Below are 72,089 nucleotides of genomic sequence, written 5' to 3' on the forward strand. Positions count from 1 at the left end.
CTGTGTTTCATCACCTCCGACGGGCGATGTTCGTGTGTTTTTTATTTTTTTTCAGAGAGAACTCTCATATTTGCGGAAGGTTCTCTTTGTTTTTGTGCTGGTCTTACTTATTCTTTCTCCCTATGAAGGCCACGCAGCAAGAGGAACCTGTGTTGTTACACGAACTTCTAACATTATAGTCGACACATTTCTCTCAGCTGATGGACAAGATGTCATTGCTAGCCACGGAAACTCGCCAGACAGTAGTATGTTTTGAGACGGTACTTATTCAAACGGTAATCAGTTTCCGGTTGTATCGATGCTTGGACTACCACTGAGTTTTTTCAAGTTGTCGAAGTAAATACTCCAAAATCTAACTCTCGGAATACAAATACTAATGGACCCAGTATGCAAGTACCGATACAACTGACTGACTGTACATGGAGTGGGTAGGGGCCTGAAGTTGGCATTATCTCTGATAATGTGGTAACGATTAACTCCAACATTCTCACAACAGCATCATGAAATTCTATGACTACAAATTCTGCCAGCTTTAGGAGGATTCTCTGGATCCATGAAAAAGATGTTCTGCCCAAAAAACCTTGAAAGATACCACCCAGCCGAGATTTTTCAAAGCATGAAAGGTCCCCACCCAATTCAAGAGGATGTTGCGGCAGATTTGAGACGTATGCACGATCTGGGCCTTTACCTCATCCATGTCCGCCAGTCTGTGGGCGTCATCCCTGGTCATAGTCAGGAAAGCCAACAGGCACCTCTGCCTTTGCATAGATTTCAAGTCCACCGTTAGCCCACAGTCGGTCATTGATTTGTTACCTCTCCTTTGCCCTGTACAGTTAATGGACAAATTACAAGCAGCCATGTTCTTCTAGAAGATCGATCCCAAGGACGCCTGTTTGCAACTCCCATTAGATGACACAACGAACTCATTCCTCGTCACCACCGCTCACATTGGGCTATTCGAACATCAGTGTCCCCCCTTCGTTAGCGTTTCTGCTTCGACCAACTTCCAATTACTTTTGTAGGAACTAACGTCTAAGGTGCCTTCCTGCTACAAATATCCGGACAACATCGTCATTTCTGGCAGTAATCTAGATGATCACCTCCGGAACCTGGACAAGGCTCATATGCAGTTGGGAGAAATGCGAATTTCTCTTCACCAAAATCGAATACTTCAGTCACGTCATAGACTTCCACGGTGTTCGCCCCTCTGCCTAACACTTGGAGGCTATTCGGAAGCACCCTTCCCCAGAAAATCTCAGTGACCTTAAGACTGTTCTCAGCTAGATATCATATATCTTCGCTTCATACGAAATGTAGCTCAGGCCATGACACCCTTACATGCTCTGTAGCAGCAAAATGCCTCTTCCGTCTGATCACGTGAGCAAGAAACGACTTTCCAGGCATTAAAAATGTCTTGTTTAGCAACAGGTGTCTAGTGCACTTTGATCCTAAGAAACCTATGGCTTTGAGGCAGTTCTGTCCCTCAATACTGACGCTGCGAACTGCCCAATTGCTTTCACATCAAAACTACTTTAAAAAGATCAGGTAAATTACAGTCTGCTAGAGACGAAGGCCTTGGCAAACGTCCACGGTGTTTGCAAGTATCTTTACGACCACAAATGTTTTCTGCTTATAGTCCACAAGACCCACCACTTTATTTCATCCTGCTAAATCTGTTCCCATCCAGACAGCACAAAACCTCCAACGTTGGGTGCTTGTCGTTGCCAGTTCTCCTTATGAGATTCTCCATAGTCTCACAGAAAATCACGCCGAAGCAGATATATTTCCCTCATCTTCCTGTCAGATTAAATACGGAGTTCGATTCTTCTGAGGAAGCTTGCTTTCGCATTGACCAGATCAAGAAAGCCACGGTGATTACGTTTCTGATTGAACTCCATAAAATCCCATGGCCACAAAACAAGATTTTATTCTCCATTTAGTCAGGCTGCACGTCTGATAGAAAGTCACTGCACAATGAGTCTCTTCAGCGTTGGTTTTTCCAGTGGGATGTCTCTTAGATCTGAAATGGAGTTAGGCTTTTATACACGCCAAATCCTAGGTGCTGATCCCCGCGTCCTTGCAGCAGCAGGCGTTGGCTTTAATTCATAAATCTCCGTACATCCATAGTTGAAATGGAGGACAGTGGCACGTCAGCTGGTATAAATTTATATTAAACATGAAGAAATTCCTACAGCTGTATTTAAGGTGTTGATTTTATTTTGGTACCCAGTTTCAATGTTGAAACCACGTCATCTGCAGGCCCATAGACTTGTTGACGTCACTGCGTGCGGCTCATACTACAAGTAAGTGGTGAGATATTGACGTGCTTCCCCCTGCCCATATCTTACCACTGACTTCTAGTATCAGCCGCACGCAGTTGACGTCAACAAGTGAATGGGAAACATAGCGTGTGTCTTTTGATGCACAAGGACATTGAATACATGATTTTGCACTGCAAGAAATTCATTGAGAATCTCCATGCTCCTACTCAACAGTTTTTCAACTGGCCCCTCTGTCAATATATTGACATAGATTTCACAGGGCCGTTTTCGGGCTCATTTTGGATTATTCTAGTGGACGCTTTCCGAACGTTTCCTTTTGTGGTTCCTCTGAATCCCAAGACGTCATCCAGCACTATTCGAGCTTTAGCGACTATGCCAGCTACCATTGCATTGATAATGTGCCGCAGTTTACTTCCAGAGAGTTTGTGTCTTTCTGTAAAGATAAGAGCGTTACACATGTCCGCTCAGCACCAGTCTCCCCATACTCGAATGGGGAGGCGGAACGAATCATGCATACCGTCAAGGTGCAAATGTCGAAATTAAGACAGTCCCACTCCAAGGAAAATCCTCTGCTCATCTTCTTTTCGGTGTACTGTATTACACCTAAGGGTGATAAGTAACCAGCTGAACGTCTGTGTGACAGGTCTCACAGGACTACACTGCTCCATCCTCCACATTCGATGCTACTCCATCCTCCTCAGAATTCCAGGCCACTCTTAAGGTGTTCTTCAACGTTTTCAACAATGGTCATTTATGGGAACCTGGGACTATAGTTCGATCTGTGGGCAGAGCAGCCTATGTTATTCAGAACAGTTTGGTACGCCATCATCACAGATACCACAATCAGATGTTCCCTCTCACTATTCGTGATACAGCTGAGGACCTTTCTGTTTGAGAGCATGCTCCTGATCGTGTCTTCCGTAGCAGTCACTGTCAGATTTCATACAAGCTGGCTGGATTTTCCAGCATTACTCCTGTGTCGCAAGTATCGTCGCTGCAGCAGCAGTCTTTGGAGCCTGAGTCGCCTCAGCCAAGGACGCTGCTCCCTTCACTGCAGCAACCATAGCTGACACAGGCTCTTGTATAACGGCCTCTGTCATCACAAACCTTGCCACCGTTCCTGCCCCTTCTCCCTCTTCTGCCATGCTAGCTGCAGCTGCTTTCCTCATCAGCGTCTTCTGCCTGTACACTCTTATGCATCGCAGGAGTGCTTGCACCCAGACATGTATGAGGCGAATTCTGCTTCCAGTTTTTCTTCAGGTTTTTCCCGGAGTTTGTGTAGTGGCTGCTGGAATATCAGTTAGCCATATAGACTTGTTTCCGGTCCGACCTCATTGGCCTGTCTCTAGCCCAGACTTCTGTATCACCACCATGGTCCCTCACAGTACATCACCAAGGAGAGACATTTTGGTGGTGGGTGAGAAGGAAGGGGGGGGGTGGTATTATCAATGCCTACATCATGGTTTTAGCCACCACAAGAACACAGGTCACATGTCAGACGGACCACAGTCAGCCGTTGTGGGCGCCGGAGCCGTGTTGGCGAGTTTGACAGTGCAGGCGCAGGCTATGCACGCAGTTGCCTCCGCCGTAACATAACAACTCCACACCAGCATACTCACATTACACTACGGTAGAGCGCCAGTCACGCTGTGCCATGCCACAGCAGATTCATCGACCGCGGGCGTATCCCTTGGCCGCCAGCGGCTTTATAATTGCATGTAGCACCTCACTCCAGCCGTTTCATCTTGGTCTGCGCTACTGCTGATACCATGATGCCACACCATTCGGATCGCCTTCATCAGGATGTCAGCCCCGCTCTGGAACTGGACTACCCAAGTGATTCCTCTTTACGGCATCCTGATCTCGGTGTCATCAACGATCTCTGCTAGTAGCCATCCCAGTGGCTGCTATAGAGCATTCATTAGTGTATAGTATTATCATCTTCCAGCTTTTCTCTTGTGGTAGAATGAACTTGTTGTCTACTCACACCTGCTGTTATTTGTTGTTCTCCGTTCACCGACACATGATTTTTCCTTGCACTACATATGTGAACAGAATCCATTTTTAACTTGCTTTCGAAGAGGAACTTTTTGCAAGCAGTGTGTGACCTTGTGGCTATAATGATTCTTGTGTTAAATTAACTTGCCTGTAAACCCCTGCCGGCTGGAATGGCCGAGCGGTTCCAGGCGCTACAATCTGAAAGTGCGCGACCGCTACGGTCGCAGGTTCGAATCCTGCCTCGGGCATGGATGTGTGTAATGTCCTTAGGTTAGTTGGGTTTAAGTACTTCTAAGTTCTAGGGGACTGATGACCTCAGAAGTTAAGTCCCATAGTGGTCAAAGCCATTTGAACCTTTTTTTTGTGAATCCCTGAAAAAATACTGAGAGTTATCATACACATTACACGGTTCTGGTTAAAAACCGTAAATCCTTAGTGGGGTGAAAATTGTAGGAAAATAGAAATGTTTCTTCATGTATATTTTGATATACAATAATCACACTAATTTCATCACAGTTGTTTTGTAAGGATTAGTAGATTACATTCTTATATGCTGGTCCATACTTCGAATCTATGCACTGATTAACTATCATACTTACATGATTGAAACTTTAAGTACTCATTAACAATATGTGCAGCTGAAAAGTAGACTATGGTCATCTCATTTTAGTTACAAGTTTTTATTCTAGAAATATTTTATCTGATCAAATTAAGGTTTCTTTTTGTATAATTAATTAGTACGTACTTTACTTCCTGTTGATAGTACGTTAGTGTCTGTAGCCTATTTTTTTTAAATAGTAGCCTGAAACATCCCAAAAAATATCAGACCTCTAGCGCAAATGCGTTAAACAGGTACGTCTTTAACTCTTGGAAAGTTCAGTTCAAAGCTATATTTTATCTATGATTTACCTCAGTTATTCTTGATGCATTCCAGTAGCATAATCTTGATTTACAGGTCCCTCGTCTTCTTTCCTCCTTTTCTTCTTGCTCCTTGCTATTTCGGAAGCCTTTAGTTACCTCAAGGACCAATTCTTCAGCTTTTTCCTGTCTCATGGCATCAATTGCCAACAGCAATTGTCGAATGCTAATCCCAGAATATATTCCTAAAACTTCCTGCCTCCTAACTGCTCCATATTTAAGCAAATTACCTGAACAATAGCTTTCTAGAACGACAAAGTAGCAGGCACGAAAACTATAGAAAAGTTTATGAAAACCTCTAAACCCTAAGATATACAAGCGAAACAAGACTATCGCAAAGCGTATTCACTAACAGCGATAACAACTTGAAAAATAGTTGTCTATTACACGTTGCGCGAACAGGAGCCTAATGAAAACAATGACTTATGAAAGGAAGGGTATAGACGCACACCGAGAGATACAGTACTTAAGTTGATTTTTAGACAACTTCCACATGTCTGAAACAGTTCCTTTTACTAAAATTTTGTTCAAAAAATCGTAAACCCTATTGTTGTGATTATCAGTATTTTCTGAAGTCACTATCGTGTTAGGATTTCAGTTTGTCCGTTTTTTTTCAGATTTGTGTATTTTGTGTATTTTGCATTCTCTATCAACGAAAAAATACATAAAGTTTGCGCCCAGTCTATACATGTTTGCAATCTACTACCTTCTTGCGAATAGTATCAAAGAATATGAACTGTTTATAACATAACTTTGTCTGCCTGAGAGATTCTGAATTTTTACTCTCGAGATACCTTTCACAATTGTTCAGTTTGCTAAGCGCTGAACTTCATATCCATCTTACCGCAGAATTTACTTTGTTGGACTACATTTTTGATATTTCACTTGGGTAATTACACCTAAAATTCGCAGTGATTGGTCAAAGCTCAATATGGCGTTGCTGTGAAGTTAAATTCAATATGTCTTCTGTCTCGATATAATTATTACCATTCTTCATTCAACACATTATTCGCAAGGATTTTTCTTTGTAATGGTCCCATCAGTAGGAGTTTTTTTTTTTTTTGTTCGTGTTGCCAGATGAACTTCTGATCGTACACAGTTTTCAACGTCATTTCGGCAACGATCATGCACTTGATGTTGCGAGAATCACCACGGCATGAGGCGCGTGTTTCTCTCCAACGGAGCTATCCTACACCTCTTACCCCCTTCCCTACGCATCCTGCAGTGCCTGCTCACTTCCACCAGAAGAGACATGGCGACGCAGCAGGGAATTTTATTCACATTGCTCCCATATTTGTTTCGATCGTTTGAAATGGAGTGGATGAGATACATGAAAATACAATACTCATAGACATATAGAGAACACTTATGTCACAAGTTCTGTCAGTTTCTTAAAGCTTATAGTGACTTATTTCCACAATAATTTTACTGATTTGTGTTAATATTATTTTTTATTGGGTCTGTTACGGTTTTTAAGTATTGACCACTTTGGGTCTTAATACTTTTTACAAAAATCCTATGAAGGAATAAAGCAATTCTTCTATAATTTCTATGGATGTATTCACATGACATTAATATTATGGGAGCTGGATTGTTAACGGTGGATTTACAATGTTTGCTGACTGTTCACATGCATAACACCAACTGGTGGCCTGTGGTTGTCACTAGTATTTTTCTACAATGGCCTTTTCTTCCAGTGATGTGCCCATGACCAAGTAACATCAATCCTGACTTAATTTTGATATAAATCTAGTATTTAACCGTGTATTTACTTCAAGATCCTTTCACACCTGTATCAAGCGTTCTTCCCTTAATAGTTGAGAATCTTGAGGAATCTAATTAAAATCCGCGACAGACCGGAACTACACTCCTGGAAACTGAAATAAGAACACCGTGAATTCATTGTCCCAGGAAGGAGAAACTTTATTGACACATTCCTGGGGTCAGATACATCACATGATCACACTGACAGAACCACAGGCACATAGACACAGGCAACAGAGCATGCACAATGTTGGCACTAGTACAGTGTATATCCACCTTTCGCAGCAATGCAGGCTGCTATTCTCCCATGGAGACGATCGTAGAGATGCTGGATGTAGTCCTGTGGAACGGCTTGCCATGCCATTTCCACCTGGCGCCTCAGTTGGACCAGCGTTCGTGCTGGACGTGCAGACCGCGTGAGACGACGCTTCATCCAGTCCCAAACATGCTCAGTGGGGGACAGATCCGGAGATCTTGCTGGCCAGGGTAGTTGACTTACTTCTTCTAGAGCACATTGGGTGGCACGGGATACATGCGGACGTGCATTTTCCTGTTGGAACAGCAAGTTCCCTTGCCCGTCTAGGAATGGTAGAACGATGGGTTCGATGACGGTTTGGATGTACCGTGCACTATTCAGTGTCCCCTCGACGATCACCAGAGGTGTACGGCCAGTGTAGGAGATCGCTCCCCACACCCTGATGCCGGGTGTTGGCCCTGTGTGCCTCGGTCGCATGCAGTCCTGATTGTGGCGCTCACCTGCACGGCGCCAAACACGCATACGACCATCATTGGCACCAAGGCAGAAGCGACTCTCATCGCTGAAGACGACACGTCTCCATTCGTCCCTCCATTCACGCCTGTCGCGACACCACTGGAGGCGGGCTGCACGATGTTGGGGCGTGAGCGGAAGACGGCCTAACGGTGTGCGGGACCGTAGCCCAGCTTCATGGAGACGGTTGCGAATGGTCCTCGCCGATACCCCAGGAGCAACAGTGTCCCTAATTTGCTGGGAAGTGGCGGTGCGGTCCGCTACGGCACTGCGTAGTATCCTACGGTCTTGGCGTGCATCCGTGCGTCGCTGCGGTCCGGTCCCAGGTCGACGGGCGCGTGCACCTTCCGCCGACCACTGGCGACAACATCGATGTACTGTGGAGACCTCACGCCCCACGTGTTGAGCAATTCGGCGGTACGTCCACCCGGCCTCCCGCATGCCCACTATACGTCCTCGCTCAAAGTCCGTCAAATGCACATACGGTTCACGTCCACGCTGTCGCGGCATGCTACCAGTGTTAAAGACTGCGATGGAGCTCCATATGCCACAGGAAACTGGCTGACACTGACGGCGGCGGTGCACAAATGCTGCGCAGCTAGCGCCATTCGACCGTCAACACCGCGGTTCCTGGTGTGTCCGCTGTGCCGTGCGTGTGATCATTGCTTGTACAGCCCTCTCGCAGTGTCCGGAGCAAGTATAGTGGGTCTGACACACCGGTGTCAATGTGTTCTTTTTTCCATTTCCAAGAGTGTAATTCGGAATTTCTTTGGGTGACACGATTTCTTATCCTACCGAAGAGGATCGGCCATAATCGTCTATAGGACCGATCTCCTTAGTAAATTAATAGCGATAAGCGATTTTTGGACCTTCTCGTATTTGTTTCTTACCTGCTTCTACGTCACTAAGGCTATCTGCCGAAGAAGGGTAGTGCACGCCTCGGCTTCTCTGCCTTGCTTTTTACATCCAAGACCACTGAGGTATCCCATCTACACAGTCGTAGCTTCCACTAGTGCCCTCCCTGTTGGTCTCCCAGTAGGAGGGAGCTTTTCTTTCCTGTGTAATCAGTGTGTATTTAGTATGGCATATCAGAATCTTTAGATGAACACTAGTACACCTCGCATCTTGACAGAATCTTGAAGTACTGACTAAAATAAAATGCTCTTGCATATTTATTGGATTTTCAAAGTTCGCTTACAAACAGCCAATCGGGAATGGTATAGTTGTGAACGATGTGAGTTCATTTTCTGTAGTAGCTATGTTACAGAAATAACTGTTGAGTTAATTTATCCCAATCATCTGGCCAGTAGAACATGGATCTTCGCCTATCAGTAAAAGTAGTTGAGCAAAACGTGCTGTTGTTTCGTCTTTCGATAGTTAAGCTCTCATATTTTTTATTAGTCACAGTATATGTATGTATGTGTGGAGGGAGGCAAAGACAAACCACCTCCACTAGGACCTTGCCTAGTACGGCTCTGCGGGTCTCCCGCATCGTCCCCTACGCTCTGTTACGGAGTATGGGACTTCATCATCATGATATATATGCGTGGCCAGAGATACTTTTTTCTTAAGCACGCATTTATCTTGTAAGCTGGTGTTGACTAGGGAATAGCTGGAAGTGTTCGTCGAAAATCTCCCGAGAGTATGAGTAGAGCTCCTCCCACCACTCTGTTGCTCATTTAAACTGAGTCCATAAAGTGGTATTGTAATGAATTTGACTTCAGTTGCTGGGATTAATTTCCGCAAATTGTTTCTCAAATTTTGTGTAGCAGTTCAGTAACTGAGAGCTATGAAAATGAACATTATTTTCGTGCTGAGCACTCTCCACCACAAACATTCTAATTTTGCACACGATTTAATCGTTTAGTATTTATTGATATTTACTGTCTAACAAATTGAGTATTTAACAATCTGAGAAATTTAAGTTCATTTAAATTCTTATTCAAGAAAAAATTACAGATATTTGTTGTAACACAGCCGCGCAATAGACTCGAAACCCTTATCTGCCCAACCAGATTTCCAGTGTCGTGTCTGGCACCCTTTTATTACAAACTTTGTTCTCCATTGAGGCTTTCAAGTACCCTCCAATATAACTTCATCATTATCTACGCGCTAAACCAGAGTACTACTACAAACGGCACTAGAGTGTCCACGAGTCTTACGAACACGGCAGGAACAGGCAGGACCGCTAAGACACGTCTGTCATTAGCTGCTGTCACACTGAAGTTAGTGGTCGCGAGTATGCGTGAAGGCGGTGGCGAACTGACAGGCATCTCTTATGGATGAGATGCCGGGCTCCGATTACAACTCGACTGATGGAGCGTGCAGACGCAATGTGCTTTATAATGAATTATGTTAAACCTCTGGCCGCACGCTCTGCTTCGTCTTGTCACGGTACTCCCCCATCAACCCCCTCCCCCCTCCTCCGTCGGAGGTACGAGTCCTCCCTTGGGCAAGACGGATTACGTCACCAATTTTGTCCCATAAGACGTTGTTACAAATTTCCCAATTATTCCAAAGCTCCTGTGTTACATGATAAACGTTGTACATAGGGCAGACGCTGGATAATGCGACAGTGTAGTTGACCAAGCCAGACCGAACTGGATTCACCGTAGAAATGCATTATTCGCGTCGCAGTTTCGTTTTAATACTACTGATATTTTCTTTCTGTAACACAATAATTCAAGCACATAATTTGTTGGCTTGCATAGAAATGTCGTCTGATAGTGCAGTTCCTGAACACTGTGAAGTTTCTGAAATTAGAAACTATTCTACTTTATACGCCATCACTAAGGGAAAACCAGGGCCCTATCCGGCATCTACAAAAACGAGATCTTGTTTCATCTCAGTGCGACTAATAACCTAAGTGAAGCAGATGTACGTCATTAAATGTTGATAGGGGAACATAGCTAATGGTTTCATTTCGAACTATATTAAGAGGCTTTATTTTAAACCGATGAAAACGATGGTAGTTATTAGTTTAATTAGTTTTATAACGCAGAAAATTAATACCGACTACTGTTTTTTGTGCATAAACTTAAATTCCGAATTTTAATTTCGTTTTCCTTCTAGAGTTTCTGTGTCGTAATTTTCTAGTTCGTTCTTTATTACAAAATGCATGATATAAACATGTTCCAGTGTGAGTCATATAAACACTCATGTAGACAACTGCACGAACTCCATCTTATTCGTACGGTGGAGCTCCGCATAACAATTCCCAGGGAAAGTAAGATAACATTACTGATGAGCTATCAAATATTATTATTTTTGTCATGCTCTCTTGAGTAGATGCATTTAGACTACGGCAAAATTCTCTGCTGTTAATGCTTCAGAAGTAGATAGTTCGGAGAAACTACAGTGCCCTCAAGAGGAAGACAAGAAACTTCTGAAAATGGAATGGTTAAAGTTACGAGAGTCAAGCAGCACAGCTCTCTGGGGTTATATAGCCCAGTTATCTAACAAACGAGCGGCCCTAGGAAATTCCTGCTCGGAGGTAATAGGAAATAAAAGCTAAAAGGTGCACCGCTCTGTGGAGTACATCTAAAGTTACTCAGGAACCAACATTGGCAGACAACGCCAAACGACGTTGTATACCCCATATTACACGTTGATTTTTATTTTAATCTTATTTTTTGTATCTTATTAGAGAATTTTAAATCACGTAGATCAGTGAGAGAAAACACTATTACAGAGACAATCAAAGACACTATTGGAGAGTGATGGTATTTTGGGCAAACTGTATCATGAAAACAAAAGGAAGCGAATGTTAAAGGTCCACGATGCTTCAACGACACGTTACATGTCAGTAAAACAGGAAAAAAATCGAGTTTGGCAAGTTTGAAGAATTGATCCTGTCACTCACATACCTATATCATTGGCCGTACGAGGGTCTGAGCCCTGCTCCTTTCTAAAATGAGATCTAGAGAGCCAGCAGCACGTTATCGCTGCTGGCCAATGAGTGACTCACTGAATGTTATTCTCAACAAGAGCACTTGACAGAATTTTTTTCATTATTTATTTTCCTTTCATTTATGCCATCTAAATGTATGACATGTGTAGACTTACACAGAAAATACGGTACACATATATTTTCTGTTGCGTATGTGTCATACCCAGAGACTTTGTGTTAAATGGAGATTACGGTCAGTTGAAGGAACATGGGCGTACGGAGTGACAAGGAAAATTGGCGTGAATTTTCTGCACGTTGAATTTATGATAATAAAAATTTAAACGAGTCAAGGACTAACAATTAGGTATAAGGTGCATGAATTTGGTGTGAAGAAGTGGGCTTCCAAGGAACCAAAGATTTTGAGATTCTGCAAAGCGTTTCCTGAACACGGAAGAGTTGTCCTTTTACTGAATCACGGAAATTAATCATTACCAAATAACAGGTCTGTTATTTGTAAAAGTTGTTGAGCAAAATGTGCTGTGGTGTAACTCTCTTATGTTTCTTTTCCGTTTCATGTAGGATCTCTTTGTAGAGTGAGACCAAGATTTGAATGCCATAAACACACTGATATGGATGTAGGTTGTGATAGCTAAATATTGGTTAAGAGGCCGCACAGGAAACATCAGCGTGGAAACCAGCGTCATATCAGACCTCGGATTAAAGATCACGACAACAGAAAACGAGGATCGAACCCCTTTAGAGCGACAAAGGATGCCAGCGCCTACCACTAGGCCACCCCTTTGGCAGCAAACGTGACTTTGTACGCTGACACGCCATAAGCTGAAAGTCTCTCAACCTTGTTAGTTATTCAGTGATCGTCACTGATTGACAGGTCGCCAGTGCAGCAGTGCAGGAGAGAGAGCTAACTACTTAGAATGGCCTTGTCTCCAATGGTTCCGATGCTCTGTTGCCTCGTGGATGACGGTTTCAGACACAGGTTTCTATCTGTTGCTTGTTTTTCTCCTGAGACCCTCTAAAATCTCCAGTGTTTTCGATATGATGAGAAACATAAACCAGTGATGGAAGTATCCGAAACCATCTTGCACCATGACCACAGAGCATTGCTGTCATCCCAGCAGCTAGCTGCATTTTCTCCACTGGCGGTTGTGGTAATCAGTCATGATCACTGAATAGGAAACAAAATTACGTGATGTTCCTCCTACGGACCGTCAGCGTACAAAGTTATTTTCAATGTCGAAGGGGTGGCTTAGCAGCATGCATGAAACTACAATTAAATCAACACTACGAAATGAATACCCTTAGCTGCATACAGACGTTGATATACGTCAACAGGGACAGTTGAAAATGTCAGCTCCGACCGGGACTCGAACCCAGGATTTCCTGCTTACATGGCAGACCCTCTATTCATCTCAGCCACCGAGGACACAGAAGATAGTGGGACTGTAGGGACTTATCTTTGGCACGTCCGCTGTGAGACCCACATTTCCAACTTATTGTACCGCTCTATATACGTAGTGCCGCTGCCCATTACACTCATTACTCGCGGCTTTACCGATTCCCGTATGAGTTCGGGCAATGTGTGTGCATCCGCAGAGAAGGTGCTCGAATGGCTGTTGAGCCTTGACTATATATATGAATATGGTATCTGTTCTTTCGGACATGGCCGAAAGAACAGATACCATCTTCATATATTTAGCAGCAGGTGCCAGAGCCTATGGGTCGACGCTCTGAAGCATCATTTGATGACGTTTCTGGACACGGGTTCTACCCTCAATTTGTTGCTCAAGATGCCCTTTGCAGCCCTTCGAAATTTGGCGCAACATTTATGGCACACACTGTGTATCGGGCATTGCGATCAAATGTTGAATATCGGCTATTGTGAGTGAAGTGAAAGTATTAGTACCATGCGGATATTCCCTCATACATCGTTCCGAGCTTACTTGTACTTTTCATAATAATTGTTTGAGTCAAGCCAATTTACTGAATATTCGTGCAAAATCAAGAAAGAGTCCACACCATCTTAGCAAAACCAGCAAAGGCAGAAATTGCGGCATCGTCTGCCATCTTCATGCGTCACTAGGCAGGAGACACTTCGTTGCGCCTAATTTTTTACCTCTAGAAACATTGATGTCAAAAGTGAAAAAAATAGACAGTCACGTCTATATAACAAGAAAAGAAAAAGGTTTTAATATTTCCTTCTTTTATGTTGTGTTCTGATGTTCTCTTCAATCCGATGACTGCTTTTGATGCACCTCTCCACACCAAATCCTCTTTATCTCCGAATAACTACTACAAATTACATAGCGACTATAGTACCAAGTCCCCTATCTCTAACAAATCGACTCCACTTAATTTCTCTATCATATGATCAGACAATTTTTTCTTTCGTAGAGACCGTCAGCGTACTCTTCCCACCTTTCGCTCTCTCTTCTGAATTAACAGCAAAATTCCCACTGCGCTATTAACGCTGCCGCCGTTGCTTTTAATTTCACCGACGGTTAAATTAACTTTTCTACATGTTGTGTCAGCCACTTCTCTTTGGCATCACTGTATTTCCTGTTTGTACCACTCCTACGTGACTTATATTGCTGTGCTTCTATCTTTCCCGGAGCGTGTTTTATTTCCTTCTTTCGTTGGTCAATTCCAGTATTTCTTCTGTTTTCCAAGATATATTTGCTGTTACCGTCCCACTACGTGTGTTCATCCTTACAAACACCTATGATTGCTGTTTTTAGAGATATCTGCTTCTTTCATCTGAGCTACCTATAAGATTATTCCCAATAGTTCTGTCCACATCTTTAGCGAGCTTCAACCGTGTCTCATGTTTCCTCAGTACTTCAGGAACGCCGTTCCTTCTATACTGATTATTCTGTAATATTCACTTAAGGGGGTTGGAAGCTCAAACGGGCCGACTTGGAGCTGGAGGGACACCACTGGACGTTCTATTGCCCACTGTTTATACTTTTACAAACAAATTCAGAAAACATTGAGTCATGACCAGGAAAAATTCAAGATTCAAAATATTTTTTTTACGTATGAAATTTCATCGTTTTCTATTTTACTACTGGCTGCATTTGTTGCTATAGGTACACTTTTCTGCATTCTTCGATGAATTTTGCACAGCATACAAACCATACATACTTACAGGTGTAAGAAATTCTAGAATTTATTGAATCTATGAAAAACTGAATGAGCTGTCACATTTTAAACGTCATGTTTAGAAAAAGTTCAAATTATTTAATTAAGTATCTCACGTTTTACCACAGTTTTAATAGATATGGAAAATTCTAGAGTTTCATACAACTGTGAGTATGGTTTATATGTTGTGTAAAATTCATTGAAGAATCTCTCTTACTTATGAAGAAAAGTGTACCTATAGCTACAAATGTAATCAGTAGTAAATGAAAAAAATGATGACATTTCACATGTAAGAAAAATTATTTTATTATATTTTTGAACTTCTAGTGCTGTGAGTGTGAATTCTGTATCCTTCCTGCTCATGCAGACAAAATTTTATGAATTTTTTGTAGAAGTATAAACAGCGGAAATTAAAATGTCCTGTAGTGGCTTCCTGTTCCAAGTCGGCCCTTTTGACGTCCTTAACCCCTTAAACTTCGGTCTACTCTTCATCAAAATCGCTAAATTTTCACCTGCGTCTACAAATGTTCCTGGGTGCCCCTTAATGTCCAATATCTGGTTACGGAATCTCTTTCTGATTACGATGTAATTCAGCTAGAATCTTCCCGTGTCACCGTTCATTTTTCATGTGAACGTCATCCTTTAGTGATTCCAGAATAGAGTGTTTACTATTACTAGCTGAAATTTATCGCAGGACTCTCCTCTCTCACTCCTACTACAAAGCCCATACTCTCCAGTAACTCTTTATTCTACTTCTCCCACGACAACCGCATTGCAAGCTCCCATCATTTTTAGATCTCCCTTTACATACTGTATTAGGCGTTCAGCATCCTCATAAACTTTCTCTACCTTGTCCGAGGTAGGTACACTGACGAGCTAAAACATTATCAACACTTCCTTAATAGTTTGTTTTTCCGGCTTTTGAACGAAATACATCATTGATTCTGCGTTCCAGGGATCCGACAGTTTATTGGTAGATCAGTGGAGGTATGTGGCATTAGATCTTGGCGCATTGTCGTGTAATCCGCGTAAATAGCGGGCGGATGATTTGCGTACGCGGTGATGGCACCCAATAGCGACCCATATGGGTATCATAGGATTTACACCAGGCTAATTTGGTCGCCTAGACATAACGTGAGTTCAGTATATGGTTCAAATGGCTCTGAGCACTGTGGGACTTAACATCTGAGGTCATCAGTCCCCTAGAACTTAGAACTAAAACCTAACTAACCTAAGGACATCACACACATCCATGCCTGAGACTGAAGTGCCTAGAACCGCTCGGCCACAGTGGCCAGCGAGTTCAGTATAATCCTCCTCAAACACTGTAACACGATTCTGGCTCCGAGCCACGGACAATTATTCTGCTGTAAGATGACAACGTCTTCGGGGAGGACATCATGTATGAAAGGAAGCAGGTGGTTCTTAGCTGTCAGCATATCTTCCATCACTACCATATATGCCATGCAAGCGTAGGAGAATGTCTCCTATGGCGTAATGCCGCTCCCATCAGACTGCGCCCGTGGTACGCTGCACGTTTCGAGCCACCGTTCACCTTGATGACGACGTTTGAGGAGACGACCTGCGACCTACAGCAGGAAAAAATATAATTCAACCGAAGAGCTGACACGTTTCCATTGATCGACGGTGGAATTCCGATGGTTCCGGAATCGTAATTCACGATGTCGAGGGTCAATATGTGGACACGTAGGGATGATCTGCTGCCGAGCTTCATGTTCATGAATTTACGATGAGCGATGATCTCCGAAACACTTGTGCGTGCATCGGCGTTGTGCTCTTTCGCCAGAGATGCCACCCCTCACCATCTTCCCTACTTTAAACCCATCGAGAAAATGTTCATATTAAATCACTCTTCTGCCAAATCGCCAATTTCATTAGGAATCTTGCTGCGTTATACCATTTTCTGCTCGTGGTGATATTATCCTAGGTTTCTCTGACCACAGATATTTGTCTTCTTTCCATTTCACTTCACTGATCCCTAGTATATTCAGATTCAGCGCTTTTCATAATTTCTCGCTTCGGTGCCGCGTTTAAACGCCCCGACTTATCCGGAGTCCTTTGCCAATGGGGAGAGCACTATGAAAATCTTTCAGTTACTGGCCACATTAGTGTCGATACACCTTATGTGTCTTTCGTCCACAGGTTTCCTTCTGCACCCTCATACGGTTGACCATTGCCGATTCAAGCGCCTTTTCGTGTTAGTTTCTTACCCCAAGTGTAAGATGGTTCCCTGAACCTCTGTCCGCTCCTCCGTCTTCTTTAACAAAGCCGTTGGCAGAACGAGGGTGAAGACCTCGGCAGCCATTGCTGTCGATTTTTATTCAAAATTTAAGCAGTGGCTAGGTTGTAGCCCAAGACCCAAGACATTTTGATCATTAGTCTGAGTTTATCCCCCACACTAAGCGCGGACGTGGTCGACGCATAAACTTGTGCTAATTTGATGGATGCTGGCTGTGTGTCTGTCTAGGCTGTGATAATGCGTTCACTATGCAACTCACAGCCCTTACTCTCATTCTTGTTTTCTTAATCATTGTTAGGCCTACTCCTACCATAATCTCCATTTTATTTTGTTTTTACAACTCTTCACTTACCTCACGAGAAGTCCTGTTCATCCTGCCACCGACCATCACGTATCTACACTAAATGTAAATTCAATCGATCAACTTACTTTTTTAAATTTTCTACCTGGCCTAATAGATTAAATGTAGCTTTCTACGCTCCGAACCGAGGGAGGTGGCGCTGTGGTTAACACATTTTACTCGCAGTCGGGAGGGCGATGGTTCAAACCCATGTCTGGCCATCCAGATTTAGATTTTCCGTGCTTTCCCTAAATCGTCCCACTCAAATGCAGGGATAGTTCCTTTGAATTTGCATAGCTGCATTCCTTCCCCATCCTTGACACTATCCGAACTTGTGCTCCGTCTCTGAAGACCTCGATTTCGACGGGACTTTAAATCCAATTTTCCTTCCTTTGATTCCACGTTCCGGTATGTTGAATGCCAGTTTTGTTTTTCCTGATGACGATATTATCCTTAGTAATCTCCAACCCGAGAAGCGAAAAGAACTTTTTACCTCCGGAATATCTTACCCAAGAGTAGAGCTGCATGTTCTCAGTAAAATAACGGCTATAGTTTTCCCTTTGCTTCAGCTACTCGCAGTACCAGCAACGTAAGGGTGTGTCAGCTGATATTACAAGGACAGGTCAGTCAATCCCTCCAACTACCGAAAAGACTGCTGCCTATCTTCAGGAACCACATCCTTATCTTGCCTCTCCGCAGATACCACCCTGTTCTTGCTGCTGTTATGTATTTAGATGTGTGTTGTGGATGCAATTTTTTTCACTGGAATAAGGGATGCCATTAGTAGGGAAGTAAAATAAAGTAAAGTGAGAAACTGGTACAGTTATAAATATAGTAGGGTACCTATCAAGTGACTTCTATTGCCCGAGGTTATCATCATTTATGCATACTTCGGTTTCCCGAGGATTTGTGAGCTGAGCTACTCTCACTTGGGGAGCGAAACCTCGCCGAAATTCTCTACACTATCATCTTCAACATGGCATGAGGCAGTGCAAAGAACACCGGCTATGTTGACATTCTTGACGTTAGAGAAGCACAGCTCATAAATCCTCGGGTCGGACAGTGTGACCGAGTGGTTCTAGGTGCTACATTCTGGAACCGCGCCACAGCTACGGTCGCAGATTCGAATCTTGCCTCCGGCATGGATGTGTGTGATGTAAGTAGATTAGTTATGTTTAAGTAGTTCGAAGTTCTAGGGGACTGATGACCTCAGATGTTAAGTCCCTTAGTGCTCAGAACCATTTCAACCACTTGTACCAATAAATCCTCGGGAATCATAATAGACCAGAACACATTTATTTCTTCCGTTCTCTTCTGGAACTTTGTGTGTACTTTTTCTTTGAAAAATTCACATATCGTTTGCTTTTCCGTTTCAGCTGTAATTTTTTTTCCATTGCGGCTTATTTTACACACACTCTACCATCTTCACACCTATTTAGCTGCATATGCATCCCATCGTATATATGCGGGAACTAGACGTAATTTCGTTTACTTCCATTGTTCCCACCACCAAGAGTGCACGGTAGGCTTGACTCGAGTATCTAGCGCCTCTTTTCAGAGTGATCAGGTAGACACATCGCCGCGAGTGGACGTATGTCTAAGCCTTACAATCACCTCAACACGTTACTTGGAGACATTACAGCGAAGTAACGCACATCTCAAGAAGGCAAGCTTCGCCTTGAGAAGAATGCATTATGTTTCTTTACATTAGTCATCATAAAGGTGACATATGTGTTAAATATTTTGATTCATATTTTATCATTTGCGTGGAAATATGTGCAGTGCAGTGAATCTTTTCGTGCTACTGGCTCAGGATTTATGTGTACAAAAGCTGAAATCAGTGGCCTGCAAAATTTATTTAGTTCACGTGTCCAGCTCACGACAATGTTACATTACTGGTAACAGCATTAATAACATGCACAAAGAGAAAATTAACTAGGAAGAATTAATCACTGAGACCAATAAATCAAAGTGGGAAAATAACCAGAATAAAAATAGACAGACTAATACACGCAACAATAATTATGAAATACAGACAGGTAGACAGGGAAGGTGCTAATAAATGATAAGATAATGCTGTATGTATTCTGTGAGGAGACAGGTATTCGGCGGTTTTCGCTGTTGTGTTGTAAGCTGCAGGAAGACCACTGGTAGTACATGTAGCCAGCAGGTTCCTGAAGACTTGCAAGTACTTTTGGTCCTATGAGTCACCACATTGGCAAATTTCACCATCGCAGCCGAAATTCTATTTCCTAACGTTGACACTACCTCGTGGTGCCCAGTGATTAATGTATTTTGCGTCATCCATGAAACATAAGACAAATGTGAACACGTGGCAGAACTCTCTTTGATATTCGTTCGTTGTGCTTCGTTCTGTGCGTAAATTCTACCCTATGAACTCTCAGATATCAAGGAAATATCGTAGTTTCCTGCATAACGCTCTTCCTTTATATGAGTCTTGGTTCTTGAGGATCATATCCAAACAAGGGATTAGTTTTCTGCGAATATTGGTGGTGCTATTTGCATAATTTAGTAGAGTTTACTGACAAGAATTGATCGTAACACGCTCTCACAGTGCATTCAGTCTCATTAAACGCTGTGCCAATTAGTTTGGGACGTATAGAATTTAGTGAAACTGGCGCACAATGTTCTACTGTGCAGAAACATATTTGCAGGGCAGATTTTCTAGGCGCTCTCGTGGTTCCTGTAAGTTTGTGGGTCCTCATCTTTACTTCAAGCTACCTATGAGTACCCATGTGTTGTACAATTTCCTTTTAGAGGGGCAGCTAACTGAAATCGAACTACCGTCTCAATTAGAATGTCTCCATTCAAAATTAACCACCACACGCGTTAAGATATTCATTCCGCTGAGAGACGAGAGGATCAATTCCTGTTTCGTAGAACGCGGTCGGCCGCTGACGGATACAGAACTCCAGCACTTCCTATTTTAACTGGAGCAGACGTCCACGCATGTCTCCCTTCAGGTCGCCAAAGAAGAGAAAATCACACCGAGAAGCATGAGGTTGCTACGGAGGGTATTGCAGAGTTTTCCAAGCAATCCTCTGAGGCTCAGCCCCTGTCCTATTGGTAGTGTGCGCGCGGCGTTATCGTCCAATAGGATGATTCCATCCGACAGCATTTCCTCATATTTTGACTTTATGGCGCGGCTTCATTTCTACAAAGTTTCTTCATTGTACAGAGCGTTGATTGATATTCGACACTCTAGGAAGTCGCCGAGCAGAGGGCTTCTGCAGTCAAGGAAGGAGGTCCTCATGACCTTGCTGGAATTTATTCGAACAGCTTCGGATTTCTCTGCTGAGGGAGAAGTGTGATGTGGTAAAGTTGTAGATGATTCAGACTTCACACCACTCTGTCCATCTTTTGTCCCTCTGCCATGTGACGCGGCACCGTCTAAGAGCATAATCTGCGGAAATGCGAGTGGTCTTCGATGATTGCATACGCTGAGAAATGGCTAATACCAACATGAACTTCATCCGCCATTATTCTTCGGTTCCCCTAGCTAGGCTTGTGTACCGTTCCGCACAAGCGACTATTAATCAAATTGAGTGCATATGGCGTATCGTCTCAGTTGTGTTACTGGATTCATGATTTCTTCTCAAAGAGGTCACAGTTCGTAGTGGCAGACGGTAAATCATCGAGTAGAACAGAAGCGATATCTGGCGTTCTGCAAGGTAGTGTCATAGACCCTTTGCTGTTCCTGAATTACATAAATGATCTAGGTGATAATCTGAGCAGACCCCTTCGACTGTTTGCAGATGACGTTGTAATTTACCGTTTAGTAAAGTCATCAGGCTATCAATTCCAATTACAAAATCATCTAGAGGGAATTTCTGTATGGTGCGAAAAGTGGCAGTAGGAACTCAAATGCAAGGTCATCTACATGGGTACTAAAAGAAATCCGATAAATTTTGGGTATACGATAAACCGCACAAATCTAAGGGATGTCGACTAAATACCTAGTAATTACAATTACGAACAATTTCAGTTGGTAAGACCACATAGATAATATTGTGGGGAAAGCGAAAAAAAGACTGCGCTTTATTGGCTGAACACTTAGAGGATGCGACAAACCCACTAAAAAAACAGCCTACATTACACTTTTCCGTCCTCTGCCGGAATACTGTTGCGCGGTGTGGTATCCTTACCAGGTAGGATTGAAGCAGGACATCGAAAAAGTGCAAAGAAGGGGAGCTAGTTTCCTGTTATCGCGCAATAGGGGTGTGAGTGTCACTGATATGATAGGCGAGCTGGGCTGGCAGTCACTGAAACAAGGCGGTTTTCTTTGCGGCAAGATCTATTTACGAAATTTGTCTTCCGATTTCCAACCTACGTAGAGAGAAATGATCATCATAATAAAATATGAGAAATCAGAGCTCGAACGGAAATATTAGCTGTTCCTTTTTCCCCACGCGCCATTCGAGAGTGGAATGGTAGAGAAGTAGCAAGGAAATGGTTCGATGAACCTTCTGCCAGTCACTTAGGTGTGAATTGCAGAGTAACCACGTAGATGTAGATGTAGATAATGCCATCCATCTGCCCTAACGGCCTGTCTTGAGAGCGGATCTCCTTTCAGTGATGAGCGCCCTTCTTGGAATCACCTCTGCCACTGGTGTACATACGTCAGAGACATGCAGTGTTCACAGTACATGGGACAATGAATTTTGCTTACTGCAGCATCGTCATCCACCAGCTCGTTTTCGATTGCTCCATGTCAAGATCTGTAAGAACGCACTAGACAAACCAGCCAACAAGCAAGGTCAGAGAAACTGTGTGCACCTCTGATGTGCCTCTACGCTGTTCCCTTAAAGCAGCAATGACCTTGTGGAAACGTAACAAGAATGGGGTCATCCGTCACGCGGACTGTGTGTTATCGCGAACATTCGGTTTTCATTTGACTCTCCCTAATAGGCTCCCCACTTCTTGGATAAATAGTGAAAAGTAGTGTCCTTCCATAATTTGGCTTTAGACTGTTATTAGTACTTGACAATGTCTTCGAGAGCTCTACAGGCGAACAGATTAGTACAGACCACCACCATAATGTTTACACTAATAAGGCAAAACATTACGACCACTGACTTTCGCGACATTGGATGCCTTCTGGTGGCGCAGAGGGCACGTGAGGCGGTAACAATATTGTGTAAGCGGAGCAGGATCGTTCGGGAATCATCCCAGCCAAGATACGAGCTGGAATTGTGGACATCCATTGAGATAAACGACATTTACATAGAGCATGTTATTATTACGTAGACCCTGCGGACTGGTACCTCGAAAATGGCGAAGCTGGTCGAATATTCACGCTCTACTATCGTGAGCATCTAGGGAAAGAAGTAGAACGACAGTGAAATTACCATTAAGCACTAAATTGTTGGACGTCCACGACTCGCCACAGAACGTGCGATTCAGAGGCTTGTCTGCTCTGTAAATTAGGACAGATGATGATCCGTGGCATCTCTGCCGAGAAGCACAATGCTGGTTCACGCACAAGTGCTTCAGAGCACACAGTACATCATACGTTGTTGAACATGGAGCGCCGCAGCAGACAACACGTAGGTGTTCTCATGTTGACCCAACCACATCGTCAGTTACGATTTCAGTGCGCATGGGACCATCGGTACTCGACCGTCGATCAATGGAAACGTATAATCGCTGCGGGTGATTCACATTTTTGGTGCACTAGGTTGCTAGTCGTCTCTACAAGCGCTATCGTATTGGTGAACGTCGATTGGTGAACATCGGCTTGAAACCGCGGATGCAGGCTGGTGCGAGCAGTATTATGCCATGGGAGACATTTTCCTGCTCTCACATGGGACCTGTGGTAATAACGGAAGCAAACAGCGACGACCGACCTGCACCCCTTCATACCTGATGTCTTCCTCGATGGCGATGTCATCTCACAGAAAAAAAAAATCGTTACTCTGAGACACAATCGTGCTACAGTGGTTTGAGGAGGATTGTAGTGAACACAAGTTATGTCTCGGTGAGCAACTTTACCTGACGTAAATCCCATGGAGCTCGTCTGGGTCGCTAACGGGTCCCATCGCCGCGTACTCAGATCACCGGCTCGTTATTTACGCCAATTAAATGACTTGTGCGTAGACATCTCATGTCACATACCTCCACATACTCAATAGTATACTGTCGTATCAGTGACACGCACAATCAGTGATGTATTTTGCATTTTGTTCAAGCTGATAACAGGTCGGCGTAATATTTTGGCTCATCAGTGTATGTCTAATTTCCTAGCCTGAGGCTGGTAGGTTTTTCCTCTTGCATATACACATTACGTTGCATTTATTCAGAATATGGGAAATTTCCCTTCAGTACACCTAGTATAAATACAGTCAATAAATTTCTGACTTTCTTTACAAATAGCTATCATTTCCTCAGTTTGCACCCGAGTCCATCAGAGTACTGTGAAATGCGTAATTTAAAGCAGGCAGACAAGAAGATTTCATATTAACAAAATTATTGTCAGGTGTCCTAGAGAAATATATCAGACGCTTAAACTAGGCATGTAAAAAGTATTACACGTTAAAGCAACGCATCTGAATAATCGTCGTTATATGGTTAACGTTCTATCTACTGCTAACAACTAGCGCAGGTAAATTTCAAAACGTAACGGAAATACATAATACTGCAAGTTGGAATTTAAGGCTAAGAATAAATTGTAAGACTGAAGTAAAGTGTAACTAATATATCAAGATGGAAACGGTGGAAATTAAGAAAGAATCATGGACGTAGTAATGCTAGTTACCTATTTAGGGCACCTAAACGAAACAGCTGGATGGAAGGCAAAAGAAGCAAACAGAATAGTGAAATTAATTATTTTCAATATTGAAACACCTCACCAGTTACATTTTTAATCATTATGCAAAGCGTTCCTAGAATAAATTACAATCTTGAAGTGCTGCTATTTACATTAGTGTTGTATGTGATGTGTTCGTGTGTATTATTTTGCTTCTCGTACCCTTTCCTGCAGTAGTATATTGAATGTAGTCTTACAATCGGAGAATATAAACCTTGGAAACTTTTAGACGCTAATGTTAGAAAATAGTATTTCTTGTGTATCCTCTTGCAAAGGTATTGTGCCTCCGTGACTGAGCAGAAAATCACACACTCGTAAACCATCAGTGGCACTCCTTCTTTAAGGAAAATCACAATACGATACAAACATATTGTGACAGTATTATATTCCAAAGAGTTTGGACAGATTCAGAAGTGTTCTACATTAGTGGATTACTTTACTTCAATTAAACTTTCATTTACTGCTGCTGCTATTAACATCAATGATTACTGAGAGAAACGTCAAAAAGTAAAATTTTAAGAGCAGTGGAGTATAAAAGACTAATTAAAAATTAAATACAGAGACAGACAACACATTTCATCGAAACGCTCCGGCCACTTAATGTACACTTTGCTGCGTTCTCTATAATCATACTGATGGCTTTATTTCACTACCGTTCCCTCTTCATGAGGTGGTGTTGAAGTTTAGCAAAAGTCAGCAAACCGACATAAAAGCAAATACTTTGTAGTCAGCCGGGGAGGAACCTAGAGATAGAGTTCTTGTCGTATCTCCAAAGTTCGCCCCCAGGGACGCAAGGGCTCCGCCCCGACAGCCATGGCAAATACTGTGTCACATCTGGCATTAAACACGCTGATAGGCCGATTTCGCCGAAATCCTTCGCTGTTTGTCTCGCCGCAAAACACACAGCAGTGGAATACCTTTGATCTGCTAAAGTTAATTTCTTTGTCCATCGGCTTTACGAAGTCCTCGAATAGTTGACATACGATTCGATTCAGTTCCATTCCCTGAGACTGATTGCGGCTAGCCACCGAGAGTAATAGCAAGATGCAGCACTTTTCTGCGCAATGTCGAGGAAAATGTGTCGACGTGTTTCTGTGTTATCCTTAATTTTCCCGTATTTAGAATTAATTTTAAGATATTGTATTTAGATCAATCAAGTTTTTCTCCGTGATTTCCTGTTTAAAAATAGAACCTTTTGCTAAATAATGTTTATGTCTTGTTTTTTACATTCAGACATGTTTTGGTACACAGAAGCCGCTTTCCGTGGGTATCTATAGCTTACGAAATCACGAAGTCTGATTTTAGACGTTGCTTGGTTGTTTTGGTAGAGGGGACCAAACGACGAGGTCATCGGTTCTGTTGGATTACGGAAGGATGGGGAAGGAAGTCTGTGGTGTCCTTTCAAAGGAACGACTCATTGCCTAAAGCGATTTAAGGAAATCGTGGTAAATGTAAAACAGGACGGCCGTACGTGGGTTTGGACCGTCGTCCTCCCGAATGCGAGTGCAGTGTGCTAACCACTGAGCCACCTCGCTCGGTAATTTTAGACTATTTTCAGTGGGGTCTGGGTCCTTCAAATAGTACATGGGGTTTGCGACATTACAGGCCGTTTGTTGAGAAACGAGCACAACGGTAATCGAGAACCATAGCAGTGAGGCCCAGGGAGAGTCTACACATAATTGCACCCATTTATAAGCCGGTTTCCAACTTGAGAGATGAGACGGGTTAAGTTGGCAATATTGGCGGTTAAGCAGTTTTAATAATTCCAGATTTGGAGATAATTGCTTTTTTAGAGTGTATTATGGAATGTTCTTTTATTGCACTTTAGCTGAGAAAATAAATTTTTGTTTTAACATTATCACAATTATTTAGCATATTTTAAAAGATAACGCAAAAGTCTCATCTTGCCCCAGTGCTGAGGAATGGTGAGTTTGACTACAAAGAAGATAACAATCCTAAAAAAGGCATAACATATTTTTTCAAAAAATATGATATTACATTAATTTATTAGCTACTGCTATGACGTTCTTATTGAGCAACATTTTTTAAAGGATATTGTGTTGGTAATTAATATAATTGTAGAACAGTGTTTTACAATAACAGAGATCAAACAATAATTTTCGTACTTCAAGTTTTCTGCTGTACCTATCGCATAACATGTAGTATTTGGAACTATCTATCCCGTCTCCCGCTAAGAATCGTCATACATCTCATCATATGCAGGACAATTCACTATACTTGTTTTGGAAAGTACGTCGTTGTTATTTTAAATATTTTTGTTCCACATCGTATGCTTTATAACCAATCACCATCGGTTTTATAATTGAGGGTATCAAAACAATAGGGACTGTGTCTTTTCGATTCATCAGAAACAACCTTTCTTTAGCCAACGATTCAGAGTCGAAAGTTACTTCGAAAATTTTGGGGTTCTTAATTTTGCTCAATATTTTATTCTTAAGGAGATTAACTAGGAGCGGCTGTGAGCTAACCATTTTATGGTATGTTGGTACACGCCACTTATAGGAAGCCAATGCACACTGGTTTGTATCTTCAGGCTCACAGTTGTCACTAAGCGGCTCAGTGTGAAGCGGTACAGGTTCATGCACACAACGTCATGTCAGACTCTCGAAATCCGTCAGTTGAGTTATCTTATACGTAACTTTCCTCAATAGAGCGGTTTTATTGAAAAACGCAACAAAGATGAAAATAACGACGTGGTACCCCAGTCTACGATCTTTATGCCTTAACCAGGTAGTGTTTCCAATGTGATTGGTCATATTTTGCGGAAACGCCGTATGGAGGGTGCTTTTCGACCACCATCTAAAATAAGTGCCCTTTGAGGATTTGTAAAAGATGATGTTGGCCTGCATTAGGTGGGTGTCTACCGCACCTGGTACAACCGAATCTGATCTTCTAACCAGTGTATGACGTTGTACATTGGTCAGAATCAGTACCGTGGAGTAGTACTGTGTTGAGCATAAGGCTCATGCGTACTTTCAACAGCCAAGCAAATCTGGTTTATAGAAAATTGCATTAGTCAGCATATGGAATGTAGCAAGTCACAGTGTGTGATGTGCACTTCCAGCTATTGGGATATTGTCGTTACTGTAACACTTGAAATGAAATTAGCGGCTGACGCTATAAATACTAATGGCAGTTCTTGTTTAAATTCTGTATGGAATTCCATTCTTTCCCAGATCAAATAACAAAGGGACAAAGTTAATGCCACTTGCTCACACACAGGTGATTAATATTTACTGTTGATAACTTTTGATGTTGGTCACCTTCCTGTGGTGGCGTTGGTTCGTTGCCATGGAGGCATCCTTCTGCATATGCTCCGCATACCGATGTTTCAAAATTCTTCCACCGCGCGTTCTCGTTGCACCAACTGAGGCTGCGCAATGGTTCAACAATGGAATGACGGCCATTCACAATTAGCTCTACCGTGATTTCCCTACATTGCTTCAGTCAAATGCCGGTATGGCTCCTTTGAAATGGGGAAGGGCGATTTCATTCTCCACCCCTTCGTAATCCGAGCTTGTGTTCGCTCGTTAATGAACTCGCTGTCAAAAACTGGTTCAAATGGCTCTGAGCACTATGGGACTTAACTGCTGAGTTCGTCAGTCCCCTAGAACTTAAAACTACTTAAACCTAACCAACCTAAGGACGTCACACATATCCGTGCCCGAGGCAGGATTCGAACCTGCGACCGTACCGGTTGCACGGTTCCAGACGGAAGCGCCTAGATCCACTCGGCCACATCGGCCGGCTGACCTCTCTGTCGACTGGACAAATAATCTTCCATTTTTTATTCCTCTCCTTGTATGTGTGCACTGGAAGCAACAGGGTATGTACCTGCGAAGCATCGGCGGGTATGAAATCCATTAGCCAGCTGCATGACCGTAAGCTGTCAGAACAACGTATAAGTTAGGAGGAACTCAAGTTTGAACCTTCCAGTGCTGCAACCCCAGAAGGAGTATTTTCAGTTTCGGCAACCTCTCTAACAAGACCGCGATCAGTGGTTATCGCTGTATCAAAATCGTGAGCCTTACACATAACGGAACCGTATAGCTTCCTACCATATTCTTTGAACCAACTACCTGCTTTACCGTCTGTAGGTGCTTTGAAATAAAAAGTACTAGTACTCAATAGGTGACTTCGTCGTCAACTTTCCACAGTCAGCTTGTCCCAGTGGGGTATCTGAAAAATGATGCATCTAGTAGTTTTAGCAATAATAGGACATGGCTAAATAGATGCTGTTAAACCCATGTCTGAGGCAGCCATATATAGAAAAGTACGACCAAATATCTAACCGATTCTTTCAGAAGCGCTTCTGTTGAACGTTTTGAAAATTACAACACTTCAAGCAATGTACATGACAATTACGCTGTACGATAAAAATATCAGGACACTCTATGTAACGGAGAAGTGACCAGTAGATGTCGGGATATGCGGACCCGTCAGTATAAAACGAGGCAGGTAGTATTGTGTTGTCAGGAGAGACGCAGTGACAAACGGTTCAAATGACTCTGAGCACTATGGGAGTTAACTTCTAAGGTCATAAGTCCCCTAGACCTTAGAAGTACTTAAGCCTAACTAACCTAAGGACATCACACACATCTATGCCCGAGGCAGGACTCGAACCTACGACCGTATCGGTCACGCAGTTCCAGACTGTAGCGCCTAGAACCACTCGGCCACCCCGTCGGCACGCAGTGACAGCACAATGAGTCGGTCAGATGAGATGAGTGACTCAAAACGGGGACTGGTTATTGGATGTCACCTGGGTAACAAACCCGTGAGAGACTTTCCGGCCCTTCTACAGTTACCCGACTGCTGGTGATGTGACTCTGAAGTGAAAACGCGAAGGAACAATCAAAACTAAACCAAGACCGGAGAGATCTCGTGCACTGACAGACAGGGACCGTCCAGTGTCACAAAGGTGGATGTAGAATATCGCACGATATCAGCAGAAGGAATCATTCGTCAGTCACACACCGCATTCTCCAAATATTGTTGCCTCTTACTACCACTTTTTCGACGAATGAAAAATCGCCTGCCTGCTCAGCACACGCCGGCCGGAGTGGCCGAGCGGTTCTAGGCGCTACAGTCTGGAACTGCGCGACCGCTGTGGTCGCAGGTCGAATCCTGCATCGGGCATGGGTGTGTGTGATGTCCTTAGGTAAGTTAGGTTTAAGTAGTTCTCAGTTCTAGGGGACTGATGACCACAGATGTTAAGTCCCATAGTGCTCAGAGCCAGCTAGTGTTCGACACACTGCCTCACATTGGCCACGATCAGCAGGTCCACAACAATTTCCTAACAGCAGTTTCCTAGAAGTACTTAAGTATTTATAGAAGGCACGCTACAGTAATGTGCAGTGAGGTCCCAACTAAATCCATGCCACTTCTACAAGTAACAAAGGCTATCCAGTACCCAGTTCCTTTGTACAAGCCGGCCGCGGTGGTCTCGCGGTCCTAGGCGCGTAGTCCGGAACCGTGCGACTGCTACGGTCGCAGGTTCGAATCCTGCCTCGGGCATGGATGTGTGTGATGTCCTTAGGTTAATTAGGTTTAAGTAGTTCTAAGTTATAGGGGACTGATGATCACAGCAGTTGAGTCCCATAGTGCTCAGAGCCATTTGAACCATTTTGAACCTTTGTACAAGGCTGTGGGTATGTACCTCACGCTATTGTTCACAGAAATTAGTAATATTCGTACGTTTATGAAACAATACCAGTTCATCAACATGCTCACTCGAGAAGTTGTTTCGGCGTCTACTGTACGGATCTGCACAGGGTAGTTGTGGTCCGCCAAAATCTGTCGGCGACTCCGGAACTGGGCACACCTGTGCACAGTGCTACGTTCAGAGCATACCTCCTCATTCAGAGCTTGTACCTGACGATTCGCTGCACTAGTTCTTACACTTTCAGTCACGAAACCTGAATAATGTACCTTCTTCGAGCTTTGCATGACCTAAATCTGATTTTACATACGATGTACTTGTATTACATAGTCTACTTGGCACTTGAATTCAACGTGTCCGGTGCGGTGACGTCACTCTCCCGTTTCAGTTTCACTGTCACATTATGGTTAGCTGATGCAGTCATTTTTGGAAGAGCCTTACTCCAATTGTTGACATAATGAGTTAAGAACGGAACTAGATTACATTGCCTTAATCGTAAATATGAGTCTCAGTGATGCTAAATTTTATTACTTTTACATAAAGAAAAGCATTACCTTCTTAATAACGCCCAAATCGTGATTTACACCCTTAATTTTTGTGTTTGAATTAGTGTATTTAACCCCATCAATTTTGTTGTCTATGCCTGTGATCAATTCCAGAACTCAAATTAATAATAAAATTAGTTAATTTAACAATATTGAACCTTAAATTGCTGGTGTACCCATGTACCAACACAATAAAATAAAAACAGTGAAATCCTTTTGTAACTACAACTAGCTGATGAATCATAAAAATCAAAAAATGACAAACAAAATCAGAAAAGGAATGGTGTCTGACTGGCAAAGCGTACATTGGGGTGGAAGCAATACAACTTCTATCCTAATTAATCCCTTTTACAACGCAATATTACTTTGTTGATGTCTACATGAATCCACTGTAAGTCCAGCTCTATTACAATGGAATCAACTACGACCACTGAGCGAGGTGGCGCAGTTGCTATTACACTACACTCGCGTTCCAGAGGACGACGGTTCATTCCTGCGCCTGGCCATCCTGATTTAGGTTTTCCGTGATTTCCCTAAATCGCTCCATGCAAATGCTGTGATGGTTCCTCTGAAAGAGCACGGCCGACTTCCTTCCCCGTCCTTCCCTAATTCGATGAGACCGATGACCTCGCTGTCTGGTCTCCTCCCCCAAACAACACAACCCAACAAACTACGACGACGTACAATACAAACTATGTTTCACCTGAGAACAGGGAGCTGTGAACATCCTTTAACAACCCTACGCCGGTGCAGCAGAATTTTACCCTTTCGCTTTGATTCAGGCGGAAGCAGAAACGGCGTACTGTGGGCGAGAAGCGGTGCGCTGTTGCAGCTGTAATGTCTGACGCGTCCACGAAAACTTGCAAACTACGCGGTCTGGCATTCTGATTATCAGAACGAGGGAAACTTCTCTGTCAGAGCCCCGAATTCAAGACAGATTTCTTTATGTGGTCTGGCCTTACCAATGTGAATTATAGGCACGCCGTTGCGAGCTGGAATTGCCAAACGTCATTCGGCCAACTCAGGACGAATAATTTCACCCTCGTGACACAAGATATGTCGGAGATGATAATATGTAGTTCCACTGTCGGTACAGTTGGAAACTTCCACTGCCTATTAGTCCAGCACAAGATACAGACAAGAAGTCTCACCCCCTAGGCAAAAACCTGGAGTTCTCCACCAGGACAAGACCGGAAGGAGAAGAAGGCAAAGAGCTACAACCACTTTCCACCAAGCCTCGGCATGGGAGCCGAATTAGCAAAATCTCCACATTGAACAAACCAATCGAACTATGCTCTAGTCATTGAATATCTCTTCTGGTAGCCAATCCAGACACAACACTCCCACTATGGGGGAGCAATCTTCCACTTTGCATACCCTGAGAGGTGCCAATTAGCGGCTCCAAATCTCTCTTGTCTGAAAAAAGAAGGTTCTAGACTAGGGAAACGTTGTTCTCACGGTGAGCATGGCCGTGGTTTGGCAAAAAGGTGTCTACGTAGACGGGACCACAGACCCTCTTTTACGGAGAGACCTATTTTTTCCGGGCAGACCATTTCCAATTTCTGGCTGTTAAGCTTCCCCTGTGAAATATATGTTTATGCCGCTCGCTGAAAGTACCTGGTGACTTCCTGGCATCAGGTGGAGCGTGGGGAAGGGAAGGGGGAGGGGGAGGGCAGTGTTGCAGTAAACACGTAAACCATCAGCTCTGCTTTTATCGTCCCAGCCTATAACATGGAGTTTTATGACCTTACCAGCATTTGAACAAAAGCTCAGTTTACAGCAGCCTCTCTTAAATGGTTTCCTCCAGCCTCTTTCCGCCAGCTACGCACCTTCGCGATGAACTGCCGGATGGCACCGCTAAAAGGGTTTTGCGGACCGGCAGCCTCCTGTCCGACCCAAAGCGGCAGGAGGAGAGGAATTCGTGCAGAAGCCCCTCTGCAAGTACGATCCACGGAGTGCTGCTTCCCAGAATCACTCACACAGCCAGGTCACTGCATTCAGCGTTCATGGCCCCCAGTTCGTCTCTCTCCCTGTTCTCCGTCGCCTCCACTGCGGCCACTGGGGCACAAGTGCTCTACAGGTTACATGTGCAGTTATAAGAACATTCAGCCCACATTGTACAAATAAGACGTTTCGCTTTCTCCTGAAATACATAACCAGAACAATCCCGGTTGTAGCGTAACTCAGCTACATGGCCTACAGATGTGAAACGGAGAAACCAGTTAGTGCTCCCTCTTCTATTAAGACAGCGGGTGGCTGTTCGGTCGTTTGACATGTCTCTTCGCGAAATGCCTATCTAGAGGAACGAGTACCCAAAGTTCCATCTTTAGAAACAAGAATGAGCTGATTTCCACGGAGACAGAGGTAGCAGCCGGAACATATGGCACGACGGTGAACTATATGAGCGGAGAGAAAACCCGAGCCTTGAGAATGGACCTTACTCGGCAGCAAAGATATACTTTACTAAATACACACATCCAAAAAAGGTTTGCATCACCTCAGTTCCGATAGTTACGGAACCTGTACAGAAAATTGGAACACATATCAACAGAAACATCATTTCCGCCCGTTTTATTGCTCACGGAAACCACGCATTGCAGGTTGTACCACCATACAATGAGACCTTCAGAGCTGGTGGTCCAGGCTTCTGTACATACCTCTAATACCCAGTAGCATGTTCTCTTGCACTGATGCTTGCCTGCATTCTTCGCGGCACGCTATTCACAAGTTCATCATCAATGCACTGTTGGTCCAGGTTACCCCACTCGTCAAAGGGCGATTCGGCGTAGATCTCTCAGAGTGGTAGGTGGGTCACGTCGTCCATAAATAGCCCTTTTCAATCTATCCCCGGCATGTTCGATTGCCCTCATGTCTGGAGAACATGCAGGCCACTCTAGTCGACCCATGTCATTATCCTGAAGGAAGTCATTCATAAGATGCACGATGTGGGCGCGAATTGTTATCCATGAAGAATGCCTCGACAGTATGCTGCCAATATGGTTGCACTCCCGATCGGAGGATGACATTCACGTATCGCACAGCCGTTACGGTGCCTTCCATGACCAACAGCCCCACAAAATACCACCCCAAAACAGCAGGAAACCTCCACCATGCTGCCTCTCGCTGGACAGTGTATCTAAGGTGTTCAGCCTGATCGTGTTGCCTCCAAACAAGTCTTCCACAATTCTGAGCGGTCCATTCAGCACATTGTTGGGCCCATGTGTACCGCGCTGCGTGGTGTCGTAGTTGCAAAGATGGACCACTCCATGGACGTCGGGAATGCGGTTGCTCATCATGCAGCCTATTGCGCACAGTTTGAGTCGTAAGACGACTTCCTGTGACTGCATGAAAAGCATTATTCAACATGGTGGCGTTGCTGTCAGGGTTCCTCCGAGCCATAATCCGTAGGTAGCGGTCGTCGACTGCATTAGTAGCCCCTGAGAAAGACATGTCATCGACAGTTCCTGTCTCTCTGTATCTCCTCAAAATCGCTTTAGTTCACTCCGAGACGCCTGGACGCATCCCTTGTTGAGAGCCCCCCCCCCCCCCCTGGCACATAGTAACAATGCGGACGCAATCTAACAGCGGTATTGACCGTCTAGGAAAGCTTGACCTTCAGACAATACGAGCCGTATAGCTCCTTCCCGGTGGAATGACTGGAACAGATCGGCTGTCGGATCTTCTCCGTCTACTAGGTGCTGCTCACGCATGGTTGTTTACATGTTTGGGCGGGTTTAATGGCATCTCTGAACAGTCAAAGGGACTGTGTTTGTGATACAATATCGACAGTTGACGTCTACCTTCAGGAGTTTTAGGAACCGGGATGATGCAAAACTTTTTTTGGTGTGTGCATTAATGACTGTAAGTCATCTTTTGGCTTAACTACTACAGGGAAGAGCATAGGGGGAGTCTGGGATTCACTACAATAATAACACTGTGTAGGAACCCCGTAAATTTAGTAAACAAATGAGTATTGCTAACTTACCGAGGACGTACAAAGGTCTAATAATTGTGACGATGTAAGCAAGAGATTCTGGCTGACAGTCAAACTCTCCAGACAGCGTTAGGACGCACTCTGCAATTATTCATATGTGATACCAGGCGATTGAATGGTATTGGATTATCGTTAATTTATACTGTTCGGCTTTACCACGTTCTCGGAAGTTTTTAACTTTGTAAAAGGAATCGTTTCAAGATAACAAACTGCTATTGTTTTGTGTTGTTGGAAATTAAACGCACTGTAATGGCATCCCGGGAATTATTTCATAGAAATTTTCCGGCCACACCCCAAAGTAGAAACACAAGTCACCTGCTTGCATCCTCCGAAGAATCCAGTGCTCTACCTTTTGGGGACATCATCTAGGAGAGCTTCACAGAACACAGGTAGAAGGAAATCCTACTTTCCGATTCACGAAGGTAATCCAAGAATAGACCACCTTAAGCAGCTTAGCCTTGGGTGGAAACGTTTCGTCGGTATACCGCATATCACATAGGCCACTTCCCTTGGAATTGTGATTGAACTCAGAAACTTATATGGTGGTTCAAATACGTGAAGGTAATTTGCAAACTGTAATATCTAGTAGTGGATTTCAAGTGGAATTGCATAAAAGAAACTGTAACCGACATGCCGAACCTAATGGAAAGAGGGAATTGTGAATCTACCTCGATACTCAACTTTTAATTCATTTACATTACATAAACACATAAAAGGTGGCTCCTTAGGTCTCACGATCTGCCCATATGTCCCAATTCCGGTGCGCAGGTTTCAGTGGCCAGGGTTTGGGGGTACAGTTTTTTCATGCAAAGGTTATCAAGCTGTGTCAGGCGTGATTTAGACGCTCGTTGTCAAGGCACATCACACACTTCATCTCATGGAGTGTATCGTAGATCCAGTATGGTCAAAGGAACTGGCGGTTTGTCTGAACAGAAGATCCAGGAGCTATGGATCACGAGCCTGCTACTATTGACAGGGCTGAAACGTTTTTAAGGCTATACAACTTCCATTGCTTGCAACGTCGCTCTCTAAAATCATTAATACGCCAGCCACCAAGTCTGATATCTAATTGCAGATGGCATGTGCTGGTGCTATGACATCTCTTTGTGTATGTGAAGGTGCTGGTAAATTTGTTGTTGATAAGGCTGCCAAAACACCGATAAGTAAAAATAGGTGACCCTTGATCGTTTCTGGAAATAAGACATTTCTGTCTACTTGTCTGCGTCTCTCCCAACAAAACGGAAATGTCTTGAACAAAAAAGACAGACGTTATAAGAAAGCGGCCAAACCGTCCGAACACAGGTCTTCAGTATCATCTGATAGAGAGGAGTATCGAATAAAATTAGAAATATGTTTGGGCTAACCACCAAGTCCGCCTGCGCCTCTCCTTGGCGACTTGGCCTCTGTAATGTCCGACGATTATGTCGAATTGTTAAAATGTAATAGTAATAGAACACATCCGGGGCTATTTCATGGGAAGTCTATGTGTATTTCACATTCCGAGACGCATTTATAGGGTACAACTAATCCTGTGAGGCAAGGATTTGATCTTCACAATATGGATGATCTAAGTCGTAATCAGAACGCTGTCGTCCTTGGAACACAGCATACTGTGCTTGTAACACCGCCTATAGCTATCACAATGGGCCAACTTCGGTGTGGAATAGCACCCGCAAGATTCTTCAGGTGAGCCGTATCCAATCGAACCTACTTGTTCTTGACTGTATGCTGCAATGCTACTTTCGTCCCCTGTTCCAAACAGTCACTCACATTTTATTTGCAATTGAAATCGGGCGATTTGGTGGGCTATTTTGGGTGCAGTTGGGTGCCTGATTCTTCACCAAAATAAGAAACCTCTATGTGCATCTCTGTAAACAAGGTCATCGTCATCTGACACAACAGAAGCGTCTTCAGCATACCCATCGTGATCTAGTTGAAACAAGGGCAGTGACTGGTCACCCATTATGTTGAAATAAATCGTATTCAACCAAGTTTGAATGAGGGGACTCAAGTGATGGTAGGAACTATCCCACCTCCCCTACCCCCTCCCCCAAAATTATGAATCCCCAGCAGCTTTCGCACACTGTGAATGAACCGCCCCATTTGATCGTCAAAGCACTCGACGCCTTGAATCATTTGACAACTCTACACCATCCCGTTTCTATTGAGTTTCCTTGTGGTTTGTCCCATTGAGGACATATTGCTTTGCGTGCCGCTCCTGGCAACTGTATTTTGCAAGGTTGCTATGTTTGGCTGCGTGGGTATGTGAGGACAGGCATACCACTCTTCAGGGTTCCAATTGATCACGTCTGACCAACATGAGGAAAGATCGACATACTGGAAACCAGGCACATACAACTCCTTCCCACCTGCCAGAAAGAACAAATAATTGCACCCTGCAACATTCTGCATCATCTCGCACCATTGGCCGGAGACTAGTCAGTAGCCAGACTAGAAAATTATTGTTCCAAGCGCAGCCTACCGTTAACATGGCAACATAAACAACTGCGTTTCCAGCAGTGCCGTGGCTGAGAAGCGTGGAGTTTTGGAGAGGCCGCAGCGGTGTTGCATCCGGCACCACAGTGTGGGGAACCATTAGGTATGATTTCATATCACGGCTGGTAGTTATTGAGGGTACTCTGACGGCACAGTGGGACGTCACGGACATCCTGCATCCTCAAGTGTAACCTCTCATTCGACAGTAACATGGTGTCGTTTTTTTCACAGCACAGTACTCGTCTGCAAGTGGAGAGTGTGAACTTTGTGCAGGATGCTGAGGTACTCTTGCGCTCTAGAGATCCCCAGATCAGTCCCCAATCAGCTCGAATGTCGATTCTGTCCCAGTGCTAGTGTCAGTGATATCAGGGACCAGTTAAAACAGTTGGGGGCCAGCTTTCATCACGAGAGGATAGAACAGCTACATGCCATATTGCCCAACCGAATCTTAGCAAGGATCCAGTTCAGAGGCGTTGCAGCGTCATAATGTTAAGTGGGCTCACATTGGAAAATTATCCATAAATTTTATTCGGTACTGTAACCGCTGAAATAACACTACATACCCTTACAATCAGTGAAGTTTCATTTCATTTCCTCCTCCCAATCTGGGTGCACCACTTTCTTAGTGAGGCAGTGTACACACTAAAACTTCCTGGCAAATCAAAACTGTGTGCCTGACCGAGAGTCGAACTCGGGAGCTTTGCTTTTCTCGGACAAGTGCTCTACCATCTGATCTACATGCCATATTGCCCAACCGAATCTTAGCAAGGATCCAGTTCGGAGGCGTTGGAGCATAATGTTAAGTGGGCTCACATTGGAAAATTATCTATAAATTTTATTCGGTACTGTAACCGCTGAAATAACACTACATACCCTTACAATCAGTGAAGTTTCATTTCATTTCCTCCTCCCAATCTGGGTGCACCACTTTCTTAGTGAGGCAGTGTACACACTAAAACTTCCTGGCAGATCAAAACTGTGTGCCTGACCGAGAGTCGAACTCGGGACCTTTGCTTTTCTCGGACAAGTGCTCTACCATCTGATCTACCCAAGCACGACTTGCGACCCGTCCTCACAGCTTCACTTCTGCCAGTATCTCGTCTCCTACATTCCAAATTTCACAGAAGCTCTTCTGCGAAACTTCCAGAACTAGCACTCCAGGAAGAAAGGGTATTGCCTAGACATGGCTTAGCCACAGCCTAGGGAATGTTTCCAGAATGTGATTCCCACTCTGCAGCGGAGTGCACGCTGATATGAAACTTCCTGGTAGATTAAAATTGTATGACACACCGAGACTCGAACTCGGGACCAGGGTAGCTCAGATGGTGGATCACTTGCCCGTGAAAGGCAAATGTCCCGAGTTCGAGTCTCGGTCCGGCACACAGTTTTAATCTCCTCTTCACTGCAGAGTGGAAATCTCATTCTAGGGTACACACTCCTCGAACATGATGCTCTTCTTGCTTTATGGGTTGATTGTCGGTCTCTGCAGTGCATATTTTCGTAATTTGATATTTTTATGGAATTGGCAGTTTTAACTAAATTAATTTTAAGAATTTGAACGTAATAGTCCGAATTCAAGATTACAATGACCGAATCCCAAGCATTTTCCTCGCCTGCAATTTAAACGAATATCTTCAAAGAGTAAGAAGTATGCTCACCTATTACTGCGGATACATTGGTACACCAGAATTGTATTACGGGGCTGCTAACACTGAGAGCTCCCTGCATTTACCATACAAAAAAAATGGATTCCAGTCTATCAGAACGATTGTAAGTGATTGTATTACATTTTAATGTTTGGTTTTACAGGTACGTAAGCTTGATTTTTAGCTTTTAATTTGGAAATTTCAGGTACCCGTGCCATTACAATTGAAATGGGCGCTGATAACCTCATTTTCTAGCAGTTAAATCAGTCAACCCACTAGAAAATTGTGGGTGTATTTCATTACTGCTACGGTGTGAGATGTGTAACGCGTAAAAGAACGCACTTTTCTTGGGATAGGAAACATAGGTGCTTACTTTCACACTTCAGCAACATAAATCCTGTAAAGAAATTCCCTAGCGTACTGAAACGGATCAAATTCCGGTCCATATCTACGTGTATACACCGAAAACGACAGTGAAAGTACAAGGCGATAGATTGTAGTGACGTCTTGTATCCATTTTCCGTTACACATGCGCTGCCCTTTCTGAAAAGTCGTCCAAAAATTTATAAACCTCATTCGGCTTCCCCAATACTGCCATTACGTCTACATTTTACGCCATAGCGCTTGTTAGTATCGCCCCGAATTACGACTTACGTTTCAGTCTGGCACATAGTTTCAAAAGCATTCGCTGTTTCGCTGCAACAGAAGTAGGAAACTAGTAATATCGTCAAATACAGCACGAGCCAGATTTACGAATAAAGGCTGACCGCATAGAAACGCAGTGGAAATGTTTCTCAAATTGGAAATTTTGCCTTTACAATTTATCAGATTCCATGCAGATATCTGATTTCGATACCTCCCAAGCAAATACCTATCTTCCGTAGCACATCATGAAAATAGTTTCAGGTAACTTTATTGGGTCAGAGAATTAATACATCTAACTTTTCCGTGTTTATATTGTAGAAATAAAGTTGTGGAGCAGTTCAGTCCAGTGAGTAAATGCAAACCAGCGTATCTGAAAGTGACAGGAGATTCCACATCCTACTCTTTGATGGAATCGTTTGCATAACATTTAGATAGTAAAATGGTTTGGAATCAACAGTACTAAGTTTATGGTATCACTTTAAAATTCCTAATATTAATCTCGTTAAAAGTGTTGTCGCAGTTTAAAGGACTTAATTTAGTCTATTCTTGTATCATCAGCCAATGCGACACCTATGAGGGAAAAGTAGAAAAAAAGAATTGGCCAAGTGTTAGTAGGACATGCACTCTGAAGATTCCATGAAAACGTAATTATGCCCATCGGGAGTTCATCCGCATAAGATAGCAAAATTTAGACGATTTTTGCGTGATACCGATGTCGATACTGGTCAGATGTCAGCTCCGGTAATTTCAAGACTTTCGTGAATGATTCAATTTTAAGTCTACGTTAATTGTGTAATTTCACATTTGTTGTAGTAATTTTTCAGTTAATTTATTAATTCTGGAGCTACATGAACAGGTTTTCCTAATTAGCAACAGCAATTAATTAAAACTTTTTTTAAAATTCGTCATTCAATAATGTCTGAGTTAGTGAAATCAAAGTTTAAAGGGCATCAGCATAATCTTTTGCGATCCTATGCGCTCAGGAATCATTTAAATTTTTAAACTATAGTAATTAAAGTAATGTAATTGCAGTAAAAGTGAGTAATAAAAACTGAAATCTGACACTTCAGACAATAAGCAGTGTTGAAATTTGGTCCACTCACTTAAATTCCCTTGAAACTGGAAGTAGATATTTTGTTAATGAACATTTCCCCTAAGAAAAAGTAGCCCCGGTGCGTATAGCATCAATATAGGTATTTTTAAGGCGAGAGCGATAAGGTATTTAGAAGACTGGAGCGTTTGCAGCCTTATCTTCCACTCATAATCGGTGAAGACTGTGGTCAGACGCGGCTTTTGCTAGTTTGTATGAAAATAGAAAATTAAATTTAAATAGGATGAGTAGTTCCGCTTTATGCAAGACACCTTTTTTCTGTTTCGTTTTACCCAGACGCGTTCCAGCACCTTTTGTGCTATCGTCAGTGGGCTGTTTCTTATTTTCTAACTGTAAAATTGTCACATATTAACACTTAGCGAAACTTTTGGTACATAATATTTACAATAATGAATTAATAACTTTGTAAAATATTATGCATTATTTGTTCATAGTTCACAGATGACATACGTTAAAACGTCCTCATGCACTGTATGTTGTTTATAACATTACGTCAAAGTTCTGTTTATAGCTTAATTGGCTAAAAGAGTGGATGTAGTAAACTAATGGATACATACACTCTTTTTGCCAATCAAGCTATAACCAGAACTTTGGCATAATATTATAAACAACACACAGTGCATCAGGTCGTTAATACATATCCTAACTGTGAACTATGAACAAATTATGTATAATATTTTACCAGAATCATTCATTTACAATTGTAAATATTGTGTACCAAACGTTTCGCTAAAGGTTAATATGTCACAATTTTACAGTTAGAAAATGAAAAAACTACTAAAGATAGCACAAAAAGTGCTGCAACACGTCTGGGTGAAACAAAACAGAAAAAAGGTGTCTTGGATAAAGCGGAATTACTCATCCTATTTTCATACAAGCATGGACATAACAAGAAGAACGGTAACACCACAAGATAACTTTTAAATTAGAATTATTATTCAAGTATTAAATTCTAACAGCATTTGAAAGTAATGACTGAAGAAAGAATGTACATAAAAGTTGTAAGGAACATTGTCGATAGTCGTGTTAGCTCTTGTAATGACTCGGTTCATTAAGTATAACATTCCATTGGAGGACAAATACAGTAAAACAGCATTTTTGACTTTGTATTTAAAATCTATGTTAAAACCTTCTACAAAAAACAGACGAGGACTATAATAGTTATCGTTGGTAACGCACATTGCGGTGTCTATGCATTGTACAGCAACATTGGTTAGACATTGTATGACAGTAAACACCTATCAACCGGCTCGAACGTATCTAAATGTACACACTGACTGTGGGCGTGTGCAGTGCCTTGGTTATTTGAGCAATGCATTCTACATGATCCACTTGTCACAGCACCTCTTAGATTGTGACATACATAGCTAAACCCCAACCTGGAATTGGGCTAGCTATTGTCGGACCACCTACTTTGCACACTTCATAAAAACTGTCAAGTTTAACCGTAGTATCCATACCCTGGTTCCAACAGACATGCAGGAGTTTTAATTGATAGATGAAAAGCTTAAAACTGTGGCCCAACTCACCAAGTATGCTCTCTTCCAGTATTCAGTAACATTAAAGGTACTATCAGAAATTTGTTTTAAGTGTCACTTACATTTTCGTCCTTATACCAAAGATTTATATAACCTGGGTTCGGTGGACCGTGTGGTTTATGTTGTTGTGTCATCAAATTAGGTTGGGTTGTAATCGATTACATTTTGTTAGAATTCAGGGAATTGGTACACCTGCACATTGTTGTCATTGCAAAAGATGTATTGTTACGACTCGCAACTCTGTTCAACTGTCAGGTAGCGTACTCGTGTGTTGTGTAACAGAATGAAATATTGTAGTGGATTACTATGAGTATGTGAAGCAATATAGTGGTGTAGGACATTGCATCATAGCACTGTTGTGTTTGATATTCGATACGAACTCGGAAGGAAGGTAAGTTTTATTTGTCACACTAAACAATAAAACGAACAGCAGTTACATTCCTACAGTCGGCAAAACAAGAGAGTAATGAGTTTGTTTCTTCACAATACCTTTCTCAGATATAACGTCAGAATTTAAATGTAAAAAAAGGAGCAGAAAAGAACGTAGAATACGCTTATCAAGCTCAAATTTTTAATCAGTTATTAGTGGATGGGTAGCTGAGGACGATGATTTTGTTTCAGATATAAGTCCTTTTTCAGACGAAAACCATGAAGTTGTTCCTCAGGTAGCGGCATGCAACTCTTTCAGTGAAGAACAAAGTATTGGTGATGATGATGATAGTGATGATTACGATGATGATGATGATGATGATGATGACATGACGACGATAACTTAGGTAATAATGCCTCTGGACCAACAAGTAGCGAAAATGCTAATATATGCAATGGAATAAGTGACTCCCAGTGCAAAATAAAATGCCTGCACATAATTTGGGTAAAATTTTTTTCAGGACCAGCAAAAAGCATAATCACTTACATCCCAAAAGATGCTTGGGATTTATTTAATCCTCTAGCTATTGTGGATGAAATTGTGAGTTGCGCAAACCAAGAAGTAAGAAGAGTTTGTGTACCAAGAGAAATAAACTGGAATGATCTACTTAAAGACGAAATGTTCCCCTTCTGGGGAATCTTACTTCATATTGGAGCGGATAATGGTTCGAATGTTCCAATCAGGGAACTTTTTCTGGGAATGTTCTCCTATTCGTTGTACAGAGCTAAAATGACTGAGTCGGTTTGAGGCAGTAAGAAGGTCCATAACATTTTATTACAAAAGAAGAAGAGAGGTTAGGATATAGGCTAATAAGCTTGCTTCTGTATCCTATATACGGAAAATGTTTGCAGGACAGTGCAAGAAAATAATGATACCTAAAAGTAATGTTACGGTAAATGAAAAGCTACTTCCATTTAGGGGCAGTTGTGGGTTTGTACAATACATGCCAAAAGTATGGAATGAAACTATTCTGGATGTGCGAAGCTGAAACTGGTTATGCCATTGACAAGATTGTATACACGTGAAGAGAATCAGGTAAGTCGACCCAGAAAAATTTGGGCCTTACAACCGTGAAGGACCTTGCAGGCAATATTGTTGGTAAAGCAAGAAATATTAACATAGGTAATTTTCTTACAAGTGTACTACTGGCAGAACATCTGTTGAGTAAAAACCTTACTGTTGCGGGAACAATGAGGTAGAATAAAAGAGAAATTCCAAAAGAGATGATGCCAAGTAGGAGCTCAGTACTAAATTCAAGCATTTTTGCATTTACAAAAGAAATGACGATGGTTAGTTCTTCTCCAAAGAAATACACGTGTGTAATCGTCTTAAGTAACATGCATCATGATAAATCTATAGTTGGACAACATTAAAAGCGGAAGCCTGACGTTGTGAAATTCTATAACCAAACGAAGGGTGGTGTGGATGTTATGGATCAACTAGTGCGTAATTATACATTCAAAAGACACACTAAACGGTGGTCAATGGCTCTGTGGTTCAACATTATGGATGTATCCACTCTAAATGCCTTTAGTCTTAAGAAAACACAACATCCCACGTACCACGAATAGCTTTTGCACAAGAGGAGACGTTTCATCAAAGAGATGATCCAACTGTTATTGATCAGAAAAACGTCTAATCTCTTTTTGCAGAAATCCATATACATGGATTTAGAAAAATTCATTACTATTCCTAAAACACAAAACAGCAGTAGTAAGAACAACAGCACAGTGAGTCGTCAGAACAGAAGGTGTTCATTACGCGCTGCTTCAAAGGACAGAAGAACAAAGACAGTGTGCTGCTGTAAGTGTACAAAACATGTGTGCCAGGACCATAGAAGTGTTGTGTGAGAACTGATATCATCCTTGTTTGCTTAGTGATTTGTTCTTTGTGAATACCATAACAGCAAGTCTGAGAAGAGTTTGTGATAATATTGGTGGCTTATGTTTCAATGTTTATAAAGTTATTTATTTAATGAAAATTATTCAGGATTAAAAATGTACTCCTTTTAATTTAACAAAATTGTTAAGAATGATCACAACTGTCATATATTATACTGATAAAACTTAAAACAAAATTCTCAAACTATACATAACGGGACCAATGGACCTAGGATTTGTAAATGTGCAAAAACTATAGGTCATGCACAGAAGGATTAAAAGTGTCGCTACAACATCTTCAGGTTCCAACAAATATTGCGGAATTGGAAGAACCAATGACAGAATCTATTATGTCGTCTGGCAAAAGACCGTAGACCACAGTATGTGGCATAAATTTTAACTTGATATGTCTTCCTGTTCCTAAGAAGAAGGGATCTTTAACAGTAGGACAGACAGTCGGAGAACAAATGACAGAAACATTTCCTTTTTTCGTTTGACATTATTACAAATTGATAAATTTCAAATTTTTCCTTTAGTTATGCTGCGAAACCTTGGTTCTTGCCAAATTTCATGACTGTAGGACAACGAGAGGTACCCTATAGTTTCTGATGAGTGAGGTTGCGAATATCAAAGTAAGTGACATAAATGGTCGCATATTTTGACTTCACTAACCTAGAAGCTTAAATTTGTTACTCCGAAAAGAGGCTGTAAACGTTACTATGTGACAGAAATTTCAACTTGATACGTCCATCCGTTCCAGAGTAAAAGGACAGACAGACAGACAATAAAAATGGACTACAAAGTGACTGTAGGCCTATAATGGTTCTCTCTTTAAAAATTGACATACTGTAAATGAATTATAATACATCGTATGAATTTGTTGTATTGTTGTTTCGTAAATTTAATAGTGTGTAACTGCTATGTATTCTATAAGTAATAATGCTTTAGTCCATTAGGACCTTTGTAAAATGTTGCGAACGACAAATGAAGACAGTATTAAGATGCACGGAGGTTTCATGTCTGATTATTGTTAGAAAACTCTGTTAGCTTTTTCAAAGAAAAGGTGTTTTCCTAGAGCAATAAATCACAGGAATAACGTGAAGAATTTGAAAACGTGATCAGTCCTTTGAAGGGTGTAGATGGACGGATGCAGGCATGGAGTTAAGTGATGAAAAATCGATTAAGTTTGGAGGAAAGACAAAACGTTTTTTGATAGTTGAAACTGGAAAAATTCTAAAAGATCCGAGAAACATTCGGTTGAGACAAAGAACGTAGTATTAAAGTGTGGAGACGAGAAAACATAGAACTTGTTAGAAAACGACTGCATCGCCATTGGTAATATAGTATACCTAAATTTCGAGAAAAAATGTGGTTCCACAATTCGACTCATAACAGGAACCACAAAAGCTGCAGATTTCGAAGAAAGAGGAAAGAGAAGAACAGAGAGTTTCAAAATTCAGCGCAGAAGACAATAGAAGGCTGAAGCTCACAATACACAGAGACTCGTAGAACCAGTTGCAGTTTCATAAAGGGAACGTAAACACAAACAGATTTCTCGTCGGCAATATACCGAACTATTCCGATCTTAATTCGGTAGTGGAGAAACTGTGTGATTTTCGCCCTTTGTTAAGACTGTGCTATGAGTAAGGACTGACAACGCCATGTCGATAAGAGTGACGCAACACCTGCAAAATATATCACGTTTGGATGTTATTGTTGTTGTGGTCTTCAGTCCTGAGAGTGGTTTGATGCAGCTCTCCATGCTACTCTATCCTATGCAAGCTTGTTCATCTCCCAGTACCTACTGCAACCTACATCCTTCTGACTCTGTTTAGTGTATTCATCTCTTGGTCTCCCTCTACGATTTTTACCCTTCACGCTGCCCTCCAATACTAAATTGGTGATCCTTCGATGTCCCAGAACATGTCCTACCAACCGATCCCTTCTTCTAGTCAAGTTGTGCCACAAGCTCCTCTTCTCCCCAATTCTACTCAATACCTCCTCATTAGTTATGTGAACAACCTATCTAATCGTCAGCATTCTTCTGTATCACCACATTCAGAAAGCTTCTATTCTCTTCTTGTCTAAGCTATTTATCGTCCACGTTTCACTTCCATACATGTCTACACTCCATACAAATACTTTGAGAAACGACTTCCTGACCCTTAAATCAGTACTCGATGTTAACAAACTTCTCTTCTTAAGAAACGCTTTCCTTGCCCTTGCCAGTCGACATTTTATATCCTCTCTACTTCGACCGTCATCAGTTATTTTGCTCCCAAAATAGCAAATTTCCTTTAGTACTTTAAGTGTCTAATTTCCTAATCTAATTCTTTCAGCATCACCCGACTTAATTCGACTACATTCCATTATCCTCGTTTTGCTTTTGCGATGTTCATCTTATACCCTCCTTTCAAGACACTGTCCATTCGGTTCAACTGCTCTTCCATGTCCTTTGCTGTCTCTGACAGAATTACAATGTCTTCGGCGGATCTTAAAGTTTTTATTTCTTCTTCCTGAATTTTAATACTTACTCCAAATGTTTCTTTTGTATCCTTTACTGCTTGCTGAATATACAGACTGAATAACATCGGGGAGAGGCTACAACCCTGTCTTACTCCCTTCCCAACCACTGCTTCCCTTTCATACCCCTCGACTCTTATAACTGACATCTGGTTTCTGTACAAAAACGGTTGCATATTGTATGCAAAACAGATTGTACATTTCGACCCAGCACAATGACATCTCGCATCCTATTCAGAAACATTCTCGAGATTGTACAGTGTGAATTCTACGATGAGTCAACGCACCGGTGATATTGAGGGAATGTACTTTTAAATTTTATCAATTTCTCGTCGAGAAGGTGGCATCCGCCAACTTTTGCGGTTACAGTGATCGTCTAAAATCTACGGAGGTAAAAGTAAGGGGAGTTGCCATGACGTCACAAACCTGGGTCCGACATACACCATCTTATTTACCCCATAACATTAACTTTTAGTGATTTAAATGTGTTGACTCGTAATTTGTTAATGAAATATGACAAATTGTTTACAGATTTACTGATCTTTGTGTTCGTAGTCTAATGTTTAAAGGAATAGCATTTCATTCGTAAATGGAGCCGCTCAAGCGATATTTTCATATGTATACATGACTGTGTTGTTTACTTTTGCGGTAGTGATTTTGTTTCTGTCATTTATCTATCAGTCCAAGTCGGCAATTACTCTGCGACGATGCTGTGGGGAGGAATGACTGAGAACTAACCAAACTCAGCAAAATATATTTTCAAAATTGTAAGGACAAGGATACAGATCACACATCGGTTTCTACAGTGCGTATTAGAAAAAATGCTGCGGCTTAAGTTTTTCGTGTTTTTCCTCCTCACTTGCAAAGGGGGATATAAAACACATGTTAAGGATGTAGCAGAGGAATATCAATTTTGAATTCAGTTCCCATAAAAATACGACATAAAATGAAGGCTTTCACGACCGGATGCTTCAGCTGCTGAGAATTGTTCCGGGTTATATGGCCGTGGCCTATGGAACTCTTCAATCTCTGACGTTTCGTCCAAGGCTACTTTGGACATCTTCGGAGGTGCTCCTGGTTGTGTTGAGTCTTGCCGTGCACGTTAATGCAGACTTGCATTGGTGTGTGTGTCGTCCTTAGCGTAAGTTAGTTTAAGTTAGGTTAAGTAGTGTGTAAGCCTCGGGACCGATGACCTCAGCAGTTTGGTCCCATAGGAACCTACCCCAATTTCAAAATTAAGACCATTACTTTACTCACAGTGCTGTCTTTTGATGTTAATTAAAATAGAAGGTATTATCTTAAATGCTCGTTAATACCAGCACAACTGCCAACTGGCTTCTAGCAATTGTGCAGAGCTGAAACATCATCAGTAGACGATATATCGTTAATTGCTATTACTGGGTACACACTGAGTGACACTCCACAGCTAAGATTTCGAAGTGCAAGGTATGTAAACTTCTGAGAGACTGATGCGCTGAAAGTCTAATAAACCAAGAACTGTATGGTGATATGGTTAGACCCATTTCTGTGCCGATGACTTTTCAAGAATATTTCAGTTTTTTACGCGCACAAGATATGGTAACATGCGTTGCTTCTGTCCCCACTGCACACACTTGTAGACTAACAAGGAAAACGTAGGGAAGTCCTATGCAAATGTAAACATTACGAATGCCGTGTATATGAGTTTAAAGCTGAAAATCCAACGAATAAGCATCAGTACCAGTAGGCAAACAAGCATTGCTTTTGCAGTTGTAGCTTCATCAGTTATCAGAGCAAGTACTGAAAAAGAGGATTTTGTTGGATTTCTAAAGCATCCTTTTAGTATCAAATACTTTTCTTCTTGAATATTATAAATGTACAAACGAAATCAGTTACACTAATGAGGCCAAATGTGTCGTATTGCTGGACTAAATACATATTCAAGCCACAAAGCGCTGGAGATTGCATTCCTGACACTGCAATACTTAATTTTGTAGTGTTTAATATAATAATTATGTATTATTTATGGTTGTTCAAAGCAGAGATCCGCCAAAAAATACGTAAAGACTTATTATAGGTTAAGTGAACATTTTGAAGACGTTGAGTGACTGTATACGGAAGCAGCAGCAGTCGATCATGGCCAATGACCAGTGGAGTTTGCACAGAAGCACTCAACACTTGGACTGATCAACGACCGAGCAGTTGGGCAATGCTTCCAAGGAGAACAACGACCAGCGCAGTTCACACATCTGCGGCCAATGCTCCAGGAACTGTCATCATACTGAACTCACGTACATGACATACCTGGCGAAGCACACGAGGACGATAGGGCAATGCCCGACCGCGCCAGCATAGAGGTAAAAAACACGGAAAACTGGCACGTGTGTCGACATTGATCACGTTTCTGCCCAAAGCGAGAAGCATAAATCTGTGACCGGAGAGTCAGTCGCCATCCTAGAAACCTCGCGATATTGGTGAAAACACCGAATAAATACTTCCATCAAATGGGTGATCCTTTGAGGGGAGAAACAAGAGACAGGGAAACGTTTCCTGGACAGGTGGACCGATGGTTAATCAGCGGACGTCATACTTCGCTGCAGCGACTTATCCGCTACGCTGTTCGACAGAAGAAGATGTCGGTATCGCGGCAATAGATCAATGAAGAAAATGCCATCCCAGATGTTACCAGAAAGAAGTTCGTGTGGTACTTACAAAGGTGGCTGGTGAGGACAATGTGGCTGCTACCTCAACAAATGGGTCACCAGTGAACCTAGAGGTTGATGAACTCCGCACAGCTGCAGCGAGGAATTGATCGAGTTAAAATGCAATGTATTACTCTCTCTGACACTTACGTGTCAATAAATTACGGATAGTGGAATCACCAATGTTTCATGTAATTCTGCAGACTTTCGTGGCCGTTGTCACTGTAGTTAAAATGTTCTGGGTTACTAGGCCGCGCCATATTCCTACTAAAATGCTCGATGTTTCGACCCCTCTGTTGGGTACTTCCTCAGGATCTTCTGGTATCCACTACTTCTAGATCACTGAGACGAATGTCGCGTCTTAGGAAGGAGAGTTTTCTCGCGTTCGTACTGGAGAAGTGATAGTATTGGTTAAAATTCATATGGCTTCCGTTGGTGGGCCATAGTCATAGGTTATTATTCCCGCTCTGATGCAGAAGCAGGGGCGTTGTTGGCTAAGCTGTGGATACCACTGGCGGCCCGTCGTCATTGGATAGAATGGCGCTATTCCACACTTACACTGGAGAAGGGATAATGGTTGAAATTCCTGCTACTGCTATTGGTTTGTTGTCATCATTGGCTGGATTCGAAAAGAACAAAGTAAGAGAGAGGGAATATCTAGCCAAAATACTATTGTCCGCCGAGGTGACTTGCAGTGGCCGCGTATTCACTTCATTGATGTCAGGGAGCCACGATGCCGGAAGCCTATAGCCGTCCCATCTATTGAAATTACATGCATTCTTGGAAATTTCAATCCCTTCCTCGTCATTCTTACTAGCGTTACAAAAATTCCGCCTAAAAGGACTGCCGATTGAATAACTATCAAACCCATTTGCCTTCAATGTCCTCTTTAAAAAATTCAACTCCAAGTTGTCGTCATTGCTTATACGGAAGGCACGTGAAGATAGAGTGTTGAGTATTCCTTGCTTCTGGGCTTGGTGGTGGTGCGAAGTGGCATCTAAATACCTGTTTGTGTTTGTCGGTTTTCTGTACACTCTGTATACCAACACATATAGGAACGAGAGACGGAGCTCACTCTCAAACTCCAAGCTAAATTTAATTTTGGGGTTAATTCCATCTAAGAAATTGTGGAACGCATGAAGTTCTTCGCTGTGTGGCCATATAACAAATGTATCGTCCACATAGCGGAGCCAGCAAGAAGGCTTCAAAGAGCACTACTTAATGCCTGTTGCTCAAAATGTTCCATAAAACTTCAGCTGCAACTGGCGAAATGGGTGAGCCCATATCAAGGCCGTCAGCCTGCTCACAGAATTCACCATTGTATTTAAAATAGCACGAACGGAGACATAATTCAATTGAGTCGCAAACATCTGGGGCAACATTCTACCTTATGATCTCCATTGTATCTGATAGTCGGACTTTAGTAAATAACGATGTCACATCGAAGCTAACAAGAGTGTCACCCGCTGATATCTTCAGTGAGCATATAATTTCTAACTACAGTTAACTACACCAATGATTCATTCACACTCACCCACTGATCTTAAGCAAAGAACCCATTCCACGGCACAAAGGGTCGCTTTCCTTCCCGCTATCGCTGACAGAATAATGGCCTTTTCTCACCTCAGTCACTGACGCTCAATATCTAGTGTCACGAAACCCCAACAAGCTACAGTATTTAAAACAACTTTTACGTGTCTTTGATCACTCCTCAGTACGGGGATGTATTGGTAACGAAGATAACATATGGATGAAAAAAGCGATAAAATGTTTTTAATGGATTCGTAACGTGAGAAGGATATCAAATGCAAAGAGCATGTATTAATGCTGTTAAGAGCACAAAACGTCTCACGTGGAGCAATTTTGTTGATGAAAATGTAAATGGTACCATATCTTATTTCCAAATCTTTCCGGGTCTGCTTAAAGTTTTATTCAACACACATTTTCATCGGTCTTTCTAATCATACCTTAGATTCCACAATTTTGTGTAATCATATAAGTGTGCTACAATAAACACTGCTTACCTGTATTCATCTTTTTTGCTTTGGACTATCATCGTTGTACTTTCTACGCAAAATGAATGAGATTCATCAGTCGCAACACTTGGAGTCCGTCAAAGAGTTAGAACACATTTTCCAGAACGTAAGGAATAATATATATACACACACTGACGGAAATGAAAAGCTTTGCACCTTGATGTTTATCAGAGTTTGTGCTGATATACAGGGTGAGTCACCTAACATTACCGCTGGATATACACTCCTGGAAATGGAAAAAAGAACACATTGACACCGGTGTGTCAGACCCACCATACTTGCTCCGAACACTACGAGAGGGCTGTATAAGCAATGATCACACGCACGGCACAGCGGACACACCAGGACCTGCGGTGTTGGCCGTCGAATGGCGCTAGCTGCGCAGCATTTGTGTACCGCCGCCGTCAGTGTCAGCCAGTTTGCCGTGGCATACGGAGCTCCATCACAGTCTTTAACACTGGTAGCATGCCGCGACAGCATGGACGTGAACCGTATGTACAGTTGACGGACTTTGAGCGAGGGCGTATAGTGGGCATGCGGGAGGCCAGGTGAACGTACCGCCGAATTGCTCAACACGTGGGGCGTGAGGTCTCCACAGTACATCGATGTTGTCGCCAGTGGTCGGCGGAAGGTGCACGTGCCCGTCGACCTGGGACCGGACCGCAGCGACGCACGGATGCACACCAAGACCGTAGGATCCTACGCAGTGCCGTAAGGGACCGCACCGCCACTTCCCAGCAAATTAGGGACACTGTTGCTCCTGGGGTATCGGCGAGGACCATTCGCAACTGTCTGCATGAAGCTGGGCTACGGTCCAGCACACCGTTAGGCCGTCTTCCGCTCACGCCCCAACATCGTGCAGCCCGCCTCCAGTGGTGTCGCGACAGGCGTGAATGGAGGGACGAATGGAGACGTGTCGTCTTCAGCGATGGGAGTCGCTTCTGCCTTGGTGCCAATGATCGTCGTATGCGTGTTTGGCGCCGTGCAGGTGAGCGCCACAATCAGGACTGCATACGACCGAGGCACACAGGGCCAACACCCGGTATCATGGTGTGGGGAGCGATCTCCTACACTGGTCGTACACCTCTGGTGATCGTCGAGGGGACACTGAATAGTGCTCGGTACATCCAAACCGTCATCGAACCCATCGTTCTACCATTCGTAGACCGGCAAGGGAACTTGCTGTTCCAACAGGACAATGCACGTCCGCATGTATCCCGTGCCACCCAACGTGCTCTAGAAGGTGTAAGTCAACTACCTTGGCCAGCAAGATCTCCGGATCTGTCCCCCATTGAGCATGTTTGGGACTGGATGAAACGTCGTCTCACGCGGTCTGCACGTCCAGCACGAACGCTGGTCCAACTGAGGCGCCAGGTGGAAATGGCATGGCAAGCCGTTCCACAGGACTACATCCAGCATCTCTACAATCGTCTCCATGGAAGAGTAGCAGCCTGCATTGCTGCGAAAGGTGGATATACACTGTACTAGTGCCGACATTGTGCATGCTATGTTGCCTGTGTCTATGTGCCTGTGGTTCTGTCAGTGTGATCATGTGATGTATCTGACCCCAGGAATGTGTCAATAAAGTTTCCCCTTCCTGGGACAATGAATTCACGGTGTTCTTATTTCAATTTCCAGGAGTGTATTTCGTAAACCACATCAAATGCTGACCAATCGATTCCACAGACCGAACGTGAGGAGAGAGGCTAGTGTAACTGGTTGATACAAACCATAAAAAAAAGCACGGAAGTATGTTTTTAACACAAACCTACGTTTTTTTAAATGGAACCCAATTAGTTTTGGTAACACATCTGAAAATATAAACAAACACGTAATCAGTGCCGTTCGTTCCATTGTAAAATGTTAATTACATCCGGAGATATTGTAACCTAAAGTTGGCGCTTGAGTACCACTCCTCCGCTGTTCGATCGTGTGTATCGGAGAGCACCGAATTACGTAGGGATCCAAAGGGAACGGTGATGGACCTTAGGTACAGAAGAGACTGGAACAGCACATTACGTCCACATACTAACACCTTTTTATTAGTCTTTTTCACTGACGCCCATGTACATTACCACGAGGGGTGTGGTACAGGTTCGACTGGCGTTTCATAGGACGTGGAGGCCAGCCCGTTCTCCTGATCTTACACCTCTCGACTTCTTTCTGTGGGGTACGTTAAAGGAGAGTGTGTGCCGTGATGTGCCTACAACCCCAGAGGATATGAAACAACGTATTGTGGCAGTCTGCGGCGACATTACACCAGATGTACTGAGGCGTGTACAACATTCATTACGAAAGAGATTGCAGTTGTGTGCAGCAAATGATGGCCACCACATTGAACATTTATTGGCCTGACATGTCGGGACACACTCTATTCCACTCCGTAATTGAAAACGGAAACCATGTGTGTACGTGTACCTCACCATTCATGGTAATGTACATCAATGCTTCCTGTAACGTTTCACCAGCTCTGAAAACAGGGACTGGTACTTACAACATAAATAAAATTATAAGGCCGACTGTAGGGGTTTCCTCTCCTCACAATAGTAAAGAGCCGTCGTCCCAAAGACCTGTTGCCAAAAGGATGGACACACAAAAACTGGAAAACAGACCCGTCACATAACACCATGTCCTAGATGACTCTGGCCTTACACCCACAAAGTCCGGGTTGTCTGTGTTATGTGTCTGCTGTGACGGACGGAAACACGAGATCTTTACTATCTCCCATTAACCTTTCCTTGAATGTTCGACGTGTCTCTCTGCCCGTAACCTCTATCCGTATTTCAGCTGTATTTATCCTTCTACTCACTGGAGTCACTCGGCCGGCCGCGGTGGTCTATCGGTTCTAGGCGCTCAGTCCGGAACCGCGCGACTGCTACGGTCGCAGGTTCGAATCCTGCTTCGGGTATGGATGTGTGTGATGTCCTTAGGTTGGTTAGGTTAAAGTAGTTCTAAGTTCTAGGGGACTGATGACCACAGATGTTAAGTCCCATAGTGCTCAGAGCCATTTGAACCATTTTTTGGAGTCACTCGAACAATCCTACGGTCTTCGCGAGTTTGGGGCTTTTGGAAGGAACTGTGCCTACTACACTTTCCACGCTATCGTCCTGCGTACACACCGTAAACATTCGTTCTGTACTCGTTTCACTACAGCCAGTTGTCTGTCCGATATTTCCGTACGGTGAAACCATGCACCTCACGCAACTATTTAGACCGAAAGATGGCGGTCAGTATCACGTGCAAGTCCTCTGAACATGCTGCAGAGTGATCTACAACTAATAGGATTGATTAATGTTATACACGTCCAGTAGCTATCACATACTCGCAACATTTATCAACAGTAGAAATGGATTTTTCTGCAAAGAACACAAGCTCGCAAAAACATGAAATTAAAATCAACATGTCCCGCAAGAATCTGAACATAGCAGTATTAGGTTGGCAGCTTTTATTCAAGGTTTTCATTGTCTAGCGCTCTCAATTTCAGTCAGCGTGTTGTTATTGTTTTCATTGTGTACTGATATGGGCCTTGATACTCATGATACTGTAGAATCAACGACACACAACGGCCCAATGCAGCAGCTATCATCTGACTACGACCATCCTACCAAGCCTCTGGCAACACAGAACATGGAAATGTAAAGTATTCATACATTCTACAAAGATGTAGGGACAAATTTCAACAGATGAAGTTGAAAGTGAATTCCAGATAATTCTCCGAAATTGTGTTCCCTTAGGGACCTGCCCAGGGTGAAGAAAACAACCGAGATATCGCTTGGAGTCTGTGCGCGTGGTACATAGAATTTACATCTACAATACTTCAGTAAGTCTCTTTACACACTGTGATATTTTTAGGAAAATGACAAGATTTTCAGACATTTGCAATCAGGGCACCACGTCCACCCCATGCGACGGAAGAGAAAGAGAGAGTTCATCTTTATAAACTCCGCCTCATTTTATTTACCTGCCCGTTTCCTTCCTGGTGAATTACAAATTCGTGAAATCTGGACAAACGCTTATAACGATGTAGATTTGGCAGTCAAGAGAAGTCAGCAAGACTTCATTTTGATTCCTACATTTTCTTCCATTCGCCTTGTTTCAAACGCACTGGGATCGCTGTCAGCGCCATCATGTGTATACTGGATGAACGTAAGTGGAACAGTATCAACGCTAGGCACTTTGTGTATGGAACTATCAGACCCTTGCACTGTTAAAAGTTATATAGTGCATGGGGACGTTACTGTAATATAATTAAATGTGTGTCAGCGGCATTAGCTACGTGTAAAGTACATCAAATCGAAATTTGTAGAAACCGCTGAGTTGACGTAAAGTATACAACCTATTCCGTGAAAAAGCAGATTTTGTACGGGCATGTGGTGTATGTTTCACTCGCTCTTGTTGTAAGTAGGCTGTTTAGGATTTTTTATTGGTAACGCCGCCGCCACGTAGCGCTCTGTATGAAAATCACTGGCTGTGCTCTGCGCAGTCTGTGTTTAGTTTGCATTGTTTTCTGCCATTGAAGTGTTGAGCAGCGGCAGCTGGATGCTAACAGCGGGTAGCGTTGCGCAGTTGGAGGTGAGCCGCCAGCAGTGGTGGACGTGGGGAGAGAGATGGCGGAGTTTTGAAATTTGTAAGAATTGGTGTCACGAACTGATATATATATTATGACTATTAAGGTAAATACATTGTTTGTTCTCTATTAAAATCTTTCATTTGGTAACTGTGCCTCAGTAGTTAGTGCCTTCCGTAGTTTGAATCTTTTATTTAGCTGGCAGTAGTGGCGCTCGCGGTATTGCAGTAGCTTGAGTAACGAAGATTTTTGTGAGGTAAGTGGTTTGTGAAACGTATAGGTTAATGTTAGTCAGGGCCATTCTTTCGTAGGGATTATTGAAAGTCAGATTGCGTTGCGCTAAAAACTATTGTGTGTCAGTTTAAGCACAGTCGTGTATAAATTGTTCTAAGGGGACGTTTCATATGTCGACCCTTAGCCAAGGATACCTCACTGGAATCTTCTGATTTTTTTCTTAAAGTTTGTGTAGTTAGTGTAGCCTTTGTTTATTGCTAGCGCGTAATCATAGAGAGAATTTCCTTTGTAGTTGTAGTCTTTCATTGTTGTACAGTACAACAGTTGTGGCATGCATGTAGATTTGCACCAAGTATTTCGCAGCTGCGCTTGCAATTAACTAGATATTATTTTCAGTGCTATGTTAATGTGTTCTCTTATTTTTGTTCTTCAAATTCTGTTTTTCTGTGTTGTCGTATGAAAAATTGTGACAATAATGGCGTGTGAAAAACGTAACACTAGGCTCCAAAGTAAACTGAGAAATGACAGTGAAGACGAAAGCAGTGTGTTAACGTCACCATGTAATGAATTCACTAATGTTCAAAGTAGTAATTTGGTAATAGCGCATAGGGAAATGGAGCGAGTTGCAAAAAATGGTGTAGGCAGTGAAACAATTAGTGAACAGGGAAGCATTATCGATCGATCGGTCGGCAACAGCTCGCCTCAGGATTCCGAAATGACAGGACACAATCTTGCAAATATTGTAGATTCAGATTTAGCGTCCTCACCGTTTTCTCAAATAAGTCAAGACACTCTTTCTGTTTTCCAAACTGCGAATATTGCCGGTTCAAATGCATTGCCGAATAGCATTAAGGAACATGTTTCAGACACCAGTGCATTGTTATTACAATTAATGCAACAAATGGGACAAAAGCTTCAAAAGTTAGACACAATGGAACAAAATCTTCAAAAGGTAGACACAATTGAACAAAATCAGAGACAAACACAGCAAAAGCTTGAAAAGTTAGACACAGTGGAACATATGCTTGAACAAACACGTGAATATTTAACTACTGAATTACATAAAATGGAATCGAAATGTCAAAAAGTCTGTAATGACGTAAACACACAAATTTGTGAGCATTTCCAACCTATTTTTTCGCGGCATGAAAATGCATTACAGAATCACGAAGCAGCCATAAAAGAACTGCAAACTATTGTTCATGAAAATCATGAGACCTTGCAAGCTAAAATTGACTCAGTTGCATCTACCGATTCGATTACTCAACTTGCAAAAACTCAAGCGAACTTAAAGGACACAGTAGATACTCTGAAAATTGGTTCAGAAAGACACGCAGAGGAAATAATTTCACTGTCGGATAAAGTAGCCGAACTTTCAGATCAGTTCACTAACTTATCTACGAAGGTAGATGATGATCTGAATGACACAAAACCTGTAGCCTTCACTGACACTGAAGAGTATGAACAAATTAGGAAATTCAAACAGAATCAAAATCAAATCAACACACAGTACAAAAGAGAAATGCGGGAAGTACAAGATCAGTTGGCTCAAGTAATACAAGAATTACATATTTCAGAGGACACTCGCGCCCCAGTATGGGAAGAGGGACATAGCAATACAGAACAACCACAAAATAATAACACAGGGCATTTCGGAAATCATGAAAGTAATTGGCAAAGTACACCGAATTTTGAGATGGAACCGCCGAAACGACTTAACAATGACCGATATGCGACCCGCCGACACGATGATTTTGACTACAAGCTGTTCATTACTACACGTAAATTCAAAACATTTAAGAATTCTGGCAACGACATTCATCCACAAGCGTGGCTCCATCAATTATCTCATTGTTTTCCTCCCAACTGGTCACTAGAGCACAGATTAGAATTTATGTGTGGCTACATAGAGAATGAACCAGCTGTAAGAATGCGATCGGTCATTCACGATTGCCACAGTGAAGGAGAATTTTACCATGCCTTCCTCTCAGCATATTGGTCCCAAGCCACACAAGACCGAGTAAAACATGGCATCATGATGATGAAACATTTCGAACAATCTGAATTTTCCAGTCTTGTGAAATATTTTGAAGACATGTTGCACAAGAATCAGTACCTGTCAAACCCATACAGCCCGTCAGAACTCATCCGCATTTGCTTAATCAAATTGCCTGAACATTTACGGCATATTACTTTGGCAGGCCGTTGCAAAGACGACATTGAAGCTTTTCAGGGACTCTTACAAGAATTAGAAATTGACACAGACAGTCGCGGGATGCGAAAACAGAAAAACAATCACTACAGGTCACACCCGTCGCAATTCCGCGATGAAGGAAACAATAACTGCACACGACAAGGCTATTCTTACAACGCAAATCGTGACCAAAACAGACACCACCCGTATGACAACCGTTGGCAGGTTAGTAATAATTACAGAGAAAGATCGCATCTCCGTAGGAATGAATATGACAGAGACAATCATAGAAAGAGACAATATGGCAACCAGAACTATTATCATCACGGGAGACGTAATAACTTCAGACGCAATGGTCCAGCGCACAGTTACGATTCATGGAGAAATTCTCCACCATGTGACCGAAAAGAAATTAATTACAGAAATTACCGACATGACGACAGACGATATGATCGCAACGACAGACCTGAATTGCATCAGAACTGGCGGGATTCAAACAGAGCAGGGCCCTCTCGGCAAGGTGAATTTGTAGAAGTTAGGTCTCCTAATCCCAATAACGGCGCGCGCCAACAAAGAGACAGACAATGACTCGCACCGCAGGCAGCCCCGTGCACCGGCTGGCTCACAGAAAAATAACTTAGACGGTAACCTTGAGAAAAATTCCAGTATTCTTTACCGACGTATAAAACATGATAATTGCTTTTCAGTTGACAGTCTGCGTACTAGGAAGAGTAAAGGTTTACACCACATTTCACATGTAAAACCGTTTATTGAAATATAATCTGCTTTTTAACTTTGTCTTTGCCATAAAACATTTCACTTCACATTTCTAGTATGCTTTGTCACACCGAGAAACTGTTAACATGCAACAATGTTTTGAAGTTAACTATCCAGTCTAGAACCTAGGGAACATTTTTAAACAGAAATTACGAATGCATTGTTATAGTGAACAGACGACACAATGTTGTTATTTGTACAATCTTGCTTGTTAGTTGCACGATTACGTAACGACTATAAGGCTGACATACCAGTACTGCTAATGAGATTTTAATGCAACATTTTGGTTTACTTGAAAATAAATTCTGGATTTAATGTACTTTCTGTGAGATACCAGATGACACAGTGGTTAGTTTATGTGACACCTACACGATTTTATCACGACGCTACTAATGAGTGACAATTTACAATGTTGCTTTTGCAGTTTATCTGTTTTGTATCTGCACAGTTTTTCTGAATTTTTCTGGAAAGTAAAACATGTTTTAGTAGTAACGTTTGTGGTATAGCTACAATGAGACAGCCTTTTCTGTAGCACAACAATACGTACAGTACAGTACTTACTTCATCACGGCAATAAGCGTAATAACTAAGATATCTATACGCAAAGCATTTCAATTTCGTTTATCATGAGGTAAGTACATTGACTTCTGCAGAACTTAGCTTTCGGAGGACAATAACTACGACACTTCCACAGAGATTGTCTTACAGCAAGACGCACATTTAGCGCTACAGGACACGCATTAAACTATTTATTTTTCAACATATTTGGATTACAAAGAAAGTTTTCCGTGATACATTTCATTCCATTGTTGTAATCTGTAACACCTGAGGATATAATTGCATTAATCCTCAGGGGGGTACACGCTTACTTTGTGTACCATGTGCATGGCAAGCACAAGGAGCCCTAGCTAATATGGTATTTGCTTATACAACTTTACACATCGGTACCACATTTCTCTAACACATAAATTACACAGCTATCTGATCATTTAACTGAGAGAAACAAACATTTATTTTACTTCATCAGTGACAGATGTTTACGTAATTACACCCTTGGATAACTTCACACTTACGAAATTGTATTTTGTCTGTACTTTGTGAACTGTTCACATTTTTTCGGAACCATTGTGATACTATGAGAGCTTTGAATGACATATTTGGTATGGGATCATGATTTTTAAAGTACGTTTGAGGTAGATGACACTTTTGACATGAACAGAGAATTTTTTTAGGTTTTTAAATTATTGGAGGAAGCTACAACGATTTTGAGAATTTGACTGAGGTGTTATGATATTATTACGATGACTATGTGTATTATGCTGTTGTGGCATGTTTATGATCAATAAGCTGATGCTATATGAGGAATTTGATTATGCTACTTATTTGTTATGATGAAATATTGAAGAAGTGTGGACGAATATGTATATGTGTAATAAGGTAAGGAATAATGAGTAGTGGTTAGGGTCTCTGGTTTGTGAAAAAGGTGGTTGGAAACCAAGAATCGTACTTTAAGAGATGAAATGTATGTAAATGCGTGAATGTACCACAATGCCGCCGAAAATTTTTTGGACACTGTTATATTTACAGGATTTTGTTTCTACAGATTTGTAACGCAAGTTCTTGACCTGTGAAATTTTTTATATGAGACTGCCACTGTAGCGGAAACTGGTGTCGTAAATATTTCGGTAAGACAGTTAAGAGACCACCTGCGCGTAATGCGTCGTGGGCACCCAGCTTGGCGACAGCCACCGGGAAACAAGCCATTAGTGTGTGCCTTTCAGAGGCACAGGTGGAGAAAAAAATAAAGAGGCCATTACCCTCGCTATTGAAATTCCTTTGTAGAAAGCATCGCAAAAACGACACGCTCATTACTTGGAAAGATATTTTCTTACATATGCATACCTGACAATGACAAGCGTCTTTCTACGAGAGTTGAGAGAATTTGTACTAACGTATGAAATGTCACATGACTATTGAATGATATTTTTATGCTTTGTCCATAGTTGCTTATTCCATTTGATGTCTAGTTTCCAGCTGTGTTTCAGCATTGGGTTTATAAAATAAAATTAAATGCATTTGCTAATGTGAACACTTTCTGTCAACAGATCTATTAAATAACGATTTTATGATCCACATTCTTCAAAAAGGAGCACTTGGAAAGGAAAGAACAATAAGAAGGGACTAGTAACAGTAACTGCATACATAATTTTCTTTTCAAGTAGTTGGTAATTTATTTAATAGAATAAGTTGTGGTGCACCACTTTAATTACATAGACATTAAGATGTGATTATAACTTTCCCTTATCTGCATTGTTGTCTTTAGTATAACATTTTTTCTGCTTGAGCTTTGTTATGTTTAGGTATAAGTTATAGCATTTGCTGCGGCTGTTTGCCATTGATAGTGCTACTGAATGTCACTTTGTATTACTAGGTTAAGCCAATTTTATTACTGATTTATTTTTCTTGTTTGCTGCGCATTGGCTTATATTAGTTGTAATGTTGCTGCCTTTTTTTGCCAATTTCCATTTTTTTTATCATTGCTGTTTGTGTTAATTGTTTTGTGTTGCTGCATTGCCTCGTCCCTTAGTTTAGTATCTGAGCTCAGTAGATTTAAGTTAGCTTAAGAGGGGGTAGACTATATAAGAAACTAACTATGATGAACTGGAAGAAAAGCATTGAGAAGCTATAAGGAAATGGTTTGGCCAAAAAAGTAGTGTACAGTGGAGAAAAACTATTTTTGAAAGAGGATATGAGAAAAGTACAGAAAGCATGTATAGATAGGACTTTTTGGAAATAATGAAGAACGAATGGAGATCTCCAAGAGGTAAAGAAAGTTTTGTTTGCAAGATACTGCAGTAAAACAAACCCTGTCCTTTCCCTTTCTATTATTCCGCTATGTGTTTGTGTACTCTTGTATATTTGTGTTCTTCCTGTCTTTATGTATTTAGCTAATAATATTTACATTGTAGAATTTTTCTGATGTTTAGACATTATTTATTCTCTTTTATTTTAATGCTTATGTGTGAAGTTGATGTTTCAATAATTATTCTGATCTTTTATGTATGTACTTATGTCATAATTTTTGCAACAGCTATGAATTTGTTATTTCGATTCTTTTGTAAAGCCTGTACTACTGCAAATGTTCTCTGTATTGTTATGTTATTTAAAGATGTATTTTGTACCTTTGGTATTGTATTTTCATGTTATAAAATTGTAATTGACACCAGTTCATCAAATTAAGTAACTTGTAAATTACATCCCACTGCACACGTTTCTGTTGGTCATAGTATATGGACAATATGTGAGAAGTAGGGACTGATAGTGTTTGCACGTGTGTTAATAATTCAGTAAGGGACTTGATAACAGCATTGCTGGTTGTAAAGAGATTTCAAGAACAATTTTTATAAGTGCACAAGTGGTAGTTATGGACTTGCTATATTATCCGCAAGACTCTTCAATGGTGATTGTGCGCCTGCACAGTCAAACAGATGGCTGCTGGCCATCTCTACAAGGACTACAGTGGGTCTACACCTTTGATGACCCACCAATACCATTATTTCTACAAGGACTGCAGTGGGTCTGCACCTCTGGTGGCCCACCAATACCGTAATCTGTACCAGGACTACAATGGGTCTACTCTGTGACGACCTACGTACCAATATTCTTTAAAACTTCGACTGACTCTGCTGTGTGTTTGCTCTGTTGTGGCCCATTACCTGTCTGCATATCAAGAGTCAGCACTGTCTTTCCGTTGGAAGGACAACACTACTTCTTCAAGACTGCATGGAAATACACTACTTCCATGTGCATTTTCTTTTACTACTCAGACTTTGAGAAAAACACTGCAATTTTACTTTGATGAATGATCATGATTGTCTTTATGGACTGTGAGAAAATTTTAGCTTTTGACCAACATTGTATCGATAAGTGTGTGCATTTCATTTCTTTGTTATTGTAATTATGAAAAAATTTTTCAAATCTGTATTGGCCACTGCCCAAAACAATTTGTAAATTTTTTTGTGGGGAGCATGGGGGCTATGTAAGTAGGCTGTTTAGGATTTTTTATTGGTAACGCCGCCGCCACGTAGCGCTCTGTATGAAAATCACTGGCTGTGCTCTGCGCAGTCTGTGTTTAGTTTGCATTGTTGTCTGCCATTGTAGTGTTGAGCAGCGGCAGCTGGATGCTAAAAGCGCGTAGCGTTGCGCAGTTGGAGGTGAGCCGCCAGCAGTGATGGACGTGGGGAGAGAGATGGCGGAGTTTTGAAATTTGTAAGAATTGGTGTCACGAACTGATATATATATATATATATATATATATATATATATATATATATATATATATATATATTATGACTATTAAGGTAAATACATTGTTTGTTCTTTCATTTGCTAACTGTGCCTCAGTAGTTAGTGCCTTCCGTAGTTTGAATCTTTTATTTAGCTGGCAGTAGTGGCGCTCGCGGTATTGCAGTAGCTTGAGTAACGAAGATTTTTGTGAGGTAAGTGATTTGTGAAACGTATAGGTTAATGTTAGTCAGGGCCATTCTTTCGTAGGGATTATTGAAAGTCAGATTGCGTTGCGCTAAAAACTATTGTGTGTCAGTTTAAGCACAGTCGTGTATAAATTGTTGTAAGGGGAAGTTTCATAATCGCTGTCAGCGCCATCATGTGTATACTGGATGAACGTAAGTGGAACAGTATCAACGCTAGGCACTTTGTGTATGGAACTATCAGACCCTTGCACTGTTAAAAGTTATATAGTGCATGGGGACGTTACTGTAGTATAATTAAATGTGTGTCAGCGGCATTAGCTACGTGTAAAGTACATCAAATCGAAATTTGTAGAAACCGCTGAGTTGACGTAAAGTGTACAACCTATTCCGTGAAAAAGCAGATTTTATACGGGCATGTGGTGTATGTTTCACTCGCTCTTGTGCTGAATCACTGCAGTGTCCCATTGTTCTAATTCGCTTTGCATAGAGTTGTTAGATAATAATATTCTCACGTGAACAACGAGTAATAAAGTCTTTTGATATTTCTTTGCTCTAAAGAGGGAGAGTGTGTAAAGGTTTCACTGTAAACATCTAACGTTACAATTAAATTTTTATATGGCGTGAACAGATATATAGAGTGCAGCAGATAAAAATGACACGGGGAACAGAGTTCCAGGATACAAAGAAACACAGCAGAAGATAGGAAATGCTGTACTAATCTGTCTCTATAAGATGCTGAAATCGACCACGCTTGGGTTTTTGGCACTTTGGGTCACTAGTTAGCTAGTTTCCGAAGGCGGATCGAAGCTGGACTGCTGTAATTGCTGAAGTCTCATCTGAAATGTTCAGTTGCAGTTCCTGAATACTGTGAGGGTCGTTGACACATTCCTTAGACTAGAGGGCTCTCCAGACATAGCAATAACACCCTGACAGATCAGGAGACCTGGATAGCCAAGTAAGGCCGTGACCAGACTGACCTCTGCTGACAGTTCTGCCAGTAGTGAAGACCATGTAAATGTGCTCTAAGGTTTCGCTCGAAATATGGACATTTGCTCCATTCTGTTGGAAGCAACTGTAAGCCTTTCTTCCTTTTTTAATGCTGCCACAAATTGTTTCAAAATGTTGACAATGTAATACACCGAGGTCTGATCGTGCAATGGTGTTTCATGAAAGTTATGCGGATTCTGTGCTGCCCCGAACACATGATTCTGTGAGTTGACATAACTATCCAGGTGAAACTCTGTCCAAGACGTTCATCGTTAGTGAACTGTCACTCACAAAACTGGAGGCTCTGGGGAGTTACTGAATGGACAACAGGCAATAGGCAGGGATGCATGCGCGGGTCCACGTGGAGTATTGGACCACATGATCGACGTGATATTCCGGTACCAGACACCGTTTTGATTTGATAGCACTCTTATCAACTGTAGCTACATTTTCTGGTGTGCGGCTACGTTTCGGAATGTTTTTTGACTTGTTCAAAACATCCTGTCTGACGCCATTTTCCGACTAAGCGTTGAGTGGCACTCTTTCCCGACAGTTTGACAAAATTAAACTTCTGAGCAAACAACTGGCCACGCCATATCCACGACTCTGTTTTCACAAGGAACACCTGTTGCTCTTCTCTGAGGAGTACCATCGTCCCCTTCGCAGTGCTCCACTCACATTGACACGGCCTACACTATTCTCTGAACCGGCGTGGATCACAGGGAAGGGGAGGGGGGGGGGGCGTATACTTGGTGTGCGCGTCACGTGTGTGGTTATAAACGTACATTCATGCTCAATCGTATCCACTCACCTGGGTCACTTTTATATGCCCCAGCCCGTAAATTTAGATATATACCATAGAGCTTCACTCAACCCTATTAAAGAAAAATTTTAGTCTTGTTTATCTTTAAAATGCTGGAGAGCGGAAGTAGTATGTTCGACTGACAGTGACTGGATTTCACGAACATTATTTCTTTCATGCATATATTGGTGCATTACCTTCAAGACCGTTCACTAATTAAAGAGAAAGAAAGTACAGCAGAATATGCTCACTACGCATTTAATGAGAGACTGGTGTGTATTTTACTCACCAATGTTCCTCTTTTAGCGAAGTCCGCCGCCCTCAGTTAGATATTTACAGTCAGTAGACCGTTATAATTACGAAGGAAACCGGAAAATTAATTATGGTTTCCTTGTACGTGAATAAGGTCAGAGCAGCAGTTTATTTTGCAAATTAATTATTGCCTCCGTGCGCTCGGGAAGTAGAATGGTTATTTTGAGACAGCATTTGACTCTAGTATGAAATTTTGTGAAAGTGCTGAACCTCCTGAATGCGAACGATATAGCAAAAAATGTGTTAGCGTTGTTTCATTACTTACATCACTTCATAGCCATAAGTCTTATATGTCCTAATTTCTTTCACACAAGCGTGAGTAAATTCCACCGTTTTCTGAAGCCATACAGTACGTCATTCCAAGATATTCTCCGTTAAATTAACTATATAAGCAGATGCATGTGTATTCCATGTACACAGCACTGTCAATCACTGCTGTTACTGTTTAAATTCCTGCAATTAAAGCAAATAAATAAATTATAGCCCATCTGGTAACGAGCGAATACTCCGCTCACCATGGTAAAACATCAATATATTTGATCTTTTATTACAGCAGCTGTGTTTTATTTTATCCTTTCTTATGAAATTTCCACAGCCTTGACCATTTATTTTCCTCTTTGATGTATTTAGTTGCTTATTAAACATAGACTGATACTCATCAAAAGGCTAGTCGGATAACTTTCCAAAACCTTCCTATTCATTAAACATCTGAAGATTGTGATACATATAGGGCCACAGTTCCATTATGTGGAATATATGTTTGGTATCCCCCCATGAACCATGGACCTTGCCGTTGGTGGGGAGGCTTGCGTGCCTCAGCGATACAGATGGCCGTACCGTAGGTGCAACCACAACGGAGGGGTATCTGTTGAGAGGCCAGACAAACGTGTGGTTCCTGAAGAGGGGCAGCAGCCTTTTCAGTAGTTGCAGGGGCAACAGTCTGGATGATTGACTGATCTGGCCTTGCAACATTAACCAAAACGGCGTTGCTGTGCTGGTACTGCGAACGGCTGAAAGCTAGGGGAAACTACAGCCGTAATTTTTCCCGAGGATATGCAGCTTTACTGTATGATTAAATGATGATGGCATCCTCTTGGGTAAAATATTCCGGAGGTAAAATAGTCCCCCATTCGGATCTCCGGGCGGGGACTACTCAGGAGGATGTCGTTATCAGGAGAAAGAAAACTGGCGTTCTACGGATCGGAGCGTGGAATGTCAGATCCCTTAATCGGGCAGGTAGGTTAGAAAATTTAAAAAGGGAAATGGATAGGTTTAAGTTAGATATAGTGGGAATTAGTGAAGTTCGGTGGCAGGAGGAACAAGACTTCTGGTCAGGTGATTACAGGGTTATAAACACAAAATCAAATAGGGGTAATGCAGGAGTAGGTTTAATAATGAATAGGAAAATAGGAATGCGGGTAAGCTACTACAAACAGCATAGTGAACGCATTATTGTGGCCAAGATAGATACGAAGCCCACACCTACTACAGTAGTACAAGTTTATATGCCAACTAGCTCTGCAGATGACGAAGAAATTGAAGAAATGTACGATGAAATAAAAGAAATTATTCAGATAGTGAAGGGAGACGAAAATTTAATAGTAATGGGTGACTGGAATTCGAGTGTAGGAAAAGGGAGAGAAGGAAACATAGTAGGTGAATATGGATTGGGGCTAAGAAATGAAAGAGGAAGCCGCCTAGTAGAATTTTGTACAGAGCACAAATTAGTCATAGGTAACACTTGGTTTAAGAATCATGAAAGAAGGTTGTATACGTGGAAGAACCCTGGAGATACTAAAAGGTATCAGATAGATTATATAATGGTAAGACAGAGATTTAGGAACCAGGTTTTAAGTTGTAAGACATTTCCAGGGGCAGATGTGGACTCTGACCACAATCTATTGGTTATGACCTGTAGATTAAAACTGAAGAAACTGCAAAAATGTGGGAAATTAAGGAGATGGGACCTGGATAAACTGAAAGAACCAGAGGTTGTACAGAGTTTCAGGGAAAGCATAAGGGAACAATTGACAGGAATAGGGGAAAGAAATACAGTAGAAGAAGAATGGGTAGCTCTGAGGGATGAAGTAGTGAAGGCAGCAGAGGATAAAGTAGGTAAAAAGACGAGGGCTGCTAGAAATCCTTGGGTAACAGAAGAAATATTGAATTTAATTGGTGAAAGGAGAAAATATAAAAATGCAGTAAATGAAGCAGGCAAAAAGGAATATAAACGTCTCAAAAATGAGATCGAGAGGAAGTGCAAAATGGCTAAGCAGGGATGGCTAGAGGATAAATGTAAGGATGTAGAGGCTTATCTCACTAGGGGTAAGATAGATACTGCCTACAGGAAAATTAAAGAGACCTTTGAAGAGAAGAGAACCACGTGTATGAATATCAAGAGCTCAGATGGCAACCCAGTTCTAAGCAAAGAAGGGAAGGCAGAAAGGTGGAAGGAGTATATAGAAGGTTTATACAAGGGTGATGTACTTGAGGACAATATTATGGAAATGGAAGAGGATGTAGATGAAGACGAAATGGGTGATACGATATTGCGTGAAGAGTTTGACAGAGCACTGAAAGACCTGAGTCGGAACAAGGCCCCCGGAGTAGACAACATTCCATTAGAACTACTGGCGGCCTTGGGAGAGCCAGTCATGACAAAACTCTACCAGCTGGTGAGCAAGATGTATGAGACAGGCCAAATACCCTCAGACTTCAAGAAGAATATAATAATTCCAATCCCAAAGAAAGCAGGTGCTGACAGATGTGAAAATTACCGAACTATCAGTTTAATAAGTCACAGCTGCAAAATATTAACGCGAATTCTTTGCAGACGAATGGAAAAACTGGTAGATGCGGACCTTGGGGAGGATCAGTTTGGATTCCGTCGAAATGTTGGAACACGTGAGGCAATACTGACCTTACGACTTATCTTAGAAGAAAGATTAAGAAAAGGCAAACCTACGTTTCTAGCATTTGTAGACTTAGAGAAAGCTTTTGACAATGTTGACTGGAATACTCTTTTTCAAATTCTAAAGGTGGCAGGGGTAAAATACAGGTAGCGAAAGGCTATTTACAATTTGTACAGAAACCAGATGGCAGTAATAAGAGTCGAGGGGCATGAAAGGGAAGCAGTGGTTGGGAAAGGAGTGAGACAGGGTTGTAGCCTCTCCCCGATGTTATTCAATCTGTATATTGAGCAAGCAGTAAAGGAAACGAAAGAAAAATTTGGAGTAGGTGTTAAAATTCATGGAGACGAAGTAAAAACTTTGAGGTTCGCCGATGACATTGTAATTCTGTCAGAGACGGCAAAGGACTTGGAAGAGCAGTTGAACGGAATGGACAGTGTCTTGAAAGGAGGATATAAGATGAACATCAACAAAAGCAAAACGAGGATAATGGAATGTAGTCCAATTAAATCGGGTGATGCTGAGGGAATTAGATTAGGAAATGAGACACTTAAAGTGGTAAAGGAGTTTTGCTATTTAGGAAGTAAAATAACTGATGATGGTCGAAGTAGAGAGGATATAAAATCTAGACTGGCAATGGCAAGGAAAGCGTTTCTGAAGAAGAGAAATTTGTTAACATCGAATATAGATTTAAGTGTCAGGAAGTCATTTCTGAAAATATTTGTTTGGAATGTAGCCATGTATGGAAGTGAAACATGGACGATAGCTAGTTTGGACAAGAAGAGAATAGAAGCTTTCGAAATGTGGTGCTACAGAAGAATACTGAAGATAAGGTGGATAGATCACGTAACTAATGAGGAGGTATTGAATGGAATTGGGGAGAAGAGAAGTTTGTGGCACAACTTGACTATAAGAAGGGATCGGTTGGTAGGACATGTTTTGAGGCATCAAGGGATCACAAATTTAGCATTGGAGAGCAGTGTGGAGGGTAAAAATCGTCGAGGGAGACCGAGAGATGAGTACACTAAGCAGATTCAGAAGGATGTAGGTTGCAGTAGGTACTGGGAGAAGAAGAAGCTTGCACAGGATAGAGTAGCATGGAGAGCTGCATCAAACCAGTCTCAGGACTGAAGACCACAACAACAACAACAATGTTTGGTATAACTCAGTAAACATTTCGTTACTTCTATTGGAATTCCTCCAGAATAAGTACGGACTGAAAGCAGAGAGACTGCTGTTTCATAGCATTTTATAATATTTTGTATTTTTCCGTAGGTCCATAATTATACAAGATGATTGCGGAACCTCGGCTGTTCAATATAAAATATCAAATCAACACACCTTCAGTCGTCTAAATTTCCACTTTAATTTTATTTATGCTATCATTTTCAGCGTCACATCACTCAAATTTTAGGCCTCCTGACCGACGTGTAGGAAGAATCCCATCTCTTATACAATTAATGTTCAGGCCAGTATACAGTCACTGTATTCGAAGCAATCAATCGTCATGGAAGATCGCTGTGTTAAGACCAGATCTACAGCTACCAGTGACTGTGTGCTGTCTCCTGTTTCGATTATACAGGAGATCAGATTTTTCCTACGTACCGGTCAGGAGACCGGAAGACGGCGTAATGTAACAGTGAAACTGGTAGCACAAATCAAATGAAACTGGAAATTTAGACTGTTGAAGATGTTCTGATTTGACGTTTTGTCTTTTTATATTGTAGTGTTACCACAACGTTTAAATATCCTGGACAAGTGTATGAGTAGAATAGGATATTTAAATGGAAGGAAGAATTTAAGTTGTAGAACAGGGAAATAACTCTGTGGTATGGGGTGTTGATGGGAGACTCTAAGGTGAGTATTGCAAAGAGTCGAATTGAGGGAATAAGGTGCAGTAGCACGATTAATAGGTACTGGGAGCAGTCCTAGGCATCTAAGGTGAACTCCTCAGTGTGGGGCAGTTGGAGGCGGCCCGTTCAGGTATGTTTGGGCGGAGCAGAATTCCCGTACACAATGTGTCCAAGACAAAGGCGATATCGCTTCGTAAGCAACATACAGCAACTGTGGTGTTTTCCCGTTTCCCGGTAAACTAATCAGCATGACTAATTGCCGCGGATTTCGTTGTTGCTTGTAGTTATTATAATATTTTGTTGTCAATCTCTGTATTATTCCCGGATTGTCACATTCTGCGAAAGTAAGCGAATGTGTGTTTGACACTTATATCCGTATGATCATTTAAGCCAATCAGTAAAAGTTATAACGTTTGGAGTGACACCTCTTGACAATGATGGGACGTACGAGCTAGTCAGATTCAGAGGAGGTGGTATCTGGCGGTAAAAGCAGTAAACAGCCGCCGTTGTTCAGAGATCACGGAAGCTTGACCAGAATTTATACCTGTCGTATATAACTTAATACACATTACTCCATCCAGGCCTCGAAGCCTCAAGGGGTGTCAACCGGTCACCGTGTTATCCTCTGCCATGCAGCATCATGTGATGAGGGATAGCGCACCGCTATCCCAGATGTCTTGCCCATTTTCCAGACTTTGAAATTTTTAATGAAGCAGTTCCTCAATTGCCGTCACAAGGATAAGTGTACCTCGTACCAGTCCTCCCTCCACGGAAAAGACCTAGGAAGCACCGAGAGAAGAACTATGATCCTCCACAGGGCAGCCATTCACTTTGACTACTAAGGTACGGACGCGCATTCGTATGTCACTCCATTCTACAAATTGAAGTGCCCCTCCTTTCCTTCTGATTATATGTGAAGCTGCTGTAGGATTTTGCACGCAGTTTTCGCCAACCGATAAACTGACTCACAATGGAAGTTTGTGCACATCATGTTACCGCTACGCCAGACAAGTCGTCTATCCATGAGAATCCGAGGCTGGTCGACAGTTAATTCTTAACGTCATCGGAAATTGGAAACATCTCGTAGAAAACTACTGACAGATCAACAAAGTCGGGTATGAAATGTACATCTTGTCGTTTTGTAATTAAAATATCATATTTGAAACCTTACCTCGTTCCATGTGTTTGTACATTGGCTCTAGCTGATAAAGAAACGAGGATTAAGAATTGCGAGAGCTTGCTCAAAAATGTTGTCGATCTTGATCCAACACTGTATTTTATTAGTGATAAAGATTTATTTTATTTTTGTGGCGATACAAATATCCGAACTAATCTGATTCCGTTTAGCTCAACTGGCTAGTCCAAATCCTTAAATTGTCTGCTGCTTCAGCTGTTTGCATTTCGATAGCGTAGCTGAGTAGTAATGCCGGCAAAGCGAACCTAGAGTTTAACGTGGAATTCGAAACACGTGTCGTTTCGATTCCATACACGCGCTTTATTATTAGAACATCATGTACGACACTGCCAGACCAGCCGATACTGTTCCGG

This window comes from Schistocerca gregaria, chromosome 8, assembly GCF_023897955.1.
Source record: "Schistocerca gregaria isolate iqSchGreg1 chromosome 8, iqSchGreg1.2, whole genome shotgun sequence".
Classification (NCBI taxonomy): Eukaryota; Metazoa; Arthropoda; class Insecta; order Orthoptera; family Acrididae; genus Schistocerca; species Schistocerca gregaria.